The 71656-nt window shown below is 43.1% G+C and overlaps 2 protein-coding genes and 1 long non-coding RNA gene across 5 annotated transcripts; 1 reads left to right on the forward strand and 2 right to left on the reverse strand.

Annotated features, from left to right (window-relative positions):
- Positions 1-25651: 25651 nt before the first annotated feature.
- On the reverse strand, positions 25652-32975 carry LOC125636733 (uncharacterized). Of its 2 annotated transcripts, XR_007356699.2 has the most exons (3): positions 32726-32971; positions 29751-29880; positions 25652-26172 (listed from the first exon to the last, which is right to left on the reverse strand). It is a non-coding gene; the product is annotated as an uncharacterized LOC125636733 (long non-coding RNA). The 2 variants fall into 2 exon arrangements; XR_012668377.1 differs by lacking the exon at positions 29751-29880 and having other exon boundaries at positions 32736-32975.
- A 442-nt stretch (positions 32976-33417) lies between these two features.
- On the forward strand, positions 33418-46044 carry SEC11C (SEC11 homolog C, signal peptidase complex subunit). Of its 2 annotated transcripts, XM_048850326.2 has the most exons (6): positions 33443-34049; positions 37607-37716; positions 39651-39800; positions 43955-44074; positions 45117-45174; positions 45843-46044. In XM_048850326.2, exons 1-6 carry the CDS (start codon positions 34008-34010, stop codon positions 45894-45896), a joined length of 534 nt encoding a protein of 177 aa, XP_048706283.1. In that variant the 5' UTR covers positions 33443-34007; the 3' UTR covers positions 45897-46044. The 2 variants fall into 2 exon arrangements, with proteins under 2 accessions (XP_074984503.1, XP_048706283.1); XM_075128402.1 differs by lacking the exon at positions 39651-39800 and having other exon boundaries at positions 33418-34049.
- Positions 46045-52178: 6134 nt separating this feature from the next.
- On the reverse strand, positions 52179-53939 carry LOC125636683 (myb/SANT-like DNA-binding domain-containing protein 7). The gene is made up of 2 exons (XM_048850204.2): positions 53222-53939; positions 52179-52632 (listed from the first exon to the last, which is right to left on the reverse strand). The coding sequence occupies exons 1-2, from the start codon at positions 53796-53798 to the stop codon at positions 52550-52552; spliced, it is 660 nt and encodes a 219-aa protein (XP_048706161.2). The 5' UTR covers positions 53799-53939; the 3' UTR covers positions 52179-52549.
- Positions 53940-71656: the final 17717 nt, after the last annotated feature.

Consider the following 71656-nt stretch of genomic DNA (forward strand, 5'->3'; position numbering starts at 1 on the left):
CCTTCAAGGATACTGTACCTCTCCTGTAGGGATGCTTCTGTAGTGTGGGAAAGTACTTAGAAAATATTGGCAACTGACTAGAAAACTTAACCCAGCATCTCCAAAATAGCTTCTTGGGTCCAAACCTAAAGTATTTACTTAGGGCTAGATTATCCCGGACACTCATGTGGGCCTGCAGAGGAAGATGGTGCAAATAGACTCCTGCCAAAAAAAGAGCAGGTGTAACAGCAGTACCTATGTTCAGGGCAGCACAGGGATGCTGTTCCCTCTTTGCATTCCCAGGGATGCAGTCATCCCAAAAGAGGTCATGTCTCTACCCTTCTGCTGACACTTATCCTCCCACTTCACTCTAGGGAGCTCAGCAGGATTGTATAGGCTGAGCTCCCAGAGCAGGACAGCTCTGCCCCACCCCACAGCAGGAAGCAACAAGATGTCTCTTCCCCTATTCTCTGAAATCTTTCCGATTGTGATTCAGATCTTTTTGATTGTGATCTCAGTCTCTTTGCTCAGGCAGTGCACACTGGCAGAGAGAGAAAAGCTCATTGACTCTAGTCCAGTGTCTCTCAAACTTTTTTACTGGTGACCCCTTTTACAGAGCAAACCTCTGAGTGAGACCCCCCCCCCCCGCTTATAAATCCAGAACTTTTAAAAAATATATTTAACACCATTATAAATGCTGGAGGCAAAGTGGGGTTTGGGGTGGAGGTTGACAGCTCTCGACCGCCCCTGTAATAACCTCGTGACCCCTTGAGGGGTCCCGACCCCCAGTTTGAGAGCCCCTGCTCTAGTCCCTTATGAGACTGAGGCCTAGGGGAAGCCCTCTTGTGTGATGGAGTGAGAGCAGATGGGCTAACTGTACCCGAGCACTCTTGATTTTAGCGGCACAATTTTAAGAACTGGAAAGCCCAGGCATGGAGAATAGTCTTAATTCCCTTCTTTTCATCTTTCTTACCCAACCTCCGGTTTGTACTTAGAAAGAGAAAAGTAGGTAAATTTTGAGTAATAATGTGTCTATTAGAAAAAATTGAGCTTTGTATCCTCAAATGTATCCTTTAATGTGATTTTTTTTTCTTCAGTAGCCTTATCCAGTGTAGCCTTATTCAGTAGCCTTATCCAGTGTGCTTATTTTATAGTCTCCAGTCCAAATATTTTATATTCACTGATTCAAATATTATTCTACTTATATAGATGCACTACATTATAAGCAGAGCTCTGCTTGGAACTCTGCTTAATGACTGCCTAACAGCACCATGGTACATGACAGATTAGTATTCAAGGTCAAGCCCAACAAGACTTTCCGTTTTGTGTGATTGTCACTTTCTCCACCTTTAAAATGCAGAGGAGCTTCAGATGAATGCAATTCACCCATAATTGGAGCTGCTTTCTCAAAATATCACTCGTTTGCTACTTTTCCCTCCCATTGCTGTTACGGAATAAACGATGGCTTTGTTTCTATGCAAAGAAACATCTTCATCAAGTGAATCCAGAAGCATTTTGCATCAATGTGATCTTTTTCCCTACATGATGCAGAGGTACAGCTTTCTACCTTTTTAAAATTTTAGATTTATCTGCATATCCTCATAAAATTTGGGGAGTAAGCAGCATCAAACTGGAAAACCTAAGACCAGACGCCAAGTACATCTCTGTTGTGACGTGGTCCCTCCCATTAAGGTCAACAGAGTTATCTTCTGTGTTTGTACACCACCTACTGCAATGGGGCTCCAATTCTGATTGAGATCTTAGAGGACTACTGTACTACATTGGTTTTTATTGTCTTGTTTTAATAACTGATTTAACCCAAGATCTTCAAAGTGAGTTGAGCAAATAGCAAAATAAAAGTGCAAATCTGCATGCCTATGGGCCAAGTTCTCTGCTGGTGTAATACCATTGAAATTCCCAGAGAAAATACTCCCTGGAGAAAGTTAAAGTTTAATTATTGTAAAAACAAAGCTTACAAACTCAGGAAACTTGGAGTTAACCTTAAGTTAAAGAAAGCCAAACATGCAACAATTAAGGTATGGAAATACACTGGTAAAGCACCCAAATAATGTTAATTCTGCCCTGTAGCATAATTATAGTCAAGGCAGAAGGATTAGGCTTGAGGATTTTATAGAACCTTACATCTAAGAATCTGAAAGCTCTGTACAAATCTTTGTGAATTTACACCTTCTCAAATCCCCGGTGGGGTAAGTGGTGTTTTTACAAATAAGTAAACTGGACAATGCAAAAGGTAAGTAAGAATATATGAATGACCGCACTGGGTCAGACCATTGATCCATCTAGCTCAGGATCCTGTCTTCTGACAGTGGCTGATGTCAGATGCTTCAGAGGGAATAAGCAGAACAGGGCAATTATCAAGTGATCCATCCCGTCATCAAGTCCCAGCTTCTGGCAGTCGGAGGTTTAGGGACACCTAGAGCATGGGGTTGCATCCCTGACCATCATGGCGAATAGCCATTGATAGACCTATTTTCCACAAAGTTATCTAATTCTTTTTTGAACCCAGTTATACTTTTGGCCTTCACAACATTTCCTAGCAATGAGTTCTACAGGTTGACTGTGCATTGTGTGAAGACATACTTCCTTTTGTTGGTTTTAAACCTGCTGCCTATTAACTTCGTCGGCTGATCCCTGGATCTTCTGTTCTGTGACAGGGTAAATAACACATCCCTATTCACTTTCTCCATACCATTCATGATTTTATAGACCTCTATCACATCCACCCATTAGTTGTGTCTCTTCTAAACTGAATACTCCCAATGTTTTTAATCTGTCCTCCTATAGAACCTGTTCCATACACCTAATAATTTTTCTTGCCTCTCTCTCTACCTTTTCCAATGCTAGTATATTTCTTTTTAGATGGGTGGCTGGGTTTGACCAGTACCGTACAGTTTTCAAGGTCTGGCCATACCATGGATTTATATAGTGGCATTATGTTTTCTGTATTATTATCTATCCCTTTCCGAATGGCTTCTATCATTCTGTCAGCTTTTTTTGGCTGCACACTGAGCAGATGTTTTCAGAGAACAATCCACAATGACTCAGATCTTTCTTGCATGGTAACAGCTAATTTAGACCCCATCATTTTGTATGTATTGTTGGGATTGTTTTCCAGTATGCATTACTCTGCATTTATCAATGTTGAAGAGTTACAAAGGAATCTCAGAAAACTGAATGACTGGGCATCAAAATGATAGATGAAATTCATAGTCGGCTCTAGACTTCAGTATCTTGAGTAATTTTGTATTATCTGCAAACTTTTCCACCTCATGTTTACCTCTTTTTCCAGATAAGTGATGAATGCTGAACAGCACTGGTCTTAGTACAGATACCTGGGAGATCTTGCTATTTACCTCTATCACTGTGAAAACTGACGGTTTAATCCTACCCTTTTTTCCTATCTTTTAACCAATTACTGATCCATAAAAGGACATTCCCTCTTATCCCATGACTGCCTACTTTCCTTAAGAGCCTTTGGTGTCAGACCTTGTTCAGGGATACTATATCCACTGTATCACCCTTGTTCACATGTTTGTTGACCCTCTCGAAGAATTCTAATAGAGTGGTGAGGCATGATTTCCTTTACAAAAACCATGTTGACGCTTCCCCAATATATCATATTTATCTGTGTGTCAGGTAATTCTGTTTTTTACTGCCGTTCCCACAAGTTTGCCTGTGACTTCACACAGGAAGCCATTAGCTGAGGTAGTGCTTCAACCACTAATCGTGACAACATATTTGCATTCACCTTTAATTATTCCCAGATTTTCTTGGAAAATGGCATTTGAACAGGTAGGAGGGACTTTGCATTGCACGTAAACTGCACCGCAGTTATTATTATTAAATTATTATTATTATTATTAAAGTAATAATAGACTTCCAAGTTACAAAGAACATATTCAGCATATTCACATGTAGTTATTTGGGTACCAATCAATAGCTGCCCAAGACTTACCAATATGAGAAATTAGCCTATTCAGAGATTCCTGTTGTTACTATGTAAACTACTATGGCAATCTGTTTGACTCTCTATGACCTTCTAATAACATGATTAATAATAACACGCTAACATTCTCATGCTAACTGTTTCACTCTTAAACACTCTGGCAGAGCAATGGCAGATGCTGGGACAGAAAGCATTTGGGCAATTGCCGTGGTTGCTGGGATGCAGAGCACTGAATACACCCCCATCCTCCAAATTTCAGTCACTTCTGGCTCTTAACAGATTTCAAAATCCTCAGCTGCCTCCTTGATACCAAACTCCCAAACTATTCCGCACGCCTTCCTGGGTGCAAAATGGCCCAACTGACCCCTACACGCACACCAGTTGTCAACCTCCCCAGCTTCCCCCATGCAGTTACTCTTTCTGAATACAACAATCTACAACACAGTGAAAATTTAAAATGTGGGGACTATTTAAAATAAATGAATAAGACAAGGGATAGCTCACTGGTGAGAATGGGAGGTGGGTTGGGGGCAGTGTGCGGGAAGAGGAAAGTTTTTTGCATAATTCCAGGATCATGCATGCACAATTTAGGTCTAATATACTGCATAGCGTTCAGGGCCCTGCCCATACTACAGACAAGCTTCAGGATTAATGGACCAGGTCTAATTAAACATTAGCCTCATGTTGTAGGTGTATTTGGGTCTCATCCAGCATTCACTGAAGTCAGTGCGGCATTTCCATTGACTTCACTAGGGTATTGGGTTGAGTCCTTAATCCCTTAGCCTGTATCTGCAAATTGTGCTTTGCTTCTACCCCCATTAAAGGAAGAGCTAGGCTGTGTCCACACTTGACATTTCTTCCCGGAAACTTCCTACCAGTCATGGCAACATTGGGAGAAGTGGAGTAGATTAGCCACCTGCAGAGCAGGTCAAGGTGACAAAGGTGTTAAACCCCAAAGGGTTGCTACTGCCTTGCTTACGCCCACTCTTCCATGAGTGGAGCTGAACTAGTATTAGTACTGGTGGAAAAATTTTAAGGAGAGGTCGGGGGACTAGTGTAGAGAAGGTGCTCGCGCAGCGGTGTGCTCTATGCCCTCAGATCAGCTGTGGAACAAATTTTTGGCATCCTCAAAGGTGTTTGGATGCCTTGACAAAGCTAAAGTAGCTCACCGTGAGGTAAATTCTGATGGGTTGCTCCGTGTTCCATATGCAACTTATTAAAGGCAAGTGGTCCATTGGAAGGATTTTGTACAGGTGATAAACTATTAACTTGAAAGATCCACGGCAGTGGAATAAGTAGTATAAGGGGATTAAGGAGGAGAGATGGCCTATGTGATTTTGCAAGAAAACCCCGTACAGTCCATCTGTCACTACATCACAATTTGAATAGTGCACAAATTTACTTATGTCCCTCTGCTACACAGACCTCGAAGGGCCCAGTCCAGAGCCCATTTTATTCAGGGAGTCTTTCCACTGATTTCTGGCCCCAAAGGAAAGAAGCTGTCAAAAAAAAATGTGGTGAACAAGAAAAAGTTTACTACCCCACAGAAAGCCACATTATTTTGGTGACTGTTGAACGCAGTAAACACACAAGCCTTTCTTGTACAAACTCAGGCGGAGTCTTTATTCACAACAAGAAATCCAGGCAATTTCCCCAATTAGCAGCTCCCTAGCTGCACAGCCTGCTAGCTTAAACTCCCATCTCTCGAAACAGTAAGAACCCTCTTGGCCTCTTATAGGGAACAATGCTTCATTAATTTCTCACATTAACAGTCTAGAACATAAACACAACACTGACTATGCACTGACCTGAATTACAGGCTTCAGTAAGATACCAAATTCCGATCAACCCTCTGTGCATTTGACTTTGCAGGGAACTTAGATTTTTAAATATGGTAAGTGCACGCCAGAATTCATGGGTTGTAGTTTCACTGAGGCACTCACCGTTTTGGAAATGCATATGCATGCCTGGATTTGCCTGTCCAAATGGAGCATGTGCTCATAAATAGGGTACGCAACCACATGCAGCAAGGACCATTTACAGGTGCAAAACCCCAAGGGCAAATTTGGAGGCTGAATTTGAAAACATGGTCCAAAAATAACACTCTTGTTCTGATAGGACAACTCCATCATGTCAGGCTTTATCCAGATCTTGCATTATGTGTGTGTTTGTTAATGGAAAGATAGGGGAAGCTGCTTGAAAGACGCAAGGGACCCATAAAACTGTTTTCCAGAGCGTCAATAAACCAATGCAGGTGAGGCTTTTGTTAGTTCCAAGGCTGCTGAGCAAAAGTCACATCCAAGTGTAGGTGTAAGTAGGAGCATTATTACTGATACAAATACCTGAACTTAAGGGGTGTTATTGAGAAGGAAGGATTCAGGCAGCAGAGTGAGAGAACCAGACTATCTAGCTTCTGTTCCTCAGTTCAGCTACAGACTTCCTCTGTGATCTACTGTCTGTTTCTTCATCAGTTAAAGAGATATCCAGTCTCATGGGGTGTTGTGAGGTCTGGTTCATTACTATCTGAAGCATGTTGATCCTCGGGTGCTATCAAAGTGTTTTCCAGAGCGTCAATAAACCAATGCAGGTGAGGCTTTTGTTAGTTCCAAGGCTGCTGAGCAAAAGTCACATCCAAGTGTAGGTGTAAGTAGGAGCATTATTACTGATACAAATACCTGAACTTAAGGGGTGTTATTGAGAAGGAAGGATTCAGGCAGCAGAGTGAGAGAACCAGACTATCTAGCTTCTGTTTCTCAGTTCAGCTACAGACTTCCTCTGTGATCTACTGTCTGTTTCTTCATCAGTTAAAGAGATATCCAGTCTCATGGGGTGTTGTGAGGTCTGGTTCATTACTATCTGAAGCATGTTGATCCTCGGGTGCTATCAAAGTGTGAAGCATTATTATTCAATGCACCTTTTCTAGGTACAACTTTAACCTATAAACATTAAAAATTCAGCATCTTGACTGCTCCTCTACCCTTTTCAAGATGTACTAACCTTAGTCTGCGACTCCTGCTTTTCACACTACCACTGTGGTGTAACCAGGAATCTTATGATGACATAGAAGGCCCTTGAAACTAATGTGTGGTTTTTGTTGACTTAAGAAAGATGGTGAGGGAGCTTAGCCAGGACAGTCTGGGCCTGAAAGTTCAGATCACTAGTGGAGATAGTAAAAGTTTCTGTGCAACAGCATAGGGAATCCAATCTTGCAGGTGTTGCGTGCTCTCATATCTTATTGAAGATAATGGGCACACTCAACCTCTTAGGAGGCACTCGGCACCTTGCAGGACTGGGCTCAGGCTGGAGTGAAAGAAAAAGATGTCTGCCTTCAGAGATAAATTATTTCTAAATGGTCAGACTCTTGTGGCTTTACAGTGGGTTGAATGCCACTAGAAACTGCTGGTACAATTTGTGTAAATTTCTCCCAGTTATTGCCTGGATGCTATCTGAGATAAAAGGATGACATTTCTACTGAAGCTTTCTTGTCAGCAGGATGGACATTTCTCCCAGATCTTAAGGCTTTAGAACCATTCATTTGTCATCATAGCAAAACACTGTCAAAGCAACAATGCCCTCCTAAAAGAAGTACTTGTGGCACCTTAGAGACTAACCAATTTATTTGAGCATGAGCTTTCGTGAGCTACAGCTCACTCACATCTGATGAAGTGAGCTGTAGCTCACGAAAGCTCATGCTCAAATAAATTGGTTAGTCTCTAAGGTGCCACAAGTACTCCTTTTCTTTTTGCGAATACAGACTAACACGGCTGTTCCTCTGAAACCTCCTAAAAGAAGGCTTCACTTCTGCATCGGCAGTGACTCTTTGCTCATTTTCAAATATCAATCCCACCACCTAGACTCCAGGATGAACTTGCTGTGACTTGAAACCTTTCCCAATACACTGAGGTGTGCTCAGAGTGCTTTGACACTAGCTGTAGGACACATTAAGTGAGAAGGCAGAATAACAGATGAGAGTGTAAGAGATTTATTGGGCTTTATTTGCTAGGAACGGAAAGGAAAACAATTAGACTGTGCAAATATTTTGGATGGATTTGCAAGTGGTGCAGTTAATGGACTAACTTGAGTGATGAATTTTTGGTTTGACCAGAAAGACTTTAATCTTTTGTGTCTTCTGATCAAGATCGTACAAGTGAACTTTCCCTAGCACATTAGCTCTCTCTTCTCCAGGCTCATAGCACAGAGCTGCTCAGTAAAGTTTACTCATGTACTTTGAATACAAATGTCTATAAATAAAGGCTATTAAGTGAGAGAAGAGATCCAGTAACTGAGGATTTAGAAAGGGATGAGATCCGTAATAGCTACTTCCAGCTTTTAAGAAAAAGGGCATGATAAAGGAGGATCTGACATAAACAAGTGCAAAGGACAATTAGTAGAGACTGAGCAATTGGTTAAGAGCTGATTTTATTTAATGTATTTTTTGAGGAAATGTTCTGAACGAAGTATGCGGTTGGAGTAGATAATCCAAGAGGCCCTTCTTGTCTCTCTCTCATTCTAGCGGGATTATCTGCTTTGTCAAAGAAGCAGCAATATCTTTTGATGTAACGCAATCGTCCTTCAAAAGGCAAAAGCCACTCTGGTGGTGCACAGGTCTGTATTGTCCCTTCATTTCCAGGTCAATGTAAATAAAGGACTTTAATTAAACTTTAGATCTTTTAATTATTACCCAGTTTTAATTAGGTAAAGTGCCTTTTTTCCCTCCTAAAAAGAAGAAAATATTACAACAGAACCAAACAGCTCATCAATGAAATAAAAACATTTGTTGTGCATAGGTTTTGAGTGAAACCTTCTTGATGTTGGTGAGCATGATAGCGGCCCTTTGTCTGGGATAAATGGAAGAAGCAGTTAGGCATCGCTTTGGGGTAAGATAGCTAAAAACAATGGGAGCCATTGCCCAAAATACAGGGCACATAGCACATCTCCTGACCAGACTTGCTATGTGGGTGGATGGGTTTTGTTGGGTGGAGCTGTGTATGTGAACAGAAACAGCAAAAATCCAAGGAGACAGAAAAGTACTGGGAGTGTGGCCCTGAGAGAGCGTGCTTTTTGGGCAGAGTGCTGGCTGGAAAGAGGATTCAAACTGTGGGAAAAGCAACTCCTTCCTGTTTGTTTCCTACAACGTTCAGGGAACCATGACTTTGGGTACATTCGTGCAATCCTGTTTATTAATAAAGAAATGCCTGACTGCATCAATTCTCCTAATGGAAACAAACTGCAAGACCTTGAATATTGGCTAACCACTTAGCTAATAATTTATAGGACCAGATTCCCTGACCTGCTCTATCCTGTTTGGTCTGCCACTGGCTCTATGCCTACTGCCAGCTAGTGGGCATAGAGATGTCAAAGCTGTCTCCTACTATACCCTTGCAGCACATTGCATGGGGGCATGCCAGGTGTATGGAGGTAGTGTAGCTGGAGTGCATCGCCCTCCACCCATTCCTGGCTGGCAGATGGCCCCAGTCAATGGGCATAAGGCACAGCAACCTCTACACAAAGGAGTTGGTGTTCAGCACGTCTGAAAATCAGGCCACATAGGTAGGTGCTTCACTAAGGATCTAGAAGCCTAATTCAGGCATCGTTTTTTGAAAATAGTGGCCTCTTCTTTTTTTTTAATCTTTTTTTCTGACTGTTTGTGGTTACAGGTTTTACTAAATACTGATTCACTCAAATCATTGCTTGACAAGCAGGGCATATCTGGGGAACTGAATTTCAGTTTTATGCATTTGAACTCTGCTAGGTCATATAATGAAGTACGATTAGCCAAGACTTCAGATTGATTTACAGAGGGAGAATTTAGTGGGAGAACAGACATTGGTGGGCATGTGAAGGTTTCCAAGGCTATATGCCTGGGCAAAGGAATGATCAGAACAGTCTTTCCAAGCCCAAGGCAATGACTGTACCATGGATTTTAAATAGTGTATGGGTTGCAACATAGGGTGTAGCGCATTATTTTTTAATCCATTTCACCCAAGCTGTAAGTTACTTCCTCAACTAGCAAAACATTTGAGGACCATTCCAAGGTGTTTTACTAGCACCCTGAATCCTTAGAATTCAGACATACTCAGAGAATCACTGAGTGACTGCTTTTAGAGTAGCAGCCGTGTTAGTCTGTATTCACAGAAAGAAAAGGAGTACTTGTGGCACCTTAGAGACTAACCAATTTATTTGAGCATGAGCTTTCGTGAGCTACAGCTCACTTTAACAAGAGTGATCACTTAAGGTGAGCTATTACCAGCAGGAGAGCCTGGGGGCAGAGGGGGGAACCTTTTGTAGTGATAATCAAGGTGGGCCATTTACAGCAGTTGACAAGAACCTCTGAGGAACAGTAGGGGGTGGGGGGCGGAATAAACAAGGGGAAATAGTTTTACTATGTGTAATGACCCATCCACTCCCAGTCTCTATTCAAGCCTAAGTTAAATGTATCCAGTTTGCAAATTAATTCCAATTCAGCAGTCTCTCGTTGGAGTCTGTTTTTGAAGTTTTTTTTGAAGAATTGCAACTTTTAGGTCTGTAATCGAGTGACCAAAGAGATTGAAGTGTTCTCCAACTGGTTTTTGAATGTTATAATTCTTGACGTCTGATTTGTGTCCATTTATTCTTTTACGTAGAGACTGTCCAGTTTGACCAATGTACATGGCAGAGGGGCATTGCTGGCACATGATGGCATATATCACATTGGTAGATGTGCAGGTGAACGAGCCTCTGATAGTGTGGCTGATGTGATTAGGCCCCTGAATAGATATGTGGACACAGTTGGCAACGGGCTTTGTTGCAAGGATAGGTTCCTGGGTTAGTGGTTCTGTTGTGTGGTATGTGGTTGCTGGTGAGTATTTGCTTCAGGTTCGGGGGCTGTCTGTAAGCAAGGACTGGCCTGTCTCCCAAGATCTGTGAGAGTGATGGGTCGTCCTTCAGGATAGGTTGTAGCTCCTTGATGATGCACTGGAGAGGTTTTAGTTGGGGGCTGAAGGTGATGGGTAGTGGCATTCTGTTATTTTCTTTGTTGGGCCTGTCCTGTAGTAGGTGACTTCTGGGTACTCTTCTGGCTCTGTCAATCTGTTTCTTCACTTCAGCAGGTGGGTATTGTAGTTGTAAGAATGCTTGATGGAGATCTTGTAGGTGTTTGTCTCTGTCTGAGGGGTTGGAGCAAATGTGGTTGTATCGTAGAGCTTGGCTGTAGGCAATGGATTGTGTGGTGTGGTCTGGATGAAAGCTGGAGGCATGTAGGTAGGAATAGCAGTCAGTAGGTTTCCGGTATAGAGTGGTGTTTATGTGACCATCACTTATTAGCACCACAGTGTGCAGGAAGTGGATCTCTTGTGTGGACTGGTCCAGGCTGAGGTTGATGGTGGGATGGAAATTGTTGAAATCATGGTGGAATTCCTCAAGGGCTGTTATGGCAGCTATCCCATTACTTGGGCTGCAGAGAACACTAAAAATATTCAATCATACATTTAGAATTACAACCATGCAAAGCAATTTTCTGCACAATCTTGGTTCATTGCATCAAAACTGTGTTCATAAACAAAGCCTTTATAGCCAGTATTTACGCAATTTATACAATTCTAGGGAGAAGATCTGTAAGACAAATGGAATTTATGCTGGACAGATTCTCTGGCTATAGAAACTGGCCCTGGAGAAATATCTCTTTTGTGTTAGTGCGGCTAGAAATACAATCTTTTTGTTCTGAACAGCTTTGACCCTAATTTAGTAGGGCTCCATGCTACAGCACTGGGGAAATGAAAGTGTTTAGCTGGGAATGCTTCCTATTTTAAACTCTGCTCCTATATGCTGATACTCACTGCTGTCTAAAGACTCCCCTCCAGCAGAGCCAGAAGCCAAGGCAGCAGCAGGGGTGAAGGTGAAGCCCAACCAGGACACCCCACAGACATGGACAGGCAGAGAACCTCCTTTCAAATGGCTCCCACTTAATGCATCTGGTCTCTACCGCGTCCCCCAACTTCTCCTGCTGTGTGAGCTTGGGTAGGAGGAAGCTCCTGTTTCTGAGCCTGTCTTGAGAGCACCAAGATCCCTGTCTCTTGGCAGGAGCCAGGATTAAAAGGGGGATCCTCTGGAGTACGCTGTCCCTTGTAGCCCTCCCAACCGTGTGACCTTGGAGAGGAAGAAGTTCCTGCAATGGAGCCTGCCCTTCTGAGCCCTGAGAGCACAAAGGATCCCGTCTCCTTGGACAGCCAGGAGCAGCAGGGATGCATAGGTATTTCAGTACTGAAGCCTTATTAAGTCCTCTTTGAGACTGTCAACCAGGGTGTGAATTAGGAAAAATTCAGAAGGTAAATTCTGTGATGTGAACACTTATCCACTAGAACTTGGACTGAGACCCCAAACTATAATCAACTATATGCTGCTGAAGAATTGTCAGCAATTTTGTATCACTGCTGACCTCTGTCATATCTGAACAGGTGGTAAATGAGTAAATGAGTAAAATCTCTAACAGCAGTAGTCAGAACATGATGCAATCTCAAAACTAGAATTAGAGCAGGTTTGTGCTAAGGGAATTGCAAAATTTAGCTAGCTGTACACAAAAAAGCAGAGCCTCTGACACAGAAGCTCAAACAATTCAGGGAGTGAGGACTGCTCTCTAAATGATAACATGTTGGCTTTTCGAGCCCTCTATCAGATTAATGCAAGTTTTGAAAGATAAATGAGACTCAAAGAGAGCACTTAAATTGTGAAGGAATGGTGACCCCATCAAAATTAAGGGGTGAAAACAAGTACCTGATTCAAGGCAGTAGTGAGTCCTCAAATACTAGTTACAAAGGAATTTTCAATTAGATGCTTTAAATTGCAAAAATGTTGCTGTCCACCTAGTGTTTAACATCCTGAAGGCAAAGAAAGGAAGTTTATTCAGATGGAAGGTAGGTAAATCTGAATGCAGCATAAAACTGAAATGACGCACCATGGCAATAAAGTATGCCGAATGGCAGCATATACTGTAAGTACTAAATAAATCGTGGCCTACGGGGGAATGTCAGTATTTCAGTATTCAGTGATTGAGGGACAAGCCTCTGAAAGAGACAGCGATATCTGGGGGAGGGATAGCTCAGTGGTTTGAGCATTGGCCTACTAAACCCATCGTTGAGAGTTCAATCCTTGAGGGGGCCATTTAGGGATCTGGGGCAAAAATTGGGGTTTGGTCCTGCTTTGAGCAGGGGGTTGGACTAGATGACCTCCTGAGGTCCCTTCCAACCCTATGATTCTATGATCTCTTGGAAGACTTAAACCAGACAGTGCTGTCCCAGAAAGGCCAATTAAAAATCCCAACCACTATGGCCTACATTTTCAAAAGTGACTAGTCATTTTCAATAGCTCAATTTTTGGGTGCCCAGCTGGAGACCTTAAAAGGGCCTGATTTTTCAGAGGGCAGGTGCTCAGCACTTCCTGAGGCTTGGACCCCTTTAAGATGTCTCCTGTTGGGCATCAAAAAATTGAGGCCTCCAAAATAACTAGTCACTTTTTTGAACATGTAGGTCTACAGCTAGAGGCAAATTCTAGCCTATGTTTTTGTACAAAACTCCCCTTGACACATCAATGGACATTCCACGTTGGACATCAGTGGATGTGGCTAAGATACAGCTGTTAAAAGTTAATGAATGTAAAACGATACTACTCAGTCACTAGACCTCAAAGGAACAGACTAGGCTTCACGTCTGCAAAATGAGGCTGAAGTGGGGAGCCCTTAATATCTTCCCCACCCAACATACCATTTTATGTAGAAGGAATAAGTTGAGTCTGGGATGTTTCCCAAAGAATCATCGGGCTAACCCATCCCCAAATCCTTAGGTCAGCTCTGTGCACCATGGCATGCTAATGGTGTACAGAAGTCTGGTGTCTTTTGGAGTAGGAGGTTGTGGGCCTGTAAACGTGAATGCTAAATCTGACTCTGCTTTTGGGGTCATGAGGGACTTGTTCCTGAATGACTCAGGGGTGCAGTGTTGCATGAACCTGCATAAGGTTCCTGTTAGGTGCCCCAGAGGGAGCGAACCTGGCATTGGCCACTGGCAGTAGACAGGATACTGGGCTGGATGGACCTTTGGTCTGACCCAGTATGGCCATTCTTATATTCTTATGTTCTTAAGGTAAAAGTGATGGACTAGAAGACAGGGAGACCTGATCCTGTGTTAATGAGTGCTGCTGTGCAGCCACCTAGTTCCTTCTTTCTACTAGACAAAGCAAGGGCTAGGCGGGAAGATCATAAAAATTTTCCTCTGTTTGTATTCTAAGGATCACACTTAAGTCCCTCTCTCCTAAAATATATCTATTCTCTGACACATTCACTCCTCACCCCTTTTAACTCTGCTCCTCTGAGAGTGTAGGTGCAACTTCTATTCAGGGTGGAGGACTATACCTACTATTTAACCTTATTTGCACCCAGGTATAATGTCTGCTTACATTTGAAACCTGGCTCTCCAAGGACTTGTGAGACCAAGAACATAGTGTATTGTTAGTAAAAGCTGTATCCTGTGGACTGTGCTATGTACATTACTGGCTGCTATGAAGGGCTGTAGAGTGACTTTAAAGCAGAATTGTTCACAATGCATTTGAAGGATGCTTGGTGGAGAAATCAGTGATTTTGAATGTTGTTTTTCTTTGCTTTGCTGCCAAAAGGCTGTAAATGGCATTTGTATATCTCTCTCTACTAACCTACACTTTTTATCTTACAGGCAAGCTGGTAGCTAATAGAACTTGAACAGCTTTCTTGAAAGCGAATAGCCCTACTACAAATATTGCTTTATTTGATTTATAGAAAGCAATAATGCCTGGATGTGTACAAAGACCACTACATGCCAAGAAGGACTGAATAGCAGAAGCTATAATTTAGTGTATTAAAAAAAAAAACCACACAGCATAATTTGTCAGCTGTGGTGCTGAGAAAGATCTACTGTACAAATATTGAAGTCTAATAACTAGTGAATGTGTCCCTGCTCAAAATACATGTAACCTTTAACAATGCAAAAACATGAGCCCCTAGACAGTAAATAATAAACCCACAGACAGAAACCTGAGAGCTTCGTCGTACCTTTTGTGACAGGTAGAAAAAACTTTCATAACATGGTCATTTTGATTTGCTGAAAATAACATAATGTCACAGTTGAGGGCAACTAAACCTGTATATCCCCTCATTGGGCCAGCAAGGGCACCCACCCTCAGGCTTCCAGCTCCCCAGCTATTGCCTCTCGTGGACAGCATCCCTCTCCCTTCTTCCAGCCTGCACAGTTCCTTGTCTTCACTACATATTTCCCAGCACAAACCGGTTGCCCTAGGACATCTGATTGCTTTCTCTGCAGAGATGGTTAACAGGTGTAAGTGCTACAGTTATACGGTACCACACAGCACTTCCTCTGCACTTTATTCTTAAGGTAAACAGTGTTACAGAGAAAACACATTAAAAACAATTAAAGGACCTATATGCATGCTAATCTTCTTAGCATATGCGCAATGTTCTTCAAGTTGCACATGACCAGGATTCATCACTGGATTTGGTCCACTGGTTGGATCATTCGCTTTCCCGGCCCGGGCTGGGTACTGACAGGGAGCATGACATGAATACTGATCCATGCCCCCCAGCATGCTAATAAGTTTACCAGAATTAACCTGAATCCTAACATGGATTCTGGCAGGAGAAGTCCTTCAAATCTCTCCTCCCCCCCACCCCGCCCCTCACGAAAGGTGAGTCCTTTTGGTTATCAGTTTACAGCTGCAGCTTAGAACAAGCACATTCATAACTCTTTATATATTTCAGGAGTCTTTGATCTGGAGTTTCCAGAAGCAGGTAATTAGTACATACCTGGTCTCTCTCTCTCTCTCTCTCTCTGCCCCCTCCCCTCCCCTCCCCGGGGCATATCTTCAAAAGGTTGCCTTCAAAGGGTAAAATTTGCATTCTCCTAACCCCAAGGTACTTTCTAGGAAATCCACTTTGCACACATTGTTCCAAAAAGATCTCTAAAGTTCCTAATACCTTCCAGGGATTGCATTAATCTTGTCTTCCTGCTAAAGAAATTTCATATAATCTCAGCATAGTACATAAACATTTGCATTGTTAATACAATGCCACTCCAAAAGTATTAATGCTAATTCAACAAGGTTTAATTTAATTCAGTAAACTTTACCTTAATCCCATAAGGTTTTTCAGGATATTCTCAGTCTGTCACACGTAAGCAAATGTAATTTTGGAAAAGGACTCTAGCACTCTAACTTGCAGCTGGTGATCTGGCAATACACTACCGAAAACCTGGTCTCAGAGTTAAGTGTGTGTTTTGAATCCCAAAAGAGAACACACACTACACCTTTGTGAGGCTAAACTAAGCAGCTGACTCAATCCTTCTCTGTCTCCAATTCAAAGTTACCCTCCAATTTCTCAAAATTCTGTACAGACTTTCTTTGCTTCATCTCTCTGACCTGCCAGCTCAGTAGCTCACCCTGTTTGAGCCTTTTCTTTATTTTCCTCCCTTGAACCCCTGAAGGGAGTTGCCCTTTAGTTATGCTTCTCACACTGTTTGTCATTTACTTCCTCCAAGCCACTATCACTTCCTCTTCAAAATTCTTTTCTTAAAACAAGGCTGTGTATTCCTGACCAACATGTAAGGGGAAGTGGCCTACTGTGTCTCACATAAGGAACATTTTCATGTTTTCTGACTTGGTAAATTAAAAAATTTCATATGAATAATAATGGTCAGTGATAGCGATCTAAATGATCTATTCAGGTACTGCATTCAGCGTCATACAGTACATTGCAACACTCTATCCATGGTCGCCTTTTTTTCAGATAAATATTATGAGCTGAGTGGAACCTTGTTAAGAACATAAGAATGGCCATAGTGGGTCAGAACAATGGTCCACCTAGCCCAGCATCCTGTCTGTGACAATGGCCAGTGCCAGATGCTTCACACGGAATGAACAGAACAGGGCAATTATTGAGTGATCCATCCCGTTGTCCACTCCCAGCATCTGGAAGTGAGATGCTTAGGGACACCCGGAGCATGGTTGTATCCCTAAATGTCTTGGGTATTAGCCATTGATGGACCTATAGAATTTATATAGGTTTAAGTTACCTAATTCTTTTTTGAGCCCAGTTATACTTTTGGCCTTTACAATGTCCCCTGGCAATGAGTTCCATATGTTGACTGTATGTTGTGTGACAAAGTACTTCCTTATGTTGGTTTTAAACCTGCTGAATTTCATCGGGTGACCCATTGTTCTCATGTTATGAGAAAGCATAAATAATACTTTCTTTTTCACTTTCTCCACACCATTCATGATTACATAGACCTCTATCAGATTCCCACTTAGTTTTCTCTTTTTCCAAGATGAAAACTAAGAGTCTTTTTAATCTCTCCTAATATGGAAGCTGTTCCATACCCCTAATCATGTTTGATGCCCTTCTCTATACCTTTTCCAATTCATATATATCTTTTTTGAGATGGGGCAACCAGAATGGCACACAGTATTCAAGGTGTGGGTGTACCAGGGGTTTATATAGTGGCATTATGATTTTTATTATTATTATCTATCCCCTTTCTAATGGTTCCTAACATTATTAGCTTTTTTGAGTGCTGCTGCATATTGAGCAGATGTTTTCAGAAAACTATCCACGATTCTAAATTAGCTGTTACCACTCTTTTTTGAGTGGTAACAGCTAATTTAGAATCCAATATTTTGTATGTATAGTTGGCATTATTTTTTCCAATGTGCATTACTTTGCGCTTACCGATACTGCATTTCATTTGCCATTTTGTTGCCCAGTCACCCAGTTCTCAAGATTGCTTTGTAGCTCTTTGCAGTGAGCTTTGGACTTAACTATCCCGAGCAATTTTTGTTATCATCTGCAAATTTTGCCACCTTGCAGTTTACCCCTTTTTCCAAAACCTGTATGAATATGTTGAACAACACGGGTCCCAGTGCAGATCCTTGTGGGACCCCGGTCTTTACCACTTTCCATTGTGAAAACTGACCACTTATTCCTACCCTTTGTTTCCTATCTTTTAACCAGTTACTGATCTATGAGAGGACCTTCCATCTTATCCCATGGCTGCTTAGTTTGCTTAAGAGCTTTTAGTCAGAGACCTTGTCAAAAGCTTTCTGAAAGTCTAAGTACACAGTATGCACTGGATCATCCTTGTCCACATGCTTGTTGACCCCCTCAAAGAATTCTAATAGGCATGATTTCCCTTTACAAAAGCTGTGTTGACTCTTCTCCAACATATTGCGTTCATCTATGTATCTGATCATTTTGTTCTTTAGTATAGTTTCAACCAGTTTGCCTGCTACTGAAGTTTGGTTTACAGTCCTGTAATTGCCAGGATTGCCTCTGGAGTCTTTTTAAAAATAGGTGTTATATTAATGATCTGAAAAACAGGCTGATTTAAGCAATAGATTACATACCACAGTTAGTAGTTCTGCAGTTTCACATCTGAGTTCCTTCAGAACTCTTGGGTGAATACTATCTGGTCCTAGTGATTTATTAGTGTTTAATTTATCAATTTGTTCCAAAATCTCCTTTATTGATATCTCAATCTGGAACAATTCCTCAAATTTGTCCCCTAAAAAGAATGACTCATGTATGGGGATTTCCCCATATGCTCTGTAGTGATGACCAAAGCAAAAAAAATTAATTTAGCTTCTCTGAAACGGCCTTGTCTTTTTTTTGGCCGGTGGCCTCACTGATGGTTTGGTAGGCTTCCTACTTCTGATGTACTTAACAATTTACTTTGTTAGTTTTTGTGTCTTTAGCTTGTTGCTCTTCAAATTCTTTCTTAGCTTGCCTTATTATGTTCTTACACTTGACTTGCCAGAGTTTATGCTCCTCTCTTTTCCTCACTTGGATTTGACTTCCAATTTTTAAAAGAGGCCTTTTTGCCTTTAACCACCTCTTTTACTTTGCTGTTTAGCCAAGGTGGCATTTTTTGTCCTCTTACTATTGGGTGGGTAGGTGGATTTTTTTAAAATTTGGGGGGTACATTTAGTTTGAGCCTCTATTATGGTTTTTAAATAGTTTCCATGATGTTTGCAGGTATTTCACCTCTATGACTGCTCCTTTTAACTTCCATTTTACTAGCTTCTTCATTTTTGTGATGTTCCCTTTTTTTAAGTTAAATGCTACTGTGGTGGGTTTCTTTAGCATTTCCCCCTACAGGGATGTTAAATTTAATTACATTTATGGTTGTTCTTACCAAGCGGTTAAGTTATAGTCATGTTTTTGACCACATCCTGTGTTTCATTTAGGATTAAATCAAGAATTGCCTCTTCTCCTGTGGATTCCAGGACGTGCTGATCCAAGAAGCTGTCATTTAATATATATAGAAATGTTATCTCTTCATCCCATCCTGAGATGACATGTCAATATGAGGATAGTTGAAATCCCCCATTATTATTGTGTTTCCTGTGTTTGTAGCCTCTCTAATCTCCCTGAGCATTTCACAATCAATCACTGTCACCATCTTGGTTTGGTCATCGGTACTATGCTCCTACTGCTCTACTCTAATGGTTCAAGCATGGAATTTCTACCCATAAAGATTCTGTGGGACAGTTTGATTCATTTAAGATTTTTACTATGTTTGATTCTATGCTTTCTTTGATCCATAGGTCACTCCCCCGACCAGCACAACGTACTCTGTCATTTCTATATATTTTGTACCCTGGTACTACCACCTCCCATTGATTATCCTCATTCCACCAAGTTTCCATGATGCCTATTACATCAACAGCCTCATTTTAATGGCACTCTAGTTCACTCATCTTAGTACTTAGACTTCTAGCATTTCTATATAAACACTTGTACATTTTGTCAATATTCAGTTCTTGCTTCGATGTATTATATTTTTTGGGGGGGGTCTCTTTTACGTTTGACTATTACTATGTTAACATCTCTTTCAAACTGAGGTGAGAACACACCCTTCATTTCAAATTGTTATAAGAGATGAGTAAGGTGCCACATCTAAAACAAGGCCTACTAGAATCTGCCTAGATATTAGCACTATTTTGGCAGAGGTTCCACTGGGTATTGTGACCACAGGGGAGTGTGAGCGAATACACAGAAACTGAGAACAGACAAGAACTGAGAGAGACAGAGGCAAACAGCAAGAAAGCCAAGCAAAGTCTGTCAGCACAGTGTGACTTAGGAAAAAGCTAGTAAGAGAGCTTTTGGTTCTGTTGGCTAAAGAGGCTTTGGGCTATAAGCTAAGAAACTGCTACTTCTGCTGCTGAGTCCCCTTGTTTTCAGAGAAGTAGAACATTGTATTCCTTGTGCATAAGATTGCATCCAGGGCTGGATTAACCTTTTGTGGACCTGGTGTCAAACATATTTGTGGACCCCTATGGGGGCAATGGGGCATGGCGTAGGGGAATGGAGGGGGTCAGTCCCTAGAGCAATGGGCCGGCCGGAAGCAATGGGGAATGGATGGGGTCAGTCCCTGGAGCAATGGGCTGGCCGGGAGCAATGGGGCACGGCGTGGTGGAGATGGCCCCACTCTGCCCAACCCAGCCGGCGCTGTAGTACAAGCATGCCCCTTCCCCTCAGAGGCAGGCCTACCCCTATGCCTAGCACCTCCCACCCAAAGACCCCTCCACAGAATGGGGCCAGGAGCAGAGCTCTGGGCATGGGGCCGGGTGGTATGGATCCCAGACCTCAGTGTATGAGGCCTGGCAGCAGCCCCAAACCTGGACCCAGTCATGGGGTCGGGTGATAGGGCAGCCGGGCAGCAGCCCCAATGCCGATCCCTGCCGCACAGGGCTGGTGGACAGCCCCGGACCCCTACTGCGTAGGGCTGGACCCCCGCTGCACAGGGCCGGCTGGCACCCCTGGACTCTCGCAGAGCCGGGAATTTGGCAGCCTGACCCCACGGGGCTGGCGGGCAGCCCCAACCCTGACCCAGCCCTGCTGGATGGTGGGGTCCCCTGACCCCTGGTGGTCTTTAGCACACAGCTGGGCTGTAGCTGTGTGCTAATTGGGGTACATGCACCCTCAGGGTGAGAACTGCTGCATCGGGGGCGGAGAGAAACTTTGTAGGGAACTATGGTATAGTGATCAATACACATTCAGAGCCTGAACTATGTATTTCTGACTCTTCCACTGTATCCCAGTGTGAGAGCATGAACTTCCCCGTGCCTCAGTTAACCCCTGAGGCACATATACATAAAATATGTAATACCACCTCTGTCCCAATTAAGTAGTGTAGATTGAGGCTTAATTAACCTTGCCCTAAAGCTGCAACTATGCTGAAAGTTTTGAAAGGATAACTCTTTCCTTTCATTAATAAACAACACCTTTTCTAAAGAGATATTTAAAGGGACACCATTAACTTGTATTCTAGTCAACATTTTTTGATGTTAATCCTCTGTGGAGTACATTTTGTGACTATACAGGGGAAGCCATAAAAAGCAGCTTTATCCATGCACAATGTACTGTCAAATATACAGAGTAAACCAAACAATTGAAACAAATATTTTTCTCACTGCTAATTTTGAAAGCGCTGTAATCCTAAATGTTGCTTGTAATTATAGTAGTCGAAAACTTCATCCATTTTAAATTGATGTTCTTTTAATCTTCCTGCCTGCAACCTACACTCTTTCATGCAACTTTGGAGTCTGCCACTGACATCAATAGCAGTATGAGAGAGCCTTTAAAAAAGGAACTAATTATCTTAACTGGGGGGGGGCGGAGAAACTTCACAAGATGTTGATTTTCATCTAAACATACAAGATTCATGAATACATTTCCGGAGCTGCCTCTTCTTGTTTTTCAGAGATTTTGATACATTTAATGGATTTTTTTAAAAAAAACCCAAAACTGTAAAATGGTTTCATTTTGTTATAAAAATTGAGCTATAATCAGATTGCCTAGTCAGCACAAATCTATTTCTAAGTGCAATTCATCACACTTCCTGCAGCCTAATGGAGCTCTCGTTAACGTTAAATGTAATTGGTACTAATCCACCTAAGTTGAGGGAAATCATATGATATACTGTACAAATGATTAACCCATTTTACAGTTTCCCCTTCTTGAATGACACATTTTGCTTGGGTATTTCAGTGAGACATTTAATATCTAATTAACTTTAATTCTCTCTTTTTCCAACTTGAGACTTTGCCCCTGTATTTCATCTGATAAAAATGATTCTTGGCATAACTGTGATGGGCACTACAGAAATAGTTAAAACTAACTGTTATCAAGGCAGGCATGTTCAAAATGTACTTAATATCCATCTTGCATAGACTTCTTCTGTGAATAAGTAATATTTAGAGAGACCCTTTGAGCCTTCAGGATTTCAAATGTACACACATTTATTATGCCAGAGCCAAAGCTCTGGTACAGTTAAGGTTACGTATAACTATATACACACAAATCTGGGGGCCACTTAGAAAATTCAAGGCTATTACTATGCCACATATCAGGGCAAACCAGAATTTCATGGTGATGGCCAGGGTAGAACTCAGACCCGCCCTGCTCCAAAACATAAGACTTTAACAATTGAGTTACTGAAGAAACTCATTTATCTGACAGCAAATATAGGGCCTATGACACACAGTTGAATGGCTATCAGTCTCTCAGGAAAAGTGCTGCTACATACACACTCTAGCTGCCCAAAGCACCACTGGAGTGAAGCCGCCAGGGCAGAAGGCCACCCCCAGTACAACAGGGGAGAGGGCAATTTTGACCACAGACACAGGAACCACCCCAAGCTCTTACAAGATACACCACAGGGACTTTTCATGTCTGTGCATGGCCAATATCATAGGCACTCTCCTGAAACACCTGGCTCAGACTTGAAGGAGGCTATAACTCAGCTGGTCAGTCTGAAAAGGGGCTAGGAGGGACCTCACCTTCCCTTCCCAGGAGGGGCAGATCTGAATCCCCACAGAGGGATCCTCCCCTCCCCTTCAAAGCCAGAGCTAACATATGCTACCCAGGCAGTGGCCAGGGGCTGTCCACCGACTACCAGAGAGCTGCCGTTTATCCCTCAGCCATAACCATGTTGCCTTGTTGGATTTCGCCTGTCATGTGATCCACTGCCTCATCAGCTGAGGGGGCAGTGAGCAGGTGTCTGCCTGCTCCCAGGCTGCAGAGGGGCCAGGCTCGTGTGGATGGGGTGCCCCCTGGCTGCTCGCAGGGCTATATGTGGAGAGTCCAGTCGTGCCTGCTGCAGGGATTCCTCCCTCGCACCCACAGTCCCAGTGGGCAGGGGTTGGGGGCCGGGGGTGGAGAGGAGCCCTCAGCCAGCTGATCAGGGGGCTGGGGGTGGAGAGAAACTGGTGAGCAGGTGGGGCCTCAGGGTGGAGTGCAGGTACTTTAGTAGTTGTCTTATCCTCATTTCCACATCGGGCAAGGGGGGAAATGTATTGGTGGGAACAGTCAGCCAGTCAGGAAATAGGATTTCAGCTATTTCTACACTACAAAGATAAGTTGATTTCAGTTAAATAGATGATCATTCACCGCTGTAATTAAACCTCTTTTGCATGTCCACACGACGGTCCTTGTGACGGCAGAATGCATACATCACAGGTGGGCAAACTTTTTGGCCTGAGGGCCACATTGGGGTTGCAAAACTGTATGGAGGGCCGGATAGGGAAGGCTGTGCCTCCCCAAAAAGTCTGGCCCCATCCCCTATCCGACCCCTCCCACTTCCCACCCCCTGACTGCCTCCCTCAGAAGTTCCGACACATCCAACCCCCCTGCTCCTTGTCCCCTGACTACCCCCTCCCAGGACCCCCCATCCCTTCGGACCCCCCCCGCTCCCTGTCCCTGACTGCCTCGCCCCCTATCCACACCCCCGCCCCCTGCCAGGCCCCTGGGACTCCCATGCCTTTCCAACCCTTCCATTCCCCGTCCCTTGACCACCACCCCAGAACCTCTGCCCCATCCAACCACCCCCTGACAGGCCCCCCGGGACTCCCACACCTATCCAACCACCCCCTGTCCCCTGACTGCCCCCCGGGACCCAACAGCCCTGGCCCCTGGCCCCCTTACCAAGCTGCTCTGAGCAGCATGTCTGGCAGCCATGCCGCCGGGCCAGAGCCAGACATGCTGCTGCGCTGCCCTGAAGGAGTTTGCAGCCCCACTGCCCAAAGTGCTGCCCACGCGGTGGCATGGCTGTGGGGAATGGGGGACAGCAGGGGAGGGGCTGGGGGGCTAGGCTCCCTGGCGGGGAGTTCAAAGGCCAGGCAGGATGGTCCTGCAGGCCAGATGTGGCCCACAGACCGTAGTTTGCCCACCTCTGGCGTACAGAGTGGGTGCTATTGCATCGACAGAGAAAGCAGTGCACTGTGGGTAGCTCTTCCTCTGTGCAACTCACCACCATCTGTCACTGGGTGCTCTGGGAAGGGATTGTAGTGCTTCATGGGGGCGGGCTCACCATCCCATGATGCAGTTTCCTCTGTCCCATCATTCCGACTACATTTTCAACAGTCCCTGTAACCTGTGCACTTGCCATCTCAGTCAGAAAGCATGGATCCTGAACTGCTCTCCAATCTTCTGATGAGCGTTATGAACACAGAGTGGCTGATCTTGCAGTATTTCATGAGCGGTGAATCTGATAATGACACCATGGTGTCTGCCCTGCTGTGTGCCATGGAAAGAAACAATTCTGGATTGCTATTGGCATTCATGGAGCAGCTGCACATGGTGGACCATTGGTATGGAGCTTGGGAAACTAGCAGTAATAGGATCACATCATGATGCAGGTTTGGGATGACGAGAAGTGGCTGTAGAACTTTCAGATGCACAAATCCACCTCTGGGAACTGTGTGCGGAGATTGGCACTGCCCTCCAGCACAAGGACACTGAAATAAAAGCTGCCCTCATGGTGGAGAAGGGAGTGGTGATTGCTTTGTGAAAGCTGGCAACTCCAGACTGCTACCGATCAGTCAAGAATCAGTTTGGAGTTGGGAAGTCTACTGTGTCAGCTGCAGTGATGCAAGTGTGCAGAGCCATTAACCTCCTGCTGCAAAGGACTGTGACTCTGGGCAATGTGCAGGAAATAGCGGATGGCTTTGTGGCAATGGGATTCCCTAACTGCAGCAGGATGATTGACGGCATGCATATCCCCCCATTTTGGCCCCAGACCACCTTGCAATTGAGTACATGAACAGAAAGGACTTCTTTTCTATGTCAATTGTGATCCTGGGAGACCCAGCCTACCCCTTGCTCCCATTGCTTATGAAGCCTCACACCAGAAACCTTAACTGCAGCAAGGAGCGCTTCAACAACAGGTTCAGCAGGTGCAGAATGACTGTTGAATGTGCCTTTGGCAGATTAAAGGGTTGCTGGTGCTGCCTTTTTGCCACGTTAGACCTCAATGAGGAAAATATTCCCATGGTCATAGCAGCCTTCTGTGCTCTGCATAACATTTGTGAAACTAAGGGAGAGACGTTTCTGCAAGGGTGGAGCATTACAGTGGATCCTCTGGCAGCTGCTTTTGAGCAGCCAGATAGCAGGGCTGTTGGGGAGCTTCAACAGGGAGCTCCTTCATATCAGGGAGGTTTTGAAGGAACATTTTGACAAAGAGCCCCAGTAATATGCCTTTCTGTAATACACTGAGCAGGCACTTCTGTCTTGCATTGTAGCATGACCCCTGTAATGATTGCTGTGTTTGTGTTAATTGTACTCTGCAAATGCACAGATTGCCACTGTGTATGAATTTCAGCAGCAACCATTGTATGTAGGAGACAAATAAAAATTCATTTTCTTTCTATACATACATTTTTATGTATACAGCTATACAAACATTTCTATTTCCTACCAGGGACATGACAATGAAGAGCACTCTTTGAAATGAGGTCTTCCAACAGGATGTATGTTCAGGTGTCATCATGAAACATGTCCCTAGGGTTGGAGTGCATGGGGTAATGTGACAGCCTGGGAACACATGAGGAATGTGTGTGGGGAGGGCATGGAAGGCAGTTCTGTATGGGCTGCAGGGGAGGCGAACATGGATCTGCAGCACAATCAGGGACCTCAGTATGTCTGTTTGGTCCTCAATCAGCTGTATCTTCCGCTCCTGCCTGTTTCTTCTCCTGGCTATCCATTCTCAGTTTTTCATTGACAGCCTCTCTCCATGCTCTCTGCTCGCTATCAGCAGCATCAGATGATTGCAGCACCTCCCTGAACATGTCTTCCTTACTCCTCCTGGTTCATCTCCTTGTCAGACAGAGCTGTTCAGCCAGTGTGCAGGATGAGACCCTTAAGGGCAAATCTACAGAAGCTAAAGAAAGAGAAACTATTGTGACTGCACTCATAGCTTTGATTCATACAAGTTACACACACCACTTTCTCACTTTCTCTTGGCAGGCACACAGCTCAGCGAGAGTCCTAACCATTGTGAGTTTGGCCCAGGGGGAAGGGGCAAGATGGGACAAAAGGTTGACGCTGTTCAGAGGGGGATCACTACAAATGCCTAGGGACCTGTGACGGAGCATGCATGCCCTGCACTGGGACTGCGGGGGTTAACCCCTCACTGTGGGATGAGGAAGGAACGGTCCTACTGGGTATGCTCAAAGTGCAACACCAGTATAAGAGGGAGCACCCGGCTCAGTCTGGGTGGACTGCTGTAGGGGAAGAAGGTGTGCTGCTGGCCCCTGCTGAAGGGCTGCAGGCACTCCATGACGCGGAGGCCAGCCAGCTGACAGCAACCCTAAACCCCTAGGTGCTGGATGCAACTGAGGGAGAAGGAACCAAGAGAACTAGGAAGCCACGAGATGCAGAGAAGCGGGAAGGAAGTAACCCAGGGAGACTTTACGGGGAGTTGGTTGGACAGCCAGAGGCTAGCGCTGCGTGTTTCGGCCAGATCCCTGCCGAGCTGGTGGCAGGCAACCCACCACCAACAGAGCCCTGGCTTTGGACCTGGTGGAGAAGGAGGGCCCATGTCCCCCTATCCTGGCCCCCGCCTCCCGTGAGGTGGCAGCCCCTTCTGACAGTGACTGACTCCAGCCGATAGGCCGCACAGCCCCGAGCCTGGGGGAAGCCATGGACTCCAGCCGCTAGGCCACACAGCCCCGAGCCTGGGGGCAGCCATGGACTCCAGCCGCTAGGCCGCACAGCCCCAAGCCTGGGGGTGCGTAGGCGTGACTGTGGGCCTGACCTGCAACAGGACCCTATTCTGAATACTGGCCCCATTTTCAACAGGCAGGGATGAGAAAAGCTGATATCTCACTCTTGAGGATAACCTGCATGCATGTGGCTGCAGACTGTGTGCTGCTAACCTGTGTGCTGCTTTGGTGCCTGCAGAAGTAACTGCCAATTGGTGGGGCAAAGTTTCCTACGACAGGGGAAGAAACAAGGCAGCCCTCCCAACGAACCTTCAGCAGAGGATTGTGAAGTATTTCCAGGACTGTTTCCTAGAGATCTCTATGGATGATTCCCAAGACATCCCTGTATGCATCAACAAACTTTTCCACAGGGCCCCCTCTGCCTAGCTGCACAGGGGAATGAGAAGTAGATGCAAACAGTGCTAATGTTGGTTATTTCTATCCCTCTTCTACCCTGAGGGAGAAAAAAGACCTCTATCTCATGTCTCCCTGCAGTATCAAAGCACAATGAGTAGTTACAGGAGCTCCCCTTTCCTGCATCAGGAGCACCAGAGTTGGACTGCTGGGACTGGCTAGACCCCTCCAGAGTTGAAAAGAGGTCCTGGCTTGCCATGCCAATGGATGACCCTGTTGCTTGTCCTCCATCCTCCTCCAGCGCCTCTTCCTCATCCACCACTTCGTCCTTGAGGTTCACTCCACTGGATGCTACCTCCTTCCCCCCAAAAGTATCTATGGTGCTCTTGGCAGTGGAGGTGTGCTTGCCACCAAGGGTGGTGTGCAGTTGCTTGTAGAAGTGGCATGAAAGGCATGATAGGTAAGAAAGTTCCACAGACCCAGCAGATCCAACAACTCCGGTGTACTCCAGGCAGGAACATGTTTGCTGTGTGGGAGCTGGCATTGTCAACTGGACATAGGATGTGAGCTCTGGAGGCTCAGCAAACAGAAAGAGGAATTCCAAAAATTCCTGGGGCTTTAAAGGGGGAGGGGCACATGCATGTGTACCTGGCTGTAGGTCAGCAAAGTTTAAATTGGTGACCAGAGTGGTCATGATGGACATTGTGGGACACCTCCTGGAGGCCACTTAGGGTGACATAAGCAACGCAGTGTCTACACGGACACTGTGTCACTCTAACTTTGTCACAAAAAGCTCTATGACTCTTATCCAGGTAGTTTTATTACAATGGCGTAGCAGAAGAGTTAAATCAGTGGGATGAGCATTGCAGTGTGTACACCTCCACTGTTTTGTTGATGAGAGCTGACTTTTGTCAACAAAACTGTGTACTGTAGACATGGCCTTAGCTATTATCAGTTTGCTAGCACCGAAAACAACTGTAAAAGGCTTACAGCTTATAAACCAATGGGCTCTAAATAATCATTGTTGTGGAAGTCTAACAGCCATTCAGTTAGGCAATAATTGAGAACTGATTCAATATAAGGAAATTAATTGGAAACAGAGGAATATATGAGAAATTATTCTTTCTTTTACAAGAAATTCTGCAGAATTAAAATCAAAAGCAGCTACTCATACAGTAATGGATGAAATTCAGAAACCTGAATCACTCATGAACCTCTCATTAACAATTCATCACAATATTGTGAACAGAATATGCCAGTGGAGTGTCTGGACACTGGACTTATCCCACATCTTTGCCTAACTTTCCCTTTTACTCTTCTCTTTTTTTCTATCTGTTTTGCTCGGTGCCCTCTCTAAACTCTGTAAAAAGACTCCATATATCTTGGAAGATGTATGAAAAACAAGCTGAGGCTACAAACTATTTTGATAACACATTCAACACAGACACTATGATATGTCAGCTTCTCTTCTATGGATTGTTTTCCCTGATCAAGTTGCCACAAACACTATTTTTAATCTTTATTTTGTCACTTCTTCAAGTAGATGAATAACAGATTTCCTCCCAATGAAGGGAGGAAAAACCCTTTTGAAGCCTAAACAGTACAGTAAGAAAACCTGTTTCACAAAATTGCAGACAGCCTTCACAAAGGAAGTGACAGATTTGGATTCTTTATTCCTTTACAGCTTCAAATGGTAAAGCCCTCATTAAGAGTAACATTTCCATGGTTGTATATTCCTCTCCTTAACTCAGATCTTAAGTATGCTTCCTAAATCTGGTAATCTTGGAGTCTTGACTTTGTCCTCCCACATCTCCTTGTTTACTCCTATGTCCCCTTTGCTTATTAACACTTGTAAAATATTGAGTGACTACTACATCTGTTTATCAGTGCAGCCTGCTCCAACCCTGTCCTCCCAACATACACCGGTCCTCCTGTGTGCTCCTGGAAGATTAGGGAAGGAGCAGTCTTTGTGATCCTGTACAAATCTGTTTTACATCTAGCAGATACAGTAAATACCAGTGTGAAGTCTCTGGGTTTTGGTTAATACACTAATGGTACGTCTACACTAGCAATTGTAAATATGTCCATATGTGAACTTGTGCCATTATCCATATGTAAACCCCTGAAGCATGTCTCAAGGTGAGTAAAGGGCAAGTCCTGTACCAGTCAGTTTGCAGTTTAGATGGTGGGTAAGAGGCAGGTCTCAAGTATTAATAGTCCTCCACCCCCATAACCACAACTTACTGAATCCTTTTCTCTTTGACCCTTACCCAATCTATAAAGGTCTCTGTCCCCTTGTTTTCACCAGTGGAAGCATGCTGCATTGTCCACATCTATACAGATCAATACAGGTGACAATGGTCACAGCTCTGACAGCAGCCACTTGGCCTGCTGAGCATACCTTGGTAACTATCAGTGTCTGAGAGGAATACTCTTATCCTCCTTGATTTTTTGGCCAGAGCAGTAGAAACGTTCACCCATACTGGGACATTTCATAGAGGCTGCAGGAGGCAGGTGTTCTGGCCCAGGACCTGGAACAGATTAAGCACTTGAAGAAGGCCATTCAAGATGTTACCTCTGTTAACACATGTGTAGTTATAGAACAAGAAGGGGCGGAGGATTAGTGGGTTACATATTGTTATAATAAGCTATAAATTCAGTGTCTTTATTAAGACCACGATTTTTAGTGTCTAGCAGTTATAAATTTAAGCTCCCAGGCTTGTCTTTTGAAAATGTTATGCAGGTTTCCTGTGAGGATGAGGACTGATAAGTCAGATATAGAGTGATTTCTCTGTGAAAAGTGCTCATCCCCCGGGCGATAGGGTGTTTTTGTCTTTTATCATTTCCTGCATGAATTCATTTGAGAGTGTAGCAATTGTCAGATTTCACCCACATAGTTATTATTGGGGCATGTACTGCAGTGGATATTACACCACATGTTGTGACAGATATGTGTATGACCCATGGATCTTCAAAGGTGTCTTGTAGGGGTGGTTATCATTGTAGCAATGGAGATATGTCTGCAGATTTTGCATCTGTTGTTCTAGGAGGGTCTGGTGCTGCTTTGAATTGGTGTCTCCTGATCTGTGGGGAGCTTGCTCCTGATGATGAGCTTGGAGAGGTTGAGGATTGTTTGAGGCCAGAAGAAGGGGTTTAGGAAAAATTTATTTCAGGATGGGGTCCCCCTGGAATATGGGTTGTAGTTGTTTGATGATACCCAATGTGGGTTCCAGTGTGCTGTGGTGATGACAACTAGAGGTGTGCAGTCAGAGGGGGTTTTATTTCTGTATTGAAGCAGGTTCTCTTCAGGTATTTGGATGTTCCATTTCATGGTGCAATCTTCTTCTCTGGTGGCATGTCCTTTTTTGGTGAAGGTGGTTTTAACTGTGTTAAGGTACATATCGCAGACTATTTCCTTGGAGCATATTCTGAGGCATCTTGTGGCATGTTTGATGTGGTAACTGGATCTACAAAAGTAGAGGTGATGATCTGTGGGTTTCTTGTATGTAGTTGTTTACAGGATTCCATTGTTGAAGTTAATCATGGTGTTCAGGAAGTTGATACTAGTGTGAGAGTTCCAGAGAGAGTTTAATGGACAGGTGGTGGCTGTTGAAGTTGTGGTGAAAATCTGAGGGACTTTAAATCATCTGTCCAGGCGATGAAAATATCAATCAATATATCTCAGGTATATCATTGGTTTTGTGGTGCATTTGTCCAGAAATTGTTCTTTGAGGTGGCCCATGAAGAGGATGGCATATTGGGGAGCCATCCTAGTATCCCTGGCTGTTCCCATGAGTTGGACAAAGTGTGTGTTATTGAATATAAAATTGCTATGAGGATGAAATGGGTGAGTTTGGTGATGTGGTTAGGGTCAATATCTGAGGGTTGTCCATTGTCCTGTAAATATTTGAGGCAGACAGCTATGCCATCATCATGAACGATGTTGGTGTACAGGGAAGTGACATCCACGGTGGCAGGGATGGTGTTTTGAGGGAGGTTGTTAATGTTGTGGAGTAAGTTCATTGTGTCCTGGAGGAAACTGGCCCTTTGTGCGGTGAGTGGTTTGAGGATGGTTTCTATGAGTCCCGATATTCCTTCACTAAGAGTGCCATGGGCAGACAAGACGGGTATGCCTGGGCTCTTTTGTTTATCTTGGGAAGCATGTAGAAGGTCTCTGTGGTGGGTTCGTGGATGAATGAGTTTATAGAGTTTCTCTTGGAGTTCTTTGGGGAAGGATTTGATAACATCCTTAAATTCCTGGGTAAATTGTAGTGTGGGGTCTTGAGTTCTTTATAGACTCAGAGTTGTCAGTTAATGTACTCATCATGGTTGAGACTATGGTGGAGCCCCCTTTGTCTGCTGGTTTGACACTATATGGTGATTTCAGGAACTGTATAGCTGTCCTCTTTGCAGTGGAAAGAGAAATCATGGTGGATGTGATGTTTGTTAAGGATTTCACTATCAATTCTTTTTCAGAAGCAATCAATGTAATGATCAAGAGTGTGGTTTCATTCACTCTGTGGTGTCAGATGATTCTTTTTTCTTGTGATTGTTGGCGGGGACATAGTAACTGTGAGTGGTATCATCATTGCTGTTAAAGAGAATTATTTCACAACAATGACGATACCACTCACATGGAAGCTAGACAATAACAATCATGGTCTTAATAAAGACATGGGATTTATGGCTTATTGCAAGTATCTCTAATCCACTTTCTTGTCCTATACTATGTGGGGGACGGGAGGGGAGGAAAAAGATGTGCAAGGACTGCATGGTGCAAGGACTGCATGGTGCAAACGCAGTCCAGTGGACACTGCTATTTAAAAGATTTCAATCTCATACATATGAGCACCTGAAGTGGGATCCATTTGGACAAAAGCTGTACAGTTTGGGTGGGATTGTTTGTTCTATTGACCTAGAAATTTGTGGCTGAGTCCGGCAAGTGATATCACATAGAAATGGCGTACGTTTTCATTGCAATCCACTTTTTAGTTTCAGTACTTTATGGAGAAAGGCGCGCTTACAGCTTTGGCTGAGAGGGTAGCAGGAGATGCAGCATTCTGTCCCCAGGGTAAGAGGGCCCTGTATGTGCAGTGCTTACACAAACGGCAGCAGAGTTTCTATTGCGGGTTTGCCCTGATCAGTACAAACAGCCACCAAGTTCCCCTAGACCCTAATAGTCCCACCCTTCCCTTCCCCACAGGACTCCAGTCCCGCACTCCTCCAGCCCCCATTCCCAACCATGGTTGCCAATTCTGAGGTACAAAAAGGCCGGACCTCCGCCTTTTGAAGTCCAGAAATCTGGTCCTCCACCCCCGACCCCATCCGCTACCCCTTGGGTAGCGCCTCCCCACCGCGCCCCCGGGAGCGGGTTACCAAGCCCTACGTCGTCCTGCTCCGGGCACTGGCCTGGCCAAGCAGGATACCGTGCCTGGCGGCTCCACCGCATTCCCGCTGGCGGGGACCCCCACAGGCAGGACCTGGGCGGCGGTGACTGAGCCACGCCCCACCCGCTGCTCCGAAGCCGCCTCGTCCCCCTGCCACTAAGGGGAGGGGGGAGTGAGCGGGGCCTCCCCACCACCAGCCCCGCACTGCTCTGCTCCGCTCCGCTCCGCTTCGCCCCACGCCCCTCAGCGCCGCCTCCCGCCTCCCCCGCCACATCCGCGAGCCCCGCCAATGAGCTGTGTCCACGGGGCAGCCGCTCAGACACGCAGCTGCCCAACACGCTGCCTGCTCCAAGAGGCAGGGTTGGACGCCCTGAGCTGTCACGCTGTTGCTCGCGGGGTCGCGGCGGGGTCCCCTGAGAGGTCGATTCCCGCTTTGCGCGCGTCTGACAACAAACGGCGAGGCAGCTTTACGCACCCTTCCCAGAGGGCCTCACTCCGCGGGCCGCTTGCGACGGTGGCATTCTGGGAGTTGTAGTCCCGCCACTCATCCGTTCCTTGCGCGGTACTGGAGGAGGGGAACGAGCTGGACTACAATTCCCAGGGGTCGAAGCGAGTCACAGATGACTGTCCCAGCTGGACAGCCTGCTCTAGCGGCGGGAGAGCTCTGCGGCCGGAGGGATGGGGGGCGGGGGGGCTGCCCTATAGTCGTCACGGCCCACGGCGTTTAGCCGCTTTGGGTCACTTTTTTTGTATGGCCCGCAGGCTTCCCCACACTACAACCCCGCCCCGCGTCATGACGCTTGCCGCAAACCCCGCCCAGCGTCATGACGAAAGGACCCCCAAATTCCGTCCCTCGCTTTTTTTTGGGCGCTGTTGGCGGTTTTTTAAGCCAATCAGGCTTTTGGGGGGCGGGAGCGGGTCTCTTGGCAACCCTCGGCTGGGCCTGGGGGCTTAGGTGCTACTGCAGCCGTCCTGCCTTTGCCTCTAGGGGGGACGTGGGGGACTTAACCCTGCCCCACGCACTGTAGCCTGGGGGCTTAGCCCTGCCTGCCTCGCCCACTCTGCTCCTGCGGGGGTGGGGGGGACGTGAGTGGCTTAGCCCTGCTCCCCTGTTTCTTGGGGTGCGACCCGGCGGGCTTAGTCCTGGCGCAGCCCCGCAGCTGCTAGGCAGGAACGAGTGGTGGGGTCCCCCTCGCTCTGGTTTGCTGCAGCCTCCCCCATCCCCTCTCTCTTCCTTTCCCTTGGGACTGACGCCGCACAAGGAGCTGGCGATGGACGTCTTCGAGGACTTGCGGCGAATGAACAAGCGCCAGGTAAAGGGGGTGGGGTGCTCCGTGTGTCTGCAGCTGTGGTGGTTTCTGGCGTGCTTGGGCCGTGTTGCATGCGCCTGGTTTCGTGGCACGTTGAGGCTGCGGGTTGCATGCAAGTGTATGTGTGGTGCTACCCGCGTTACTAGCGATGCCAGGCCCCCAGCTACCCTGCTGTGTATGGAGCAGCTGTTGCGCATGTTGCATGTGTGCAGTGATGGCTGCATGTTGGGCCGCTCAGTTTTTTGTGCTGTGCTGCATTCAGTCTACAGGTCTAGCGTTGTGAGTGTGCAGTTCATGCCTGTGGTTTGTAGCTAGCGTACTACGGAGTGTCAGACCGAGTTGTTTTGTGGGTATCTCAGGCATGGTTATTACAGGTATAGGATTCTCAGAGTTTCACCCTAAAAATATAAATCCTAAGAAGTACCCTTGTTTGAGGACTGGGAGGGTTGCACCACAACTTGGCCACTGGTGGAAGAAGAGTGCCTATGCCTCCTCTTTTACAGAGTTACTCACCTCTGTCTCCTTCCCCTGCCACTCAGGAGTGAATAAGTTCTAGACAAAGTTGATGGGCTTATCAGGGCCTTTGTGGATGGGGAAGGTAAAGGGGCAAATGTGGCAGTCTGGTTATTAATATGGGGTAGTCCTCATGTCACATGGGCCCATGGCCAACTTGCTGTCAATATTACCGGTTCAATTATTTAGGGATCGAGGAGGGTTCCAAAATCAGGCCAAAGCCCTGTTTTCTTTTAAAGCTGCCTAAGGCATTGGAACAGGCCCCCAAAACAGGACATCCTTGGCTTTCAGATATACAGTCAACACATGTAGCATAACTAGATGCCAAGTTCTCAACCAGCCAATCTACTTTGTGCTTGTTATGTGGTAGATTGGCAATGTGCCCTATCTTTTGATGTTTCCTTCCTGGTTGCTCTACTTTGTGAGAGTCCCATCATGTTGCTATTCTTGCTACTAATACAGGATCCCTGCACATATTTACTGTGGTGAAACAGCTAATACACATGAACATCAATGCTTTTTCTAGTATGTACCTCAAAGTTCAAGCTTTGTTTTTGTAGCTTCCTGTCAGAAATTTCGGACTTCTTGACTCTGAGTCCTGTGCCTTGTCTTAGACCACTCTGTCTCTTGTAGTAAGCCAATAGATATAGAGAGTTGCTTCTGGTCACTGCTGATTTCTAATTAGAGTATCCGTAAGTAAAAATTGCCTGGTGAGGTATTCCCCCTTCCAATCCCCACCCTCCCAAAAAATAAAGTATCCTACCAAGACTACCAAATCAGGCTTGCTTTTTTTTCCCACCAAGATTAAACCTAAATGTCTGCAATATTTTGCAACTGTGAGTTTCACACATGAGGTTAACAGAGAATGATATACACAACTCGCAAATATTCTAGCTGAACAAAAGTACCACTTGCTTACAGTACAGTGGCTCTGAATGCTGATAGGTTCACAGTAAAGGGCCTAATTTCTTGTGTACGTGTGCAAGGAGCTCTCATGAACAGTAACAGGAGTGATATAAGTGCAATCAAGGAGAGAATTAGCACTTTCCTAAAGAGCATATCTTTCTCTTTTCTGTTTCTCCTCATTACAAAACTACCTCATGGTTTGTCAGTGGAAGTGTTGACAAAAAAGAGATCCAGGAGAGGTGTTGTAAGCCACAACTGAAGTGCACTGGCACAGATATGGGGAAACTTAAGCCTGATCTTGCATTATGATCTCCATAGGTGGGCAGCTGTACTTTACTCCTGGGAGAATTCTGCACCTCTGCGCACTAGCAGGATTCATGTCCCCCTGCAGAAATTTTTTTTCTCTGCAGAAAATACATTCTGCCTGAGAGGCGCTGCAGTTACACCTTTTGCCCACCAAGGCCTGCTGTGGTACCAGAACAGAGGGCAGCTGCTGCCAGGCAGGAGCAGCCAGCTGCAGAGTGGGGTTAGAGAGAAGAGGCTACGTTTCTCACAGTGCCCTGCCCCTGGGGCCTGGTAAGGAGGCACAGGATATTGGGGGGAGGAGATGGACAGCATGGAGCACATGGGACTGCTGAGAGGTCACACAGACCGAGTTCAGAAGGGCTAATGGGGGCGGGGGACAAACGGGGGGTGGAATGGGAGTGGGGGTGCAGGGCTATATGGGGTTAGGGGGTGGCTGAGTGAGGGCACAGGGACACATGGGGACAGTGGCAGATGTGCCTGACTGAATGAGAGAGGCTAGGGGTCAGCCAGGGTCTAGAAGGAGGAGGCTCCCTAATAATTCCCCCCGCCCCCAGGGGAAAAAACCCAACCTGTTCCATACTTTTCCCACCCACACCCAGCAACCCACTTACTCAAAATTCTGTATTAATATGCCTAGTAAGGAATCTATTGTCAAAAAACATTTCTTGAATATTTTATGTTGTCTGTATTGTTACAGCCGTATTTGTTGGCAGGTATTTTGAAATAAATTACCAAAATAATTGAAACTGGCCTGATTTATACTGTGTTATTTTTGACAAAATATGCAGAATTTTAAAATATTGTGTGCAGAATTTCTAGTTTTTTGGTGCAGATTTCCCCCAGGAGTAGTACTTGAATGGAGTCCCATTGATCTCACTGGGGCTCTGTGTGGCTTCAGAAGTCCACCCGTGCAGGTCACAGTGCAGAACTGAGGCTTTAATCACAAGGTCTGAGAACTTGTTGCTTCTCTACAGTGCAGCACAAAATTTGCAGCCACAGGCAAGGTAGGGGTTAAGATGGTTTTAAGCCATCATCTTGCCTTCCTGATCCTTTATTATCCCTGGGGCTTTTCTGAGTTACAGGAGCCCCCCCAGGCTGCTCTAAGGACCACTTTGCTGCTCAAATTTTCACTGTGCTGCAGGCCCTTCCCTGACATACCCTCATCCCTGCCCACCATATGCTCCCCTACTCCAGGGCTTGCAAGGGGTCCTCAGGAGGCTACATTGCTGCTGTCTTCCACCTTGTCTGTGCCCGGAGAATCCTCCCCCTGTTGCTTACGGGGGGTTTTAGGGCCCCTTTATGCTGCTCTGGCCTTTTCCGGTGGTATAAAGAGACCAGAGTAGGAGTGAGGATGTCATCCCAGGGTGCAATCCTGGCTCCATGGAAGTCAGTGGTAAAATTCCCATTGACTTCAATGGGGCCAAGATTTCACCGTAGTCTACTGTAGCATGCCAGCATCAAGACCATTGTACCACTATCATGACTGTTAATGCACAACGTTTTTTTAAAAAGAAAAGCCAGTTCTGCTTTCTGGTTTCAGAGGTGTTCCAAATACCGGAAATTACCCTATGCATTTACGTTGTATCCCCTAAAACATCCATGTTTCATACATCACATAGCTTTGTTTTGCAAAATAAAATAGGTTTAAGAGTTGGTTAAACTTTCATAGTGTCCAGCTGTGACTTTGGCGAAGGAAATCCACATTAAAACAGTGAAGTTAATGAAAACCTGTTTGTATCAGGCAGTTCTACTTTTGTACCTCTAGTCTGTACTTGTTAACTAGACACTTTTTTATTTTATGGGGGGGGGGGCTTGGTTTGTTTGTGTCTTTGCAGCTATATTACCAAGTATTAAATTTTGCCATGATTGTGTCTTCTGCACTTATGATATGGAAAGGTCTGATTGTCATCACGGGAAGTGAAAGCCCTATTGTTGTGGTACTCAGGTATGTCTGTTTTAAATCACTACTTGTTTTGTTATAACAGTAGAACATAACTTCTTCTGGTGCAAATATTCCTCAAATTATTTCTTATCCAATAGTAAAATTTTATCACAAGGGGTAAATAAGCACCCAGACAAACATTTTCAAACTAGGGTGCCTAAAGTTAGGCTTCTCAATCCATATTTTGGTATCTAAATAAAACATAGTCTGGTTTTTAGGGCTGCCAGATTCTTGCAGTCAGTGACTGCTCTGGGTGCTTAGCACCTTCAAAAATCCAGATGTTTTTGTTATATGCCTGAATGTGGAAAAGGTGCCTAACTTTATTATTATTTTCCCAGAATGCCTAGGAAGCCTAGTCATGGAGCAGAAGCCCAATGTAGGGACCAGGTGTGAAAATGTTAGTTCCAGTGGAGAATTATGAAGCTAATTAAATTATGGCATATTTTGCCTGCTGAAAAGATATTTAAAGATGATATATATTAGCTATAAATATTCAGAGTTGTCAACTGCCTCTCTACATTTTTCACCATCAAAATGTTTTGCATCTTTCTCACTCAGATTTTTTATGATCACGTTATATTGATATAAGATTGGGCAGTAATTGTGGCAAAACTCCTTTTCTGGACAACTATTTATAAATGTCTGCGCAGCTTCCACCTCCCTCAGTAATGACTACATTTAATGTAATATTTTACTGTATAAGGGCCCCTTTCTGCAAACCTATTAGGTTTGGTCAAATGTGTAAAGTTAAGCACACAAGGATTGGGTCCTACGAAATTGCATCAATAAGGATACTATGTAATAGCAGAACTTTTATTAGGGAATATTTGAGGCTTTAGGGTACAGCCAAAGTTCTGTGTTAGCTTTTAGCAAATCCTTAAATAACACTTTTTGTATATCTGTTTTAAGATCCAATTTAGATTAAGCTATTTTGCAAAGGATGCTATGTTTACGGGAGAAATCTGTTTTCTCCATGATCAGCTCCTGTGCTACTTTATTGTACATATATCTCTTCTTAGCTTTTGACCAACCGACATGGTAATCTTGTTTCCATGAGCAGTGGAGCAATACAGCTGTAAAGCAGCATATTAATTTACGAACCATGTAAATATATGTTGGAATCCTTCATTGCTTCTGGGGTGCCCACCCAAAACATTCGAGAGATGACCCTGCTTTTGTAGCACTTTAGTCAAAACAAACTGATTCCAAATTTTAAAACAAAATATTTTCATATCAAGCCAGTGAGCTTCATGTTTTTGTAGTAAATGTTAGAGTGACACTGGCAAAGGTATGTTTCTACATTGTTCAAGTGATTGGTAATGGGATTCGGAGTCTTTATCTCCTATATAGGTTGCTGCCACTGAGTCAAAAACTGTGTCTGGCTTTGAAAAATGGCTGCAAACTTTTCTGATGTGTAATTATGCAATTGAAGATTAATAATCAGATATCCTGCTTCCATAAGCATGAGACTTACCTGCAGGAATTATCCCTTTCTATGTACAGCTTTGTTTCATAATATATTATGATATTTTTTGGCCTGTCATTGAAACATAAGGTATTGAAATATAAGGCTGGTGGCACATTTACTAGATTTGATGGACCAAAAGTCTGATCCACTTACGGTAAAACCTTTGTTCTTCATTATAGCAGACAGCACTATAGAACCTATTTAATGAAATCAATCTGTTAGCTTGTTCTTTGAGACTGGGGTTTCATTTCTCACAGGATCAGTCACTTGGATCTTTCAGAGGCAGGTCACGTTTAAATAGCTTTTTATAGTTTTAAATGTAGTGTTGTTAATGAAAGTGCAAAACTCGGGCAACAATTAAAATCACAGATTTGTGTATAGGTATTAAATACTGTTTTTACTTTTCTTTTTAGTTCATCTTGCATACATCATTTTACCTCCAGTATAATCTTTCTCTGTTTGTTTGTAGTGGCAGTATGGAACCAGCATTTCATAGAGGAGACCTGTTGTTTTTAACAAATTTCCAAGAAGACCCTATTAGAGCTGGTGAAATAGTTGTTTTTAAAGTTGAGGGCAGAGATATCCCAATAGTTCACAGAGTAATCAAAATCCATGAAAAGTAATTAAACTTTTTTTTTATTTTTAAGTATGCTTTTGCTTTTCTGTATTTTCAGATATGTTCTAATTTAATACTGTCTCCTGAAAATGGCAAATATGGTACGCTGGAAGAGAAACCTTATTTCCACTATTTAAAGAAACATTTTTGGCTCTAATCCTGCGGTAGGCTCCTTGCAGGCAGACCCCTGTACCTGTGTGAAGCTCCACTTACTTCAGTGTAGGTACATGTACACACCCAAAGACTATTCTGATAACAAAGGCCCTGATCCTTGAAGTCCTGGGTCTCTCTGTGGGGCTAGGAGCCCACCCGCATAGTGTTTGTTGCAAAATTGGGGCTTTTGTTACTAGGAGAGTGACTTTTACCGCATGAGCCTTCAGAAGTCTTAATCTTTAAAAATGGTAGAGTGAAGGCAGCAGTATAAAGAATTCATTTACAATTCTGTCAAATCCATCCCAAACGATAAATGGAGTTTGTCAGAATACAGATTAGACAATCCCAAAGATGATTCATTATTAAAAACAATAATAGAGCTACTGACAGGTGGATATGTTTTACCTTTGAATGTTATCTGACACATTTAAAGGGAATCACTGAAGAGTGATGTGTAAAAAAGCAGACACCATATCCTTGTATATGATGGACAACTTCTTCCAAAAAGAATGTAAGTGGTTTATATCCTCACTCCATAACAGCAGAAATCTTCCACTGATGCTGCAGGTGTTGATCCAGTTGTCTGTCTGTGAGTTGATACGTGGTGAACTAAAGATGTTGGTGGTTCTTCCCCCACATCATATCTATTTAACTTATGATTCCAGATGAAAGGTCCATTCTTTAGTCTTTTTTAATGCATATTCATATATCCAAGTACCTTCTTTAATTTAAAGAACTGCTTAAAATTCAGCATGGCCTTCTGGAGGGCACCCTGGTAGTGGGAAGAATAAGAGAAAGTTTTCTGTAAGGCAAAACAAGTCACAGCACCATCACCTCTCTCCTCCCCCCTTTCTAGGTGTGGGTGATGCTAGCTGGAAAGGGGGTGGGGCAGTGGAGGCACTGATTCCACACATCTCTAAGCACAATTAGGCTATGTCTACACTACGGACCAACTGTGTCGCTCTAAGGTCTCCTGTGTAGCCACTCTATACTGGCAGGAGAGAACTCTCCTGTTGGCATAATTAAACCACCCCTAATGAGCGGTGTTAGCTATGTCAGCAGGAGAGTGTCTCCTGCCGACATAGCGTTTTCCACACTAGTGCTTTTGTCAGTGAAACTTTTGTCTGTCGAGGTGGGTTTTCTTTTCATACTTCTGACCAACAAAAGTTTTACCAACAAAAGTGTCAGTGTAGACACAGAAGCCTTTTGCTGTTTTAGGCTGTGGAAGTATGAAAGCCGTACTGCGTGCCTAGCTGCTGCAGGGCAGCTGATGTGCATGCCCCGTACCTGTGAGGGTAACTTTCCCTAGGTCTGAGGAGCTGCAAACAGACTGCTTAATCCACTGCCTCAAAGTAGAGCAGGTCTTTAATACACAACAGGGCTCAAGTGCCAGCATGCCTTGTGCTTCTGACAAAAATCGAAAGGCTTTCTCTTTGTCTCAGATGTGGGAGGATTTGTGCCTGTATGATGGAGGTGAAAGTCAGTTTGGTAGGATTGTGCTGTGGGGTTGGAAGAGGTTTTAATGACTGGGAGGAAGCAATGCACAGGCAGAGATTGAGGTTTACCCCTTTACGCTAAGGTATGATCTGTTTTCCGGTGCAGCCGGATGGTTTTCAGATCGTAGTTTGGAGCTGGGGCAGGTCAGATTTCAATTCTCCAGAGAAGAGGTTGAAAGAATTGGGCTTCGTAGTCTAGGAAAGAGAGAGCTGAAGGGGGCGTGATAAGTCTTCAAATATGTAAAAGGTTGTTATAAAGAGGATGATAAATTGTTCTCCATGTCCACTGAAGATGGGACAAGAAGGAATCGTCTTAGTTTGCAGCAAGGGAAATGTAGGTTAGATATTAAGAAAAGCTTTTTATAAGCTCTTGTATAGGTTAAGCTCTGGCATAGGTTACCTGCAGAGGTTCTGAAATCCCCATTATTGGAAATTTTAAGAATAGGTTGGACAAACACCTGTCAGGGATGTTCTAGGTTTAATTGGTCCTCCCTTATTACGGGGGGCTTGACTAGATGACCTCTTACGATCTCTTCCAGTCCTACATTTCTACGATTCTGTGATTAGACAGTTTTCTGGAAGACCACAGAGTTCATCAGATAAAGCAGTATATTTTCTTTTATTTTCAGTCTTAATATCTCTATAAATCCATGTGGAAGCAGGGTGAGCAATTCCATGCCATTGTGAATGTTGTAAAGTTAATCATTTTACATTTGTTTTAATCCTGATCCAAAGTGCTTTATATACGCTTCTACTATACATGATATCACTTCACCCACTGCTGAAATGAAGCCATCTCTAGGGTGAAACATGGCAACTGTTTAACAGCAGACAACAAATATGCAACATTCAGGACAAAGCGAAGAATATCTTTTCCCTTTGAAACTACAGGTAACATTTAGATAGGCAGAATGTAATGATCCACAATAGAATTTGGCCAAGTCACCGGGCTTAAGACTCCTGCTCTTACAAAAAGAATCAAGGGCTTTTTGATGCTCAGAAGTGGTCAGGACTTCATTTTTGTGTCTTTTCTGAAAGTTGGCATCTGTAGCACTATGGTCCTCTGTAATATTATGCTTGGCATTGTTCATTTCTATCTGGGAGGGAAGAGTGCCACCTACTGAATCACCAATATAACTTCTGTAGCTCCTGGGTGTTCCTTAAAGGTCTTGCATCTGAGCACTATCTCCATGAAACCCAGTGAAAGCCCCTTTTGGCTCGATAGTGCTTCAGATGCTTTTTTTTTTTGAACAAAACATAATTGTAATATACCACTCTTTTATCATGTGCAAAATGATACAGATCTAACATAACTGATTCAGCCTGGATGAAAAGAATTGTAGCACATACAAAGCCACGTAAAAGTTAACTGCTGTTTCCAGTGCAGTCTTGCTATTTTATTAACAGTGTTTTTGATTTTTATGTAGCTGTATCTTTTCTCCAGATTTAAAAGCGCATCAATATTTCTTTTAATCAAAAAGAGCCATTTTATCATATTTTTCTTTGAAATAGCATATAATATCTGTTAATCATGGTTGTGAGTTGAACAAGACCATGGAAGCTAAAGATGGAAATTACCTAGTGCATTAGTCTATCAAGCCCATTCTGCTACCAAGAGGCAGGATACAAGGTCTGACCCTCCCTTCAACGGAACACATGATTAAACTTCTGTTAACTTCATTGGGAGTAAGATCAATCCTCTAATCCCCTGACAGACAATATATCTGATACTTCACTGGATGTTGTTGCATTCTTTATCCTTCTCACATACACATACCCTAAACCTTTTCAAAATCAGTAGTGCATTTTTCTTGGTAGGGCCACTTTTGGTATTTTAGAACTGTATACTTTACTGTAAATATGTAGGGCTTCACATGCATATAAGTGCTGTTGATGCTAATAAAAGTTACATTGAATCATAAAAGATTAGGGTTGGAAGAGACCTCAGGACGTCATCTAGTCCAATCCTCTGCTCAAAGCAGGACCAACCCCAACTAAATCATCCCAGCCAGGGCTTTGTCAATTTGGGCCTTAAAAATCTCTAAGGATGGAGATTCCACCACCTCCCTAGGTAACCTATTCCAGTGGTTCACCACTCTCCTAGTGAAATAGTTTTTCCTAATATCCAACCTAGACCTCCCCCCACTGCAACTTGAGACTGTTGCTCCTTGTTTTGTCATCTACCACCAGTGAGAACAGCGTAGCTCCATCCTCTTTGGAACACCCCTTCAGGTAGTTGAAGGCTGCTATCAAATACATACTTGTACCTGGTGGAAAACATCTCTCTAATGTTGAATGGTTGATGTAAAAACTTTGTTATATCTACTAAATGTGTCAGTGAAAACCATAAATGCCTTGATGATATTTATTAAACAAGTAGGACTGCGTGTACAGATTGGTATCTAATCTTACAGTATTTTACTTTTCATCTTCAATATGCTTTGCAAATATTAATTAGTGAGGTTCTAAATGAAGTAGAAATTAATTTGTCACCCTGTTGCCTTCCAGAGAAAATGGAAACATCAAATTTCTGACTAAGGGTGATAATAATGAAGTTGATGATAGAGGCTTGTACAAAGAAGGTCAGAACTGGCTAGAAAAGAAGGATGTTGTTGGAAGAGCGAGAGGGTAAGCAGTACTTTTCTATGTTTTTCCTGCCTCAGTAATATAGAAAGTACATGCTAGAAAGTATTTTGAGTTCTAGGTTGGGATCAGTGTTGGTAGAAGCACAGGGATTAATACTGTATCAAATCCTCTGATCATAAAGAGACAAACCCACCTCGAGAATTAGTTATCTTTCAGGTGAATCACATTAGCTCTTTGTCAGAATACTAACTGCCTGAGAACGTCTCTAAAAGACCCCCAACGTATTCAGTCAAAAATATGTAGTGGTGGAGAGTGTTAAGGTCTATGGTTATTTCACTATTCTTATTTGGAACCTTGCTTAAAGCTACATAAGGACCTGACTTAAAGTCCACTGAAGTCAACGGGAGATCTTCCATTGACTTCAGTGGACTTTGGATCAGTCACCTAAGTGTCTGCCAGCTCAAGAGTCCTGGCTGTGTTTTGGGCCATCAAGAAAACTGTTGGTGGAAGTAGAGTTCTCATGTCAAGTGTCACCCACTGTCCTGAATTGATTTGCCTTATTCAAAATGGCCAGAAACTGGCTTGCCATTGCCATAGAGGTTTTTTTCCTGACTTTATAGATAATGCCTCTTTTGAGAAAAATCTTTGGTATTGCTGGAGGTTTTCAGTCATTATCTCAGCATTCAAAATCAACTGTTTTTAAGCCCTAATATGAAAAGTGAACTACTAGAACTTAGTCTACCATTGGTGAGTGATGTAACTTATGTTGCTTATGCAGCTGTATAAGAAGGTGGATGTGTAAACCTTGTCAATCTTATTTTCTTTTTTGACTACCTTACCAAGTTTTAAGTAACATGCAGAAGGATGAAGCCTTTATTTGATTAAGGAAGAGGGAGGTCCACGTTTCCTAGGTTGTATTTCAAATACATGCTCTTTGGAGCTATCCTAATTTAAAGCTCTTGCTGTATGGAACATACATTTTCAATTAAATGTCTAGCTCTAACATGTATATTTTGGAAAATATTTAGGTATCTCTAACTCTGAAAGTATTTCACATTTGTCTGCTTTAACTTTTGTCAATTAGCTTTTTGCCTTATGTTGGGATGGTTACCATAATAATGAATGACTACCCAAAATTTAAGGTAAGTCAACATTATTTTGAACATTAACTTGTTAGGGCTTGTAATTTGGTATTTACATGATAAAGGAGCAATTTCTACACCTATGTAAAATACCTAGTTAACTGATAATAGATTTGTATATATGGATTTGGTTACCACAGTGAAAATTAGCCATATGGCATATTTTCATGTAGACTTTATGTTTTCAGTCAATTAAGTAACATTTAATCAATTAGCCCGTCGCCTCACATTTATGTGTAATTAAGCATGCGATTACAATGCATATTTAGTGTTATGATCTAAGATTTGAATTTATAATTTAAATAATTATAGAAATAAAAATAAGAATAAACTATTCATCAGCTGAAGCTCTTTTTCATGTGCCAATAGCATCTCAAATATGTTTAATTCTTACAGTTGTAAACCAATCCAAGAGTTGTTAACACTGAACAGAATTTTTTCATGCTTTGTGTGTATAAAAAGATCTTCTACACTTTCCACAGTATGCATCCGATGAAGTGAGCTGTAGCTCACGAAAGCTTATGCTCAAATAAATTGGTTAGTCTCTAAGGTGCCACAAGTACTCCTTTTCTTTTTACTGAACAGAGACTTACTCTGAAATAGCATCTAACTGTTTCAAATCTTTTAGAAGGCAGACTGTAATAATTCTTTGTGTGTTTTCTTCACAGTATGCTCTTTTGGCAGTAATGGGAGCATATGTATTACTGAAACGTGAATCCTAAAACAAGAAGAAAAAGGCCTTGCCCAAGATTGAAGTTAAAACTATTGGAAAAACTAATATATTTCAAATGTTCCAAAATCTTTATCAGGTTACGCAAAGATGTGCAAACTTATTTTTGTTTCATCCAAATAAATTGAGTAATGAGTAAACTTGTTGGCTGTTTAATTATATAATTTAAATTTACTTATTTTATATGCTCTTAGGCAGTTACTTATAAACTGAGGAGACTGGCTAACTTAACTGTAAAACTGGCCAATTAAGGAACTCGGTGGTAAAAATTCTTTGGTCCGAACTTATCCAAATTATAGGCTTTATTTACAGAACCTGACTTAAAAACAATGGTTAAATGTCTAATCTAGCAACTTAATATAGTTGTGCCCTGAGCAGTATTGAAGAGGGAAAAGATATTACTTTGTGACCTCTCTGCTAGCAATTCTTCCCATTCCTGGTTTATGGGAGGAAAAGCCTAGTTGTCTAAGTAAAGGACTGAAAGCCAGGAGCTTATGAGTCTATTCCTGGCTCTAAAATGGACTCTCATTGTGGCCTTGAACAAGACACTTATGGTCTGATTTTTCAGAGATACTGAGCATCCCCTATCTGAAAATCAGGCCATTAACTCTCTGCTTCAGTGTTCCTATTTGTAAAATGGAGCTAACACTTTCAAGCCTCACAAAGGCCTTTTGAGGATTTATTAATATTTGTAAATTGCTAAATGAAAAGCATTGTAGGTACTTGGGTGATACTACTAATAAATACAGTACAAAGAGAGTGATTACATATTTCTGTTCTAGTGTATTGTTCTCTTCCTATCATGTTATATCATAAGAATATTACAAAAAGACCAATGTGCCACTCTAACATTTCCTCTAATACCTGTCTTGTACTGTGAAACTTCTGGGTTTTTCTTTCCTTGCTTGATAACGTTAATGTTGTATCTTCAATAAACCAGCAATTATTAAACTGCAGAAAGAATGCCAGGGAAATTAAAAAACAGCATGAGGTTGTCACCCCGCCCCAATCAGGAGTTTTTTACTTCTGCTTTAATCCCTTGCCTCTACAAAAGTACAGTATTAAAACAATAATGGCCCTCCTTCTGTTAAAATCGGCAGTGCTAAAAAGCAGCCTACGACTGAATACTTAGTAGCATTATTTCTTTCGTGTCCCTTAAACCACTGAGCTGTTTTCTCAACAATTAGAATGATTAAAATACAGCTTTCTTATTGTGACCATGGTGTAGAAATAAAATTGCATATAATAAATGGCACATCGTCTTCGAAGTTAGGAGGACTCGGTGTTTGAGGGCGGCAAGCAGTGTAGTTATTGAGGAGTTTCATTTTTCAGTTTATTGCTGACACTTGGGATTTATTTGCCCCTCCATAAACTTTATGTAATTGTCTTCAGTGCTAACGTCTGGTTTTCTGCATTGTTTTGGATATAGGGGAGTTTTGTTGTCATGGTTTTTTTGTTTGTGTTAACGGGGAATGGCAAGTGAGTCCATGTAGGGACATTACAAGATGGATGAACTGGATTGGAAAGGGAGCTGTGATATAATGGATTTGAAGATTATTCATTAGCTGACACTCCATAAGGGAATTTGTAATTCTTGGGTTTGGTAGCAGGTGCCTATTTTGAGCTTTTAAAACAAATCCTTCATTGAGAAGTACTGAAATGGCTTAGATGGAATGGGAGAGTCAAGGTGGGTGAGGCAATTTTTTTTTTTATTGGACCAACTGAAGCTGGTGAAAGAGACAAGCTTTGAGCTACACAGAGCTCTTCAAATCATCTTCCGCTGGAATGGAACATTCTGTGATATTTCAGGGAGTGTCACCATCTAATATGTGCATATTAGTGATATTTTTCTGGGTGATGCTGCATGTCCAATTTTCCACAATGCTTTCATTTGGGTACTTGGTGATCCATTAGCTGCACCCAGTTTCCAGTGCAACAGTTGGTCTACCATATATGTTAACCCAAGCATATGGCTGTTAACCGTACTGCTATGGCAGGGGTAAAAATTATCATTCTGCTTGTATATAGACCACCAAGTTTTAGGGATGATTTAACAGGTAAGTTATCTGAACTGCTGTGAGCACTTCTGTTGGAATCCACACAAATTGTTGAAAAATCCCCCAGGGCTATATGCATGTGGATGTGAGCTTGAAAGAGCCTGCGTGTGTCTCACTGGAGGTGATGGTCTCTCTGAACTGTATTCGTAAGGTCAAGGAGGATCCCCCATAAAACTGGCCATTTGCTTGACCTTGTCTTTGTATCTGGTTTAGATATTTTGGATTCTTGGGTCACCGTTTTGGATAGGCCTATCATCTCCTCACTGTGTTTCAATGCAGGGAATAACCCACTGCTATATCAGCACCAGAGTTAATCTGTTTCAGTATAGACTCCAACATTAATAAATCCTATTGCACCTTCTGTTTCTTTTATTGTGCTGAGGTTAACATTGTACCTTGAGAAATATTGAAAAATAATATTTTTCTCGGATCTCTATACTCGTAATTTTTAAACAGGAGGAAAAAAGATGCAATCTAGTCTGACTGTCAATCAGGTTGTTGATAGTGTACTATGAGAAGGTGAGCTATTAGAAGGGGTTCTTGACATACTGACCACTCATCGAACCCCATTGTTTCTTTGGTCTGGAGAGCACTGTAATACTGAACAGTGATTTCTAGTAGATGGAGTACAGACGGGAGAGATGGCAGCTGGGGAGCAGCATGAAGTCTGATCTTCTGTACAATACACCTATTTAGACTTACAAAGAATTATGACTAAGAGCCGATCTACAGTACCTCAGTAAGTTGACCTAAGTTACGCCACTTCAGTTAAGTAAATAACATAACTGAAATTGATATAGCTTCGGTCAGCTTACCGCAGTGTCTACACCATACTGTGTCGACAGGAAACGCTCTCCTGCCAACTTACCTTACCCTTCTCGGGGTGGGGGGGCTGGAGTGCTAGACTTTGCCATCAACTTAGTGGGTCTTCACTACACCCACTAAATTGACATTGCTGCGTTGATCGTAGCAGCGCTGATCTACCAGTAAGTGTAGACGTGGCCTTAGGCCAGGTTGGCCTCTTTAGGTGGTGTACAGGTCTGTTTAATCCAGACTGCCTCATGCTGTTAGGTTGGTTTATAATTTTGTTGGTTAACCACACTGGCAAATCTATGTTCTCTATGGGTGATCTACACTGGCATGTGGCTGGTGTGCTCAGACCTATTGTATAGATTATTAATGAGCTGTCTGCCCTGGTTGCTTTAGAGTGTTTCTAATGTGGATGCCCATAGTCATCTGAGTTACTTCAGGCCAGCCACCTGCATTTCTGATCCTTACATACCTTGACTGCTTAAAGCAGTGGTTTTGCATAAGTGCCACTATTGATAGGCCTTATTAATGCCTCACTTAGTGAGGAGAGGATGCTTCCTATCCTTAATCATAGGGTATGTCTACACTACGGAATAAGGTCGAATTTATAGAAGTCGTTTTTTTAGAAATCGGTTTTATATATTCGAGTGTTTGTGTCCCCACAGAAAATGCTCTAAGTGCATTAAGTGCATTAACTCGGTGGAGTGCTTCCACAGTACCGAGATTAGAGTCGACTTCCGGAGCGTTGCACTGTGGGTAGCTATCCCACAGTTCCCGCAGTCTCCGCTGCCCATTGGAATTCTGGGTTGAGATCCCAATGCCTGATGGGGCTAAAACATAGTCGCGGGTGGTTCTGGGTACATATCGTCAGGCCCCCATTCCCTAACTCCCTCCGTGAAAGCAAGGGCAGACAATCGTTTCGCACCTTTTTTCCTGAGTTACCTGTGCAGACGCCATACCACGGCAAGTATGGAGCCCGCTCAGGTAACCATCACCGTATGTCTCCTGGGTGCTGGCAGACGCAGTACGGCATTGCTACACAGTAGCAGCAACCCATTGCCTTCTGGCAGCAGACGGTGCAATACGACTGGTAGCCGTCATCGTCGTGTCCGAGGTGCTCCTGGCCACGTCGGCTGGGAGCGCCTGGGCAGACGTGGGCGCAGGGACTAAATTTGGAGTGACTTGACCAGGTCATTCTCTTTAGTCCTGCAGTCAGTCCTATTGAACCGTCTTATGGTGAGCAGGCAGGCAATACGGATTGCTAGCAGTCGTATTGTACCATCTTCTGCCGGGCAGGCAAGAGATGAGGATGGCTAGCAGTCGTATTGTACCATCTTCTGCCGAGCAGCCATGAGATGTGGATGGCATGCAGTCCTTCTGCACCGTCTGCTGCCAGCCAAAGATGTAAAAGATAGATGGAGTGGATCAAAACAAGAAATAGACCAGATTTGTTTTGTACTCATTTGCCTCCTCCCCTGTCTAGGGGACTCATTCCTCTAAGTCACACTGCAGTCACTCACAGGGAAGGTGCAGCGAGGTAAATTTAGCCATGTATCAATCAGAGGCCAGACTAACCTCCTTGTTCCAATAAGAACAATAACTTAGGTGCACCATTTCTTATTGGAACCCTCCGTGAAGTCCTGCCTGAAATACTCCTTGATGTAAAGACACCCCCTTTGTTGATTTTAGCTCCCTGAAGCCAACCCTGTAAGCCATGTCGTCAGTCGCCCCTCCCTCTGTCAGAGCAACGGCAGACAATTGTTCCGCGCCTTTTTTCTGTGTGGACGCCATACCAAGGAAAGCATGGAGGCCGTTCAGCTCACTTTGGCAATTAGGAGCACATTAAACACCACACGCATTATCCAGCAGTATATGCAGCACCAGAACCTGGCAAAGCGATACCGGGCGAGGAGGCGACGTCAGCGCGGTCCCGTGAGTGATCAGGACATGGACACAGATTTCTCTGAAAGCATGGGCCCTGCCAATGCATGCATCATGGTGCTAATGGGGCAGGTTCATGCTGTGGAACACCGATTCTGGGCTCGGGAAATAAGCACAGACTGGTGGGACCACATAGTGTTGCAGGTCTGGGACGATTCCCAGTGGCTGCGAAACTTTCGCATGCGTAAGGGCACTTTCATGGAACTTTGTGACTTGCTTTCCCCTGCCCTGAAGCGCATGAATACCAAGATGAGAGCAGCCCTCACAGTTGAGAAGCGAGTGGCGATAGCCCTGTGGAAGCTTGCAACGCCAGACAGCTACCGGTCAGTTGGGAATCAATTTGGAGTGGGCAAATCTACTGTTGGGGCTGCTGTGATGCAAGTAGCCCACGCAATCAAAGATCTGCTGATATCAAGGGTAGTGACCCTGGGAAATGTGCAGGTCATAGTAGATGGCTTCGCTGCAATGGGATTCCCTAACTGTGGTGGGGCCATAGACGGAACCCATATCCCTATCTTGGCACCGGAGCACCAAGCCGTCGAGTACATAAACCGCAAGGGGTACTTTTCAATGGTGCTGCAAGCTCTGGTGGATCACAAGGGACGTTTCACCAACATCAATGTGGGATGGCCGGGAAAGGTACATGATGCTCGCATCTTCAGGAACTCTGGTCTGTTTCAAAAGCTGCAAGAAGGGACTTTATTCCCAGACCAGAAAATAACTGTTGGGGATGTTGAAATGCCTATATGTATCCTTGGGGACCCAGCCTACCCCTTAATGCCATGGCTCATGAAGCCGTACACAGGCAGCCTGGACAGTAGTCAGGAGCTGTTCAACTACAGGCTGAGCAAGTGCAGAATGGTGGTAGAATGTGCATTTGGACGTTTAAAGGCGCGCTGGTGCAGTTTACTGACTTGCTTAGACCGCAGCGAAACCAATATTCCCACTGTTATTACTGCTTGCTGTGTGCTCCACAATATCTGTGAGAGTAAGGCGGAGACGTTTATGGCGGGGAGGGAGGTTGAAGCAAATCGCCTGGCTGCTGGTTACGCGCAGCCAGACACCAGGGCGGTTAGAAGAGCACAGGAGGGCGTGGTACGCATCAGAGAAGCTTTGAAAACCAGTTTCATGACTGGCCAGGCTACGGTGTGAAAGTTCTGTTTGTTTCTCCTTGATGAAACCCCCCGCCCCTTGGTTCACTCTACTTCCCTGTAAGCTAACCACCCTCCCCTCCTCCCTTCGATCACCGCTGTCAGAGGCAATAAAGTCATTGTTGCTTCACATTCATGCATTCTTTATTCATTCATCACACAAATGATGACTACCAAGGTAGCCCAGGAGGGGTGGTGGAGGAGGGAAGGAAAATGCCACACAGCACTTTAAAAGTTTACAACTTTAAAATTTATTGAATGCCATCCTTCTTTTTTTGGGGGCAATCCTCTGTGGCAGAGTGGCTGGTTGGCCGGTGACCCCTGCACCGCGTTCTTGGGCGTCTGGGTATGGAGGCTATGGAACTTGGGGAGGAGGGCGGTTGGTTACACAGGGGCTGTAGTGGCAGTCTGTGCTCCAGCTGCCTTTGCTGCAGCTCAACCATACACTGGAGCATACTGGTTTGGTCCTCCAGCAGCCTCAGCATTGAATTCTGCCTCCTCTCATCACACTGCCGCCACATTTGAGCTTCAGTCCTGTCTTCAGCCTGCCACTTACTCTCTTCAGCCCGCCACCTCTCCTCCTGGTCATTTTGTGCTTTCCTGCACTCTGACATTATTTGCCTCCACGCATTCGTCTGTGCTCTGTCGGTGCGGGAGGACAGCATGAGCTCGGAGAACATTTCATCTCAAGTGCGTTTTTTTTTTTTCTTTCTAATCTTCACTAGCCTCTGGGAAGGAGAACATCCTGTGATCATTGAAACACATGCAGCTGGTGGAGAGAAAAAAAAGGGACAGCGGTATTTAAAAAGACACATTTTATAAAACAGTGGCTACACTCTTTCAGGGTAAACCTTGCTGTTAACATTACATACATAGCACATGTGCTTTCGTTACAAGGTCGCATTTTGCCTCCCCCCACCGCGTGGCTACCCCCTCAACCCTCCCCCCTCCCCATGGCTAACAGTGGGGAACATTTCTGTTTAGCCACAGGCAAACAGCCCAGCAGGAACGGGCTCCTCTGAGTGTCCCCTGAAGGAAAGCACCCTATTTCAACCAGGTGACCATGAATGATATCTCACTCTCCTGAGGATAACACAGAGAGATAAAGAACGGATGTTGTTTGAACGCCAGCAAACATACACTGCAATGCTTTGTTGTACAATGATTCCCGAGTACGTGTTACTGGCCTGGAGTGGTAAAGTGTCCTACCATGAAGGACGAAATAAGGCTGCCTTCCCCAGAAACCTTTTGCAAAGGCTTTTGGAGTACATCCAAGAGAGCCGCGAATGCCAGGGCAAAGTAATCCTTTCACATGTTTGCTTTTAAACCATGTATAGTATTTTAAAAGGTACACTCACCGGAGGTCCCTTCTCTGCCTGCCGGGTCCAGGAAGCAGCTTTGGGTGGGTTCAGGGGGTACTGGCTCCAGGTCCAGGGTGAGAAACAGTGCCTGGCTGTCGGGAAAACCGGTTTCTCCGCTTGCTTGCTGTGAGCTATCTACAACCTCATCATCTTCTTCTTCGTCCCCAAAACCTGTTTCCGTGTTGCCTCCATCTCCATTGAAGGAGTCAAACAACACGGCTGGGGTAGTGGTGGCTGAACCCCCTAAAATGGCATGCAGCTCATCATAGAAGCGGCATGTTTGGGGCTCTGACCCGGAGCGGCCGTTCGCCTCTCTGGTTTTCTGGTAGGCTTGCCTCAGCTCCTTAAGTTTCATGCGGCACTGCTTCGGGTCCCTGTTATGGCCTCTGTCCTTCATGCCCTGGGAGATTTTGACAAAGGTTTTGGCATTTCGAAAACTGGAACGGAGTTCTGATAGCACGGATTCCTCTCCCCAAACAGCGATCAGATCCCGTACCTCCCGTTCAGTCCATGCTGGAGCTCTTTTGCAATTCTGGGACTCCATCATGGTCACCTCTGCTGATGAGCTCTGCATGGTCACCTGCAGCTTGCCACGCTGGCCAAACAGGAAATGAGATTCAAAAGTTCGTGGTTCTTTTCCTGTCTACCTGGCCAGTGCATCTGAGTTGAGAGCGCTGTCCAGAGCGGTCACAATGGAGCACTCTGGGATAGCTCCCGGAGGCCAGTACCATCGAATTGTGTCCACAGTACCCCAAATTCGAGCCGGCAAGGCCGATTTAAGCGCTAATCCACTTGTCAGGGGTGGAGTAAGAAAATCGATTTTAAGAGCCCTTTAAGTCGAAATAAAGGGCTTCATCGTGTGTACGGATGCAGGTTTACATTGATTTAACGCTGCTAAATTGACCTAAAGTCCTAGTGTAGACCAGGGCATAGAGAAGCGCCTTCCTCTATGCCTCTTGGCAACTACTGTCCACTTGATTGAGAAAGCTGCAGCTATTCCATTTGTTTTTATCCACTATTGTTTCTTGTTGAGGCAGGGGCCATCTTTCCATTATGTCTATACAGCACATGAAACAACGGGACTGGGACCTGTAAGTCCTACCCCAATACAAATAATTGATCTTCAGTTCCAGATCCGTTTGGACACTGACACCTTGGGTAGATTTTAGTTTGGGTTCCAGGTTGTAAGTTGGAGCAAACTTTGACACAGTAATGTATGAATGTTATGAAGCTACTGGATTTCTGTATTAAGGAGGGAGGCAGAACTAAGGTGGGTTAATAATAGAGCTGATTAGAATTTTTTAATGAAAAATGGCTTTTCAAAAGATCCAAAAATATTCATTTTGTTTCCTTCAATCTATCCAATTCTAATAAAAAAAATTTCAGTTTGAATAAAAATCCTTTTTTTATTTCCCCCCTTCCCCCACTGAAAAACTTGGTAGGGGTAACCCAAAAAATCAAATCAAAACAATTTAAGTTTGATTTGTTTCCTCAAAAATAACAGTGAAACCATTTCATTCAGTTTTTCACAGGAAATACAGTACTGTCTTTTTTTATATATTAATCCTAAAACTGGTAACTGATGGCCTTCTGTGGAGAGAAAAAAAGGCAAGGAAAATATTTGCACACAAACTGCAACTATATCTATCAGTTATAATTTTGTCACAATCAGTATAATGTTTATCTTAAAGATTCTATGCTCCACCTTCATCAAGATCAATTTAGTACTGTGTGTTTACGTTTTATATTATCTCTGGATATGTGCTCCAGTTGTATTCACAAAATCACACTTGTTAATACTGAGTGACTTATCAGGGCAAGTAAAATAGGTCAAAATCCCATAAATGGGAAAATGAGGCATTACCAGATTTGATCACATTTATAGACAGACCTCAAAATGTGACATTTTGAAAGATTTAGGCCTGATGATGCAGCCCTTACATAAATTTTCTATAGAAGTCTGTCTTGTTTGAATAAGGATTGCACCCTAATGTCCTACATTTTTAGTCATCCCTTAAAAGTGAAGTGCAAGGGTAACAATGAGCTTGTGCCCTTTTGATTGTTGTTGCTGTTTCATTCTGCTGTAAAAAGAAGTTTGAAAGGGTTTTTTTGGTTTGTTTGTTTTTTCTCCACCCATTAGAAATTCAGGTCTTGTGTGCACTTGTTTTTCTCCCAGGGCACGGCATAGATTTAAATTCTTTCTTAGATTTTCTGCATCCCCCGAATGTTGACTTGGTAACAGAGGTAAATTAAGTATATGTTAGCTGGTTTTCATACCAAAATAATCTTGAAACTCACATTAGGAGAATGTTTTCTTGCTGCTGTGACTAAATCATTTTATATTTAATGTCTATTTAATATCATTTAATACTTGCAGTAGAGAGGGTACTCTTTGCTATTGAGAATACTTGGTGGCTGAATGTTAGAGGTTTTTCCCTGCTAGCAATAAGTCCCATTTATCACATTTACTTTGAAAATATTAAATTTTATGTTTTGTTAGTAATTAGTAGATGTTATAGCAATTACTTATGAGCCATAGTCTGAAATTGTTGCTTTTGGGAAGATTTTGTCCCTTGTACTACAGACTTAAAAAGAGGGGGAAATATAGCCACAAAGTTAAGTAGCAGGATGGAAAATCCTTTCCTGGACTGAGAGCTGTCAGAGCAGGGTTCTAGTACTGGCTGATAGTGCCATAAACTGTATTTCGACACTACACTCTTACTTCAGTATAACAGCATCACCCATGGGTGTGAAAAATCAACACCCCTGAGCAACGTTGTTAGCTGTATGATAGTGACAGATTTCAAATTGCAGTAAGTGAAGTGTCTCCCTGATCCTTCTGTGTAGATCCAATTGTATGGAGTCTCAAGTTCATCTCAACTACAGTCACCAGTCACAAAGTGAGGGGGACGGGAAGTAAGGCTAGTTTATAATGTGATGCTCATGATGGCTGAGTATGAATGGTGGGATAATACAGTGGATTTGTACACCTGTTTTGTAGGAAGAGTATAGCATGTATAGTACAGGTCATTAAAAATAAATATGCCTATCTGCAAACACTGTCTACAATGTTACACTGATCCTTCAAAGGGGAAGATGCACAGACTGTTTTGGGGTAGATTGGAGAAGCCCTAAATGCTCACTTCTCTCAGGTAATATCAGGGAACCGATGTCTTCAGTCCATCTCATCTTTTTCCAAACCCATGTTCCACCACCCAGTGATTCCAAGCCCATGTTGACCCTTGCTTATTGTAGTGACCAACTGATAAGGGAGCTAGAAGATGCTTTCGCCCAAGCATCTGTGCTCAGCTTTGGGTCTAGCCCTCAAATGATTTCCGGAGCTTGTCTATGTACAGAGTTGCATCAGTTTTTAAACTGATTTTAGTTAAACTGGTGCAAAAGGCCGAGGAGGCTCTCTTATTTGGTTTAAACCGGGTTTATTTGGGTTTAGGTTTAGAGTGTCACTTTGGAACATGTCTAAACCAAACTGAAAGAAGCTGCTCTTTAACTGGAATAGTGTCCGCACAGGGTTTGCATTGTTTTAATGAAATCTGTGCAAATTTGTGCATAAAAAACCCCCTAGACTCATAATATGCATAGAATGTGCTGTGTTTCATGGGTGCTGTAAGCACTTGCATAGAGGTTCAGCAGTACCAGTCCTCCACTACTCTCTGACCCTCCTTCATCCCAGTCTGTGTCAGTGTTAAAATACCAAGATTCTCTAGAACGAAAGGTTCCAGTTCTAGCAGAGATGATTAGACCGCTTCCTTCTGTAGATTTTCTCTGTAGTTTACGATAGGTAGGGTCTCTTGTATGAGACGTTAACAATGAACGTCCTCTCTGCTCAGGATATTAAAGATCTCAGGGTAGTTTTCTGAGAGCTTTGGCCTGGTCAGCTACAAGCTGTTTGAGATCAACAGCTTGTAACAGATGTGAAATCAGACAGGGAGCTACTAGAGAGGGAAGATCATCAAAGAGATGCACTTCTACAATTCACTATGCCATGACTAGGGAGCAGGCCAACCAAAATTGAAAATATTGTTTGTTACAGTAGCAGCTAGAGATCCAAATGGAGATGAGAGCCCTATTGTGCATACACATAGTAAGGGACATGTCCTGGCTGCATGGGAGTAGCAATAATCTCTTGGGATTCTAAGACTGTGCATGCCTGTGTATCAGAGGACAAATGACTGCACTGAAGGGTGAAGTCATAGCTCCTCTTGGTTCCTCAAAATGCTTTCTCCTTCCTCCTCTCATAACCGCTTTCTTGAACAGGCTGCTTTTCATCTAGCTTGCAATTTCCCTTAGATGTTGGGACAGATCAGATACAAAATTGTCTGTACTTGATACGAGAGATTGGAGGGTGGGGGAGCTGCGTGCCATTAGCATTCTACTAGCTTTGAAGTTAATGGTGTCTCATCCCAACCAGTGGTCTGACATAAATGTTGAATAAGGATGGTAGGGTGGGCAGCTTCAGTACTTTGAGTAGCTGTCCATCATGATCATTAAGGATCTGTGAGAGAAATGAGTGAAACCATTTTAATGCAACTCCCTCCATTCCAGCAAGGCCTCCAGGTGGACTGTGGGGCAGGGCGGGGAGAGTTGAGAGCGATCAAGATCCTACAGGCATCAGAAGGAACTTTGTAATTGGATAAATGAAAAACCCTAATGCTTTAATTGAAGCTGTTTTCCATCTAGCTACACTTCTACAGAATGGTGAGAAAAGAAACCCTATGGGCATTGCAGCCTTGAGTACCCCGGCAGACGTGGGGGAGGGAGGCAAAATGCTGAATCTGACAATGATCTCCAGGGGAGACTCTCTTATGGTTTTCCAGTGGAAGCCGACACGGCAATGAAAAGAACCTTGAGACAAGAAAAGAATTCAGCAGCACTTGCTGCTGTGTGTGTGTGTATTGTCCTTTGGCTAAGTTGGCTGGAGGGGCTGTTTTTTAAAAAAGGTGACTTTGACAAGAGATTTGTTTTCCCACGTTGGCTGGTTTTAATTTAGTAAGAGACAAAAGGGATAATATTAAGACATATTTTGCATATTTCACATAGTTCACAACATGGGGCAGAGGAACAAGTCCGTCCCATTTTATGTTGTGATCATTCCAACACAGAAGTCTAATCACAACTAGATTATATTGCAGGGGTATGTTGGGTTACTCAGTTTGTTGCATGACATTTTTGTTAGTGATGTTTTGTCAGTGGTGTTTGGCTTCTGACATTTCACTTTCAGCAGCATGCACTGTAGACTACCACTGGCCATTCATGCTGTCATAAATATAAAGGGAAGGGTAAACCCCTTTAAAATCCCTCCTGGCCAGAGGAAAACTCCTCTCACCTGTAAAGGGTTAAGAAGCTAAAGGTAACCTCGCTGGCACCTGACCAAAATGACCAATGAGGAGACAAGATACTTTCAAAAGCTGGGAGGAGGGAGAGAAACAAAGGGTCTGTGTGTCTGTCTATATGCTGTTTTTGCCGGGGATAGACCAGGAATGGAGTCTTAGAAGTTTTAGTAAGTAATCTACTAGGTATGTGTTAGATTATGATTTCTTTAAATGGCTGAGAAAAGAATTGTGCTGAATGGAATAACTATTTCTGTCTGTGTATCTTTTTTGTAACTTAAGGTTTTACCTAGAGAGATTCTCTATGTTTTGAATCTAATTACACTGTAAGGTATCTACCATCCTGATTTTACAGAGGGGATTTCTTTACTTCTATTTACTCCTATTTCTATTAAAAGTCTTCTTGTAAGAAAGCTGAATGCTTTTTCATTGTTCTCAGATCCAAGGGTCTGGGTCTGTAGTCACCTAGGCAAATTGGTGAGGCTTTTTACCAAACCTTGTCCAGGAAGTGGGGTGTAAGGTTTTGGGAAGTATTTGGGGGGAAAGATGTTTCCAAACAGCTCTTCCCCAGTAACCAGTATTTGTTTGGTGGTGGTAGCGGCCAATCCAAGGACAAAGGGTGGAATATTTTGTACCTTGGGGAAGTTTTGACCTAAACTGGTAAAGATAAGCTTAGGAGGTTTTCATGCAGGTCCCCACATCTGTACCTTAGCATTCAGAGTGGGGGAGGAACCTTGACACATGCCTAGAGTTATGCCAGTCATATAGCAAAGAACAATTAATCATCCCAGTTGTCTTTAAAATAGCTAGGTACAATAAATTCACAGCATGTGCTGGTTTTCTTCTGTTTTTATGCTGCTGCTGTTGCTGGTGCTGCTACAAAAATTTAAAAAATCAAGCTTGAAACAAAGGGGAAAGATGGCTTTTCAAAACACCCCATCACCTTATATTAAATTTGGTAATGCATCCCCCAGCTGGGGACCTGTGAACCAGAAAAATGCTAGGGTTTAGTAAAATAACTTCAGCCTCGCTTGCAGGTATACTGGAGATATTTATTTGAAGGGAAATGGAGTGTCTAGCATAATTTCTTCCTACATACGCTTCTGAGGAAACAAATCAAATGTTCTCTGACCTACATTTACTACTGTTCCCTATACAATATTCATGATGATATGACTGGCTTTATTTGCAGATAGCGATTTTCTGATTCTAATTGGGTCTTGATAACTGCTCAGTACAGGACACAATAGTTTGTTATGTGTTTATACATCATCTAGCACAGTGGCATACTGGCCTGTGATTGAGGCTCCTAGGCACTATTATAATACAAATAATAAACAACAATAATCATAAAGAAGAAGGTGCCTATTTAACCAACAAGGATATATTTCTAGTTTGAGATTTTTAAAGCCATAAGTGACCATTATATTCATCTAGGGCAGGAGTTCTCAAACTGGGGGTTGGGACCCCTCGAGGGGTCACAAGGGTCTTACAAGGGGGGGGGGTCGCAAGCTGTCAGCCTACACCCCGAACCACGCTTCGCCTTCAGCATTTATAATGGTGTTAAATATATAAAAAGTGTTTTTAATTTATAAGGGGGAGGGCGCACTCAGAGGCTTTCTATGTGAAAGGGGTCACCAATACAAAAGTCTGAGAACCACTGATCTAGGGTAACACTTTCGAAAGTGTCTAAAGGTACATCTACATTTACAGCGGTGTGTAGAATACAGACACTGCACTCCCAGCTAGCACAGGTATAAATAGCAGTAGAGACGGTGAGGCCTGGCTTAGATGGGTCAAGTACATACCTCAGCCCACAGGCTATATACCCTACCCAGCTCTCTACGTCCCCAAGCAGTGCCTTCCATGTATACATGGCTGTTTTTAGCAGTGTAGTGTCCTGCTGCAGCGAAAGGCTCTGGGAGCGGGGAAAGGCTCCGGCAGGGGGGAGGGGAGACAGCTGAAGCCTTTTACTGTGGTGTGTATCTAACACAGCACAATTACGAGTATGGATGCAGCTCCCCTTTCATTGCACTGCATAACTACCTGGGTAGTGCCTGTACTCTACACACCACCATAAGTCTAGCTATAGCTTAAGTGACTTAGGAGCCAAACTCATAGTTTCAAAAGCAAGTTAGACACTTGTGGCTAGATATTTATGGGATATAGGCACTGATATCCACCAGGTGGATGCCACTGACCTTTTCAAAACCCTACCTCCAGTCTTGCCTAACCTCCCCTTGAAGCCTAAGTTTCCACCAGTTAGCATTTTCAAAGCATCCTAAGCACTGCTGCTACTCCGTGGCTAAGGAGCTGCTTGAAGCCCAAGCTCATGCCAAAGCCCCAAGGTGGAATCTTTTAAAGTAGGCAAGGGAACACTTACCTTGGCAGCAGAGCCTGACCCCCGGCTGTGCCCTGAGCATGTCTAAGGTCTGATACCTGTCATAGCCCACAGCAGGAGGCCACTGCTTGGTCAAGGAGCAGTACGTCATCTGCAAAAAGACAGCCAGGAGAACAGGGAAACATAGGGTGAGCATGAGAAAGGTATTGAGTGTGAGCAGGGGAGAGAGAGGGAGAAAGTTTCAGCTGCTAGGGCATGGGTTACCTAAGTGGCTGATCTGGCTTAGGTGCCTAATTCCAGGAGAGGGTTCACAATTGACGATCCCAAGAAGAAGGAAGTGTCTATCTCTGCCCCATCAGCCAGGCTTAGCAGGTCAGTCACTTGGGTGCCTAAACTCCTCTCCTCTCCCCATCCCTTTTCTTAGCCTTTCACTCCTGGTTAGGATAAGCAGCTCTCTGTTCAGCTGACCAGCTTCTGAAAATCCCGTTCTTAAGCACTTAACTATCCCACCTAACTCAGGGATGAAAATTCTAATAGGTAGCAGGCCCACTAGGGGTTAAACCTAAATCAGTGAGATTTAGGCTCCTAAGGGAAAAATTTTCAAAGATATTTAGGTGCCCAGTGGGATTTTCAAAAGTGCCTAAATGGGTTAGGTGCCTAAATCCCATTGACAATCCCATTAGGCACCTATCTGCATCTTCGGGTGCTTAAATACCTTTGAAAATCTGACCGCATGATGTCTGAGAGAGTTTTGAAAATGGACTTGGGCTCTTAAGTCACTTAGATGCTTTCAAAAATTTTACCCTTAGTCTAACTTCCAGCATAACACAGGCCAAAGGACTTCACTCAGTAACTCCTGCATCAAGCCCATAACATCGGGTTGAGATACAGCATAATTTTAATAAGAGGTAATACAAATATGGTCTTATTTCTACCTTGTTTGTGCACTATTTGTCTTTATTGCCTCTTATCTTTATTAAACTTAGTGTTGAAAAAGACTATCATCACTATGCCCACAGACTCTCCCAATGTTTCTTTGTGTCTTGTGTACTTTGTCCAAAAAAAAAAAAGAGAGGAAAAAAAAAGAAAATTCATGTGATGCCAATGGAAAATTTCATATATTTCTCTGATAAATTCAGGTTTTTTTACATTTTTGAATATGTTTGTTAGGGGGCTTATTCCTTCACCCACTTACTTCCCTGGTCCTTCTCGCATGAACAGAGAGCAACAATACCTGAAGTCCAAAGGTGCAAACAATTTGATGTTTATTGGGGTGAACTTCCAGCAAGCATGATTCTAGTTTCCTTCCCTGTTCCCATTTCCCCTCACCCTTACTTCCTGATTGACTGCAGACTATATAGTAAAACTTGAGTTCTGTATAGCTATACTTTAACCTATCATTTTACTGAAATGTAACTAGCCAATCCTAACATATTGTAACATGATTATTTAACCAATTATATCCCACCACCTTAATTTGTTTACACCCAGCAAAATTAATTATACAGCAGACAGAAACAATCACAGAACCAGACCGAGACCATGCAAATAAACAATAGCAAAGTGGGAACTATAATGACAAAACAATACAGAAGTGAAGATTTCACAGCTACATCTATAAAGACATAAGGGTTTCCCAGCTGCATCTATTGATAAGTGAGTTCTTACTGAACAGAAAACTATCAAACTAAACTTCCTTTTACATCCTCTAGGCTCTTCCCTTTGTCTGGAGATGATAGATCAGATCACCTTTCTAACAGCTCCAGATTGCCTTATTTCAATGTGACTAGTTTGGAATGTGAGGATGTGACCGTTCCCTTCCCAGCTTATGGCTGCCTCTGCTGCTTAGCCAGAGATCTTAGCCTAAGAACAGGGCCTCAGACTGTCTCAGTAAGAGAAGGCCCTTACACCGGCAGACAGTGATTTTGATTCTTTCTTTTAAACCTCTATAACTAGCTAAGTGATAAGAATACACCTAAATTCTTAGAGTCTAGGCCTTTACAGACAGGCCTGAATATCTATATCCTAACAATGTTCAATTATATTTATTATATAAAATTATATAATTTTTCTCTGCTGCTATCATTTTATATTTAATACTGTTCCAACCACTATCTATCCATATAAAAATACAGAGATGGGTCTGAAGCCAAACCTCAGATTTAACTACACCTGAACGTTGGAAGTGTTTGAAATATGAATCTAGATCTGAATTTTGCACATGGCAGACTTGCTGACCAAGCTGTGCCTACTTCATGGATAAATTAGGACTTCAGTTTCTAGGTCTGTGACTAAATGCCATTCAACCACCCTAAATTTGTATATGTAATCTCATAATGGGATATCCTCGCTATCCAACATCTCTGAGAATGCATCATTTGTATACACGCTACATTTTAATGAAAGAAAATATTTTTAAAATAATGAATGCGGTCATGGAGCCGCCGGCTGTATTTTTGCATGGAGTGATGAATTCTATCAAATACTTTGTGGGATGGGGAATAAGAGGGCCCCTTCTGTACAACACAGTGTGTTGTACTCATTACTGGTGCAATTCTGATCTTGCCATTGTTTTTACACCACTCAACTCTAGTGACTTCAGTGGAGTTATTCCTGTTGTATGCAGGTATAAGTGAGATCAGATCCAGAACCTACATGTTTTAGTTGTGAGCTGATGATAATCAAAGGGATTTTGTGGGGGGAGGGGGTTGTTTGTTTGTTTTTCTCCCCCAAGGTTTCAGGGAACAGCTTTGCAGGTGGAAACAATGAAACTTCCAGGAAGTCACACATTCCTTTGATAGAAAACTACTCTTCTCAAGGAACACAGATTACTCTACTGATTCTTACCTAAAGGAGCAATCATGCTGAATGCATTCGTGAACTCTGCTTTTTACTGTTTTGTTTCTCCTAGTTACTTGAGTTTGGGCCAGCAGATAATTCTCCAGTTTTCTAACTCTGTCCTTGCTATATCACCTGTCTCTCTCCTACTCTTTGCCCAATAGCTATCAAAACTAACCACATATTCTACCCATCTGTTTTCTCTAACACATTTGGTGTTTCTGTGTTTCCGTGGCTGGGATGATTTAGTTGGGGATTGGTCCTGCTTTGAGCAGGGGGTTGGACTAGATGACCTCCTGAGGTCCCTTCCAACCCTGATATTCTATGATTCTATGAACTCAGCACAGGGACCTGCTCAGGAATTTACATTTGACTGACTTTGGAGAGGCATGTTAGAGCAGCCACCAGCGGCTAGGGCTGGGGTTGGAGCAGAAATACATATTTTGTAAGATTAATATTGGGGGGAGGGGCTATGCCCCTGCTTGCCCTCCCACTCTCATCCTTGTGCGTGGCCTTGACTCAGCAGCAGCTTGATGTGGAAGAAACCTGAGATTTGGAAAATTCCAACACACATAAATGTGTTTTATCTAGACACCCATTACCATAGTTTTAAATGAAAACTAGCAGATCCCAAATGAGTCACCTACCTTGAATACTCATTAAAATCACTGACCATTATTTGCTACACCAGGGTCCATAGCTGTTGTGTGGAAAGCCTTCAATGACAAAATCTTACACCGTGTCTTGATTTTGCCAAACTCAAGTTCTGAGAGAGCAAGTCTGTCTATTTAAGCACTTACAATGTGGTCATTGCCATATCTTCTGAGCATCTTCTACAGGAGAGGTCCCTCAGCTGAGAACACCATGTTGCCAAACAGATCTGGACTGTCATAATGAGAGATGGGGGGAAAAATGGTATTTTTTTATAACTAGCTCCTAGCCCATGCTTCAAAGATAGTTCAATTGAAGAGACTAGGTACTTGAAGGTGAAAGAGTAACCATTTCAGAGCCCAAAGCATTGGTCTTATCTGCTCAAAGCAATCTGTGCCAGTGAAAATGAATATTTTGACATAGCATGCACGCATGCCATGAATATTATAGCTCTGAGCTTGACCTAAAATTTCCTATTTTTTTCAAGGTAGGCATTTGAATATGATAAACAATCATCAAACATAGAGTAACTGCTTCTGAGCTGACCTTTCAAGATGTGGATATTATACCCTATTCCTGCAAACTATGAAATGTAAGAGACACGGGAGAGTCTGCCAAATCAATACCCTGCGTAATTGCTTTTTGAAATAGAATACACAGGGACATATGCAGGCACAGTGATGCATTTTATGCTTGTCACATGTTATCTAAATCACCAGAAGATAAACTACTCAGGTGAACAATGGAAAAATTTGGGCATCCTCTAAGGTGAGTGTGGTCTACTGTACAGATGTTGCTTAGCTTTTGGCAGAGTGGGGAACTACCTCCTGCTGTCTGTTGCAGAGGGTGCCAAATCTTCTGGCGCTCTTGGCAATTCTGCTCCACCCTGAATGTGGGACAGTACCTAACAGATACAATCTGGCCTTTTATTTTCTACACAGCTGGGTTTTGAGTGGTAAAGTTCAGATCCATTGTTATAACTATTACAACAGTGCACAGAAATCCCAGTCAGGATCAGAGGCCCATGCTGTTGCAAAAACACAAGGAGAGACATTATTCTAGCCCATAAGTGTTTATGACTTTAGATCCAAACTTTGGCCAAGGGTTGCCGTGTTTGGATCTGTGAAGTTGATTTAGGCCATTATGAAACTTGGATCCAGATGGGAACTTTCTCCAAATTTCAGGATGTCTGTATCCAGGCGTACAGTTTGGTCCAGCATTTAGCCCCGCAGTAAGTACATAAAGTAGCTCTTCAAAACCCACCTGCCTATATTCTCAAAGTTTTCCCAAACAACTTTGCCTGATCCCTAACAAGATCTAATCCAGTTCCCGCTGACTTTTATGGTAGATGCATCAGACCAGTAACAGCTCTTGAGAACTTCAGAAAGTAAACCCTACCCACTTGGAATCGGCAAATAACACTTCACCTCCACAGTTTTATCAAAATTGAAGAAATAAATATGGCACATTAATTAAACAAAGGCATATACACAAATATCATAAGAAACCGCTTTAGCAGGACTTGACGTGGATAGATTTAGTACTTTATAAAATACAGCACCAATCCAAAATTTAAAACATGTTAACCCATCTATTGTTAAATAAATGCTTTATTACAGCATATTGTTCAGTGACTGCTGATTTATCTTGTGGTTCTTTTCTCACCACTTCTTAGAAGAATAGTGATTCTTTAGGAAGCCATTATTGCAGAAGGTCATTGTGCAGGTTATTTGAAAAACAACTAGCATGTTTCCAGATTCTGAAAACTGCACATCAATCAATTCAGTATGTTAGACATTTACAAAGTATTCCTTAGGGATTATGCCCTATTATTCTGTTGCTGATCGGTTCAAACCATTATCAGCTCTGTACATACATTATAGGTGCCTCTAACATTTTAGGATCTGACTGCAAACGGGATGGTGAAAGATATACAGCATTTTTAATCTTTCGTGCCTGTTATTTCCATAAAATCTGCTTTAATGGAAGAACAATCATATTTGCCTGAAATGCAAAGGAAGCAAATGAAATAACAGTACAGTAATAATGTTACTGAAATTAAAAGCCATTAATGTCTTCCTGCCATAAAGCTTAATTGTGACTTATTTTGCCAGTGTGTAGACATAAGAGAAGTATGAACGCTGTTTTAAAATTAGGGGGATTATCTCTTGAAGTTCATATGCAAATGTTATTGGATTTCTGCTTTAGCAAAGAAAGGCTGTCTCAAACGAATATGAGTGAGTCACTTAAAAATAGATTAGCTGTACTTCTTGTACCGGGAATCTTTCCTGAGTTTGAGGGGTTCCTGTGTATTATCTAATTATTTTGTTCTGTAAAGGTTAACAGGAAAATACAAAATGTGATCAGGAACTATGTTAACATTCTTATCCTCAAAGGCATGTATAAAAGAAACACTAGCAATGTGCAAAATAGCACAGATATGTAGGGTTGAATCCTTAGCTGTGTCTGAGATATGCTCAGTGAGGCTGAGGTACCAGGGGACAAAAGTGGATCTAAAGTCACCTTTTTGTGTTTCTCCAGTCATAAGGTCTATTTGGTCCCAGGCATAACTCTTGGAACATCCTGAAGGGGTCAGGCTTTTGAATACCTCAATGTTTTGGGATATTTATGTGGAGAAAGTGAGAAATTTCTGTATTGTTTTTATGAAAAGGATGTGGGAATCAGTTTCCCCACTCATTTTTATTTGGTATAAAGGAGTTTATTTCTTTCCAGAGACTGGAGAATGAACAATGAATTGACTGGGTGTGGGCCATATACATGTGTCCGGGTTGGTTTGAATGGACTATCAAGAACTGTCCACATGTGAAAGGAGCTCTCTGATGCAGACCAACCACCGGACCATTAAGTTTTAATAACTGTGGGCCAAGAGGATCTGTTGGATGTGGATGGGTAATTACCTGTCTGACCACAACTCATCCCTTACCTCAATCTGGAGGGACAGTGCCTGTGAAAACAGCATGACTGGAACTTGAGACAAAGGACTTGAGTGTTAGAAGACGGATAAGAATCCTGTTCTCCCAGCCAAGGAGGTAATTCGCTCTTGGATAGTTGGACAAAGTCAGGAAAGTTTGCTGCAGGTGTGCAGTCTGCCTACCAGGCCCACCTAACTAAGCAAGGAAAAGCTGGCAAGCTAGTTGAGAGACATGTGCAATGTCCCTAAATACTGTATTCTGGTTGTCCCATTATATCTTGTTTTGTCACTGCAAATGTCTGCTGATTGCACCACTCCCAACAGGGTAGATCTCCAACAGGAATCCTACTCATTTGGAAATGCTGAAGGAACCGCTGCAAGAAAGAGAGGTGCTGAAGCCAGAGATCCAGGCTCAGAGCAGCAGTGTCATGGGGCTTGACCTGGATAAAAGCAGAGGCCTCGGGTCTATCATTTAAGAAAGGTATACTCCTAGAAAGAATGTATAAAGGTTGGAAGCATAGCATGCCCTGTGGATTCATCACAGTTTGTAACTGAAGTGTTGGTGCAGTATATGCAAAATTTGAATCTGGTTCCAGGTTCAGATTTCAGACATTCCCTAAATGTTGGGATTATTAACATCCAAATTTCTGATCTCTGTTTAGAAAGGCGGGCGGGTGAGGGAAGGGGGAAGTATCTAGTGAAGTCCCACAGCTTTCAATCTGAAATAGAACTAGGTGTTCAGATAAGACTTTAATGGTGGGTGCTAACAGAAGTTAAGTAGTGAGAGAGAGAAACCAGGACAGCTGTTTGGGAATTTATTTTATTTCCTGTGAAAATTAAATGGAAAAATATTATCAAAAACTGAAATACCCTAAATTGTTTTTGGCAACCCCAAACTGAATATTTTGTGGGGGGAAGTAAGGGGTAGGTTTATACTGAAAAAGTGAGATTTCAACAAAAAAAAAACTGGGGGAAAAAATTAAAAATAAATTAACCAAAAAAAGTCAATGAAACATTTTTAACCAGCTCTATATACCAGTATTGTTCACGATAGTAATGTGTGACCTAAAGGATGAAGTAAATTAAACTTTCATGAAATGTATGAATGACACAACGATAATATAAAAAGCAAATGAAGAAGGAATAAAATGAACATATCTTGAGGCAGAGTGAGATGAGATTTAATGTAAGGAAGTACAATTTAATACTTTAAAGGACTGTTAATATTTATTCTCATAGCTTCTGTGGAAAAAAAAAAAGACTTGGAGCTAATTGTGCATAATAAACTGAATATGAACTCAGTTTGTGATCCTGCTGCCAAAAGATTAACAGAGTTCTGGGAGTTATATACAGAGCTATGGGGCAGGAGGTTATAACATCACTTTGTACTGTAAATACAGCAATAGTCCTGCACATTACAAGGAAAAACATCAAAAAGCTGGAAAGAGCTAAAAGATCAGCTAAAATACTAATGATAAAATGATAACGAGACTGGAAAATGGGCATTATCTTCCTAACTTCGTTTGTACAGCTTAGAATACTGAAGTTTTAGGGAGAACTTGGCTACTTCCTTTGTCCTGCCAATGTTCCCAGCCTTCACCTTAGTTCATTTCTCCTACAAGCACCTCTCTGCTTTCTCTCATGTCACAACTTATGTAGGGAAGAAATGTTTGTATAGATTCTGAAACACAGAGATATGAGACAAGAAACTACAGCTTCCAGAAAGGATCACTGCAGCTCAGCCAAAGAAGACCATAGTGCATCATGGAATATGGAGACCGAACAGGGAAAAGAGCCCCGAGGGGATAATGTGGGCTGGAGGGATAAAGAACTACAACTCCCATGAGGCAGCATGGTGGATCAAGTAAAAACAGAGATTCTGAAATGACTCCCATGGCACTGAAGTAGTAAAGGCAAAAGGAGAGATTCTGTAACAAAATGGGGAATGTCAAAACATTTCATTCTGATTGTTTCAACATTCTTGAATTGAAATTTTTCTGAACTTTCATCTTTTCATCTTGAATTAGGATGAAAACAAATGTCAAAATATTAAATTTCCCATGGAACAGAAATCCTGTTTTATGATCAACTCTAACGGTAAGTGTGTTGGGACGGGGATGTCTCTTTCCTATATATTTGTACCACACTTGGCACAATGGGGCCCTGATCCCTAACTAGGCCTCTAAGCTGATTATAATTTAAATAATAAATATAATTAATAAACAAAATAAAAGAATGATTCACATTCAAAAGTAAAGGAAGATGTGATGGACTTAAGTTAATCAAGGATATGAGTTAGCCCAGACAACAGAAAACACATTTGTCTCCAAAGATGATTACACAGTGAAACACTTTATGTAGCAATATAATTGTAGCACATTCATCAGGAGTGTTCATCAAGGCAAATTTAGGTCAATTTTGGTCAAAGTGATGTAGGATTCTTCAGTTGGATGGTTTGGCAGGACCCTTCCAGTCAACCCTATCAGCTGTGCATCCTAGGGCTAAGTTTTTAAAAGTACCTAACAGATATTTGTCAAGGTAGCATAATCACCACACAAGCCACAACAATTACACATGACTGTGTCATTGTGTTTGTTGGTTCCTGAGTCCAGGTTAAATAGCACATCAAGTTTCCATACCCATGTACCTATACTATCTTTGACTTCAATGGGACTACTAATATGCTTAAAGTTAAGCCTGGGTTTAAGTGTTTTTCTGGATCATGGCCTTTAAGGGCATCTGCTAGACTCCTTAACTCTCTCCTTCACTGCATCTTTTTTCTTGCAATGTGGTTGAAATTGTTTCATCTATTAGAATATTGGCCAGTCCCAGAGGACCTTCAAGCTTTGGAGAGCTTGCAGGACCTCTGTGTAAGGTAGGAAGGAGGTTCCTTTAGCTCTCTCATAATCCCTGTAGTGAAGACATGGATATAGATATGGCACCATAGTATAGGTGCAGCCTACAGCCATGGAAGGGTTTTTTCCATTGCTGTAGGAACACCATCTCCCTGAGTGATGGTAGCTAGGTTGATAGAAGCATTCTTCCATTGACCTAGCTGCCTCCACACCGGGGGTTAGACTGACGTAGTTACAGTGCTTGGTGGTATACATTTTTCACACCCCTGAGTGCTGTAGCTATGACAACCTAAATTTTAAATGTGGACCAGGCCATAGACTTGTGAGCCATACTATTAAATCCCAGATACGGAAAATACATAAGATACTAAGAAATTTGAAAAAAAAAAAAAATCTTTGTCCCAGGCCATCTCCCTGAGTGATATGTGGACTTTTTGAGTTTTTCTGTTTTACAGTGAGCAGGTCAGTCAAAACTGATTTTCAGGAAACTATTCATGCCTGTTTTCATTGTCTCTTATTTGCATGAATGTTTGTGTAATTCTGTCAAGTTGTTTTGTATTTTTAGGCATTATTTATTTTTTGTTATTCTTATTTATTTTAGGCATTATTATGTATTTTTATTATGCATTATTGTTTATTTTTAGGCAGTATTATGTATTTTATTGCTCCTGCAACAATTTCTGGAGCCATTTTCATTTTCAAATTTCCTGTACAGTTGTGAGATTCCTTTTAACTGCAAATGTCCTTTCATTAATCACACACAAAAACATAAATCATAAATACATGTCGTGCACAAGCTTATCTCTGTAATCACACAATCTTCTAAGTTTCCTAACCCTCCTCCTTTTTCCTATTATTTGTAAACTCCACTCGTGTCTTGTCTGATATTTGAACTGGAAACTCTTCAGGGCACAGGGTGTCTTTTATTCTATGTCTGTGCAGAGCCTAGCATTTTGGGGCCCCAATCCTTATTGGGTCTCTAGGAAGTATTGTAATAAAAATCAGTAATTAATAAATACAGATTCAACTTAGAAATTCACACAGGCACCCCAATTGTAAAGATGTGCAGAAAAACACAATGCACTCAGACATTCATATCACTTGCACGGAGGGATACAAAACACAGAGCTGCGTAGAAAGAAGTAACAAACAGTAGAGTTAAACTGAATTTTGGATTCAAATGAAGTTTCAAAAGAAATGTGGATTCAAATGAAGTTTGCCAGTCTGGGATTTAAATAAGCACTTGTGAATGTTTTTTAAAAATTATTTATCTAGCTGTGCAATTTGTATTAGTTTGTCCATTAAGGGCATACAGTTCAGTCATAAACAAAATTCAGAAAGGTGAAATTCAGTCAAGAGAAAAACGGAACAAGAGCGCTTACAAGCCCTGTTCCCTCTAAGCTGTGTGCGTCTGCATGTGCACACAGATCCTGAACCACACTCACACGGCGAAACACCACGCACACA

The sequence above is a fragment of the Caretta caretta genome, chromosome 5 (genome assembly GCF_965140235.1).
Source record: "Caretta caretta isolate rCarCar2 chromosome 5, rCarCar1.hap1, whole genome shotgun sequence".
NCBI lineage: Eukaryota > Metazoa > Chordata > Testudines > Cheloniidae > Caretta > Caretta caretta.

What these genes read in the sequence shown, in the direction of transcription:
- SEC11C (XM_048850326.2), top strand. Translation starts at nt 34,008, where the DNA reads ATGGACGTCTTCGAGGACTTGCGGCGAATGAACAAGCGCCAG. An exon ending in GGCGAATGAACAAGCGCCAG is followed by an intron (nt 34,050 to 37,606) that starts GTAAAGGGGGTG and finishes GTGTCTTTGCAG; the next exon opens with CTATATTACCAAGTATTAAA. An exon ending in GTTGTTGGAAGAGCGAGAGG is followed by an intron (nt 44,075 to 45,116) that starts GTAAGCAGTACT and finishes TTTGTCAATTAG; the next exon opens with CTTTTTGCCTTATGTTGGGA.
- LOC125636683 (XM_048850204.2), bottom strand. Translation starts at nt 53,798, where the DNA reads ATGCAGAGCTCATCAGCAGAGGTGACCATGATGGAGTCCCAGAATTGC. An exon ending in AGGCAGAGAAGGGACCTCCG is followed by an intron (nt 52,633 to 53,221) that starts GTGAGTGTACCT and finishes TCTCTCCACCAG; the next exon opens with CTGCATGTGTTTCAATGATC.